The sequence below is a fragment of the Crocodylus porosus genome, unplaced genomic scaffold (assembly GCF_001723895.1).
Source record: "Crocodylus porosus isolate Cpor-Errol unplaced genomic scaffold, CroPor_comp1, whole genome shotgun sequence".
NCBI lineage: Eukaryota > Metazoa > Chordata > Crocodylia > Crocodylidae > Crocodylus > Crocodylus porosus.
The window spans coordinates 42,706,521-42,763,865 of record NW_017728947.1 but is presented as its reverse complement, the minus strand read 5'-3'; the positions used below and the strand labels follow the sequence as shown (position 1 = coordinate 42,763,865).

Sequence of the window (57,345 nt, the reverse complement as noted above, 5' to 3'; positions counted from 1 at the left end):
CGGGGTACCAGGCAGCCCGAGGCAGGAAGTCACTCGGCCTGGGCAGCCGAGTTCATGGATGTTTAGGGTGGGACTCAGTAAATCAGCGAGCCAGACCGCTGCCCTGGGTAGCTGAGGTGGGCACCGGGGTGAAGAGGCAGGGCGAATGGTCAGGGCCCTCTGAAATACAGCCCTACCGCGCCACCGTGCCCCTGGGGCTGGGCGGCGGTAGGCCGAGCCACCCGCTGAAGCCTCAGCTCGCTGTGGAGCCCGCCCTGGAAGCTCTAGCTTGAGCCAACCTCACGCGCTCGGCCGCACGGAGGAGGGTGGCCATCATAGAGGACAGTCCGGTTTTCTGCTACCGTGTCCTCTATTGGTGCACAGCTCCACACCTTTGTGTCCTCTCTTTTTCTCTTCAAGGCTTCGTGTCAATAGAGGACAACCAGACTGTCCTCTATGATGGCCACCCTACAAAGAAGATGTCTCGAGGCTGGCACCGTGCGGCCACTAGCACAAAGCCTGGCTTGGTAGTGCCCTTGCCATATTCGGATTTGTTCAGCTGTCAGGAAGCCACATCCTGCCAGCCCTTTTGCTTTCCTGCCATTGTCTCTGCTTTTTCACTTAGTGCATTGTCGAGGCCTCCCTTTATCAGGCACCAAATCAAGCTCATATGAGCACATGTTGCAACCCTCTCAGCCAAGCCCCGGCACCTCGTGAAGGAATTGCTTCATGCCACCGCATGTACTGGAAGGTGCCCAATGTGCTGGTTCAAGCAAAGCTAACGGGGACTTCCAGCAGAGGACGCTTCCTCAGATCAACACTCTGCGGGTACCATCTGGGACTCCAGCTGTGGGGCTTCCTCACAGCGGGGACCTCTGTATATGTCCTGGAGTTCAGGCCACCCACTCACCATCACAACAGACAAGGCACAAGCTGAGCTCCAAGCTGGCTCATTCGCTGTATATGTCAGCTTGGCATCAGCTGCCTGGCCTCCCTGCTTAGCAGGCAGGCATAGCCGTCACTTGCAAGCCCATCTTTTGATTGGTGCAGCCTCTGGGCAACTGGCACCATGGGATGTTCCTAAGCACCTTAGTAAATGCCTGAAAGGGGAAATAGCCCTGGTGGGATGCAAGCTGGCATCACAGGGAGCAGGTACTTTAGAAAGAAACCGACCAAGTTCAAAAGTATGTGGAAGGCTAGGGATGTTTCAGGTCCTGGTGAAAAGGCCACCACCTGCCTGGGTCCCACTGCTGGCAGCTTTACTGCTCTTTGAGGTAGAGCAAGGAGGGGACAGAGGCCTCAGCATTTGCACAGGAAAGGGAAGAGGTGTGTGTGGGGTCAGAGATGGGGGAGAAGGCTGATGCTGATAGTCAACACTTAAATGGTGTTAAAGTTCTGTACATACATTAATTCCTACAAACCTCACGTTACAGGGAAAAAGGGAAAGCAGCTTCTTCAAGGCCATGCATGTAGTCTCACTGCCAGAGCCAGAATTAGAGCTCAGGGTGTCCATCTTGCACTGTCAGGGGTCTGCACAGGCTGAGACTCCCCACCCTCCCACCCTGGCCTGTCAGCTCAGGAAATGAAGCAGCATCACCTTTGTTCTCTCCCTTGTGCTGGCAGGAAGCTGCTACTACCCAGCCTCAAAAAGAAAAGGCAGCACCTCCCTTCCCCTCCTATTGTTTGCTGCCCTGAATGTAGCATCTTGCATTAAACTGGACTGTCACCTCTCCTTGGCAGGGCTGAGTTTGTGTGCTGTCTGGCTTAGCCATGCTCCATTCTGGGAAGGGCCTCTGGGAGCCATCACTATACAGACAATGAAGTCAGAACAACAGGAAGTGAGGCCAGGTCTGTGCTAGATCCTCTTCTGGGTCCCAGACTCCTGACTGCAAGTTTCCCCAGAAGAACTATCTGAAGCCTCCCTGGATGCAGTCCCTGCAGCTGCTTAGGCCTTAGATTCAGGTCCTGGAGTACACACAACTCAGGAAAGCCCCAACCAGATGACATGGACTCTCTAATGGCTCTCAAATTCCCCTTTGCAGAAGTTAACCCATGTTCCCTGGCTACATTTCTCTTTATTCTCTAGGTGCTCCCCCGATATCTGGGCACACCAGTTCTTCAGCAGATAGACTCCCAGGTCCTGGCAGCAATAGGGGCAGCTAGAGGCGCCAAACACTGTGGCGATGGGGCAAAGAATGTGAAATGATTCCAACTGAAGCAGAAGCCAGGCAGCTCACTCATTTCCCCAGCCAACTCCACTTCACCAACCGTTCCAGTAATTCATCCTTGTGCCAAGTTCAGGGCCCTGGCCATGGCCTCTAGGCTCCCTCCCCTCCTCCACTCCCCTTGGTATTCTCCAACCTAGCAGCAAGCTGTGGCCATATCCTAGCTGCCGAATGGAAACATCTTTGAGACAAGCAGGGAGCAAGCTTCAGCAGTATCCCCTGCCAGCCCCCAGCCAAGCACAATGGGTGACACCATCCTTCAGAAAAGACCTGTACAGTCCCTTAATCCAGAGTTGCCCATGCAGGGGTAGTACCTGCCTACAGGTCACATGCTCCAGTCTTGTAGCAGGTGGGGTAGCCATAAGCAGTGCCGTAGCAAGGGGGGGGAAGCAGCAGGGTGACCGCCCCAGGTATGAAAGCAAAGGGGTGTCAATAAGTGCTGCCCAGCTGGGGCACAGGTTGGGACGGAGCCATGAGCAGCTCATTGTGGGGGAGGGGGCAGGGATGGGGGAGGGCAGCTCCCACCTCTGCACTCCCAGGCAAGCATGGTGGGGGTGTGCCCCTCAAATCCATGTGTGGGGTTCTGGTGGGCTGGCACTGCAGGCTTTGCCCCAGGCGCCAAACATCTTTGCCATGATACCAACCATTAGAGTGGGCACAACAGATCTGTGAGTTTAGACTAGCTGCCAGCCAAACTTCCTTCCCTTTCTGCACCGGAGCAAGACTCCAGGAAGAGCAGCCCACAAGCCTGCTGCAACCGTCCCTCTATTCAGGCTGCCTTATTATTACTGGTTACTGCATTTATAACTCCTGCAGGGAGAAACATAGCCTAAGCAAGGCTCTCTCATGTTGCTTCAACAGAAATTAGAATTCCTCCATTCAGTCTTCTCTCAGTACCTGCTCCCCCAATGACTTAGTCCACACCCTGTCCCCAGCTCACCCATACATGCACCATTCAAGCCAAAACACTGCATCGACAGGAAACTGCCAATGGCTGCTAAGTATCACAGCGTTATCGCAGGGTCACTTGGGTAATGAAAACAGCATCTCCGCAGGACAGGGCCTAGGGGAGGGGGAGGAGAGGATACTCCCTGCCTCCATTCACCTGTAGCAAATCTTGGAATTTTCTTCCATGTTTTTTTCCAAGGGAAGGCTGTCCACATGTCTTTTTCCCAGGGAAAGCTGTGCACATGCCTTGATTATGTGTTTAATAATGGAAACACTGATTTCACCAAGGGACCCCCCCACCCTTTTTCTTGGTGATGGGAGCAGCTGGCAACCCTTTTGCACAGAAAAGGAATTATCACAGGACGCTTTCTCACCCCTCCTGTTTCCCTCTGTGCCAGGCTAAGTCGCACTGAGGACCCTCCTTTTTCCTGGAAGAGGAAGATCCATGTGGGGGATGTGGGTGGGGTATCATCCTGGGTAGCAAGCTAGGCAATTTCAGGCAATGTGTATTCCTAGGAGTCCCCACAACCCTTTTCTAGGCACACTTTGGCAGCCGAACCCACTACTCTCTTCCAGAAGACACTTGGAGGGGAATGGTTTCATTATCCCCACCACAAGTAAGAACCCAGCGCTGTCATGCACTTCCCATGTGTTAACAGAATCATGACCAGGAGCAAACCCGATTACCACCCCCCACCCACACACACATCCACATGAATGTCAGCCCCTGACAAGCACAATATCCCACTACAGGCAGTGGGAGGGAGAAGGAAAGGGGACAACAAGGAGGGGGGCAAAGAGCTTGGAACAGGGCAAGCCCCGGAGACATTCTTCCCTCCTAGACAGCAGAAGGTAATCAGACAGAGGGCATCAGCCCAGACAGCAAGAAGAAACTAACAGAGACTTCTAGGCACAGGGGGTACCTTGTATTTGCAGCCTCTGGTGGGCTCTGCGGGAGATCCCATGACCGCTGCCACCACATTTGCCACAGGACAGGCAGGTGTTCCTCCTCATGCCCTGGCTTCACACTCCCTTGTCCTTCCTGCTGTGACAGAGCTCTGGAGGCATTCCAAGGGCAGGTCCTTCCCTACCAGCTCTCTGGCCTCAGAGCCGCACAAGGCCCCTGCCTTCGTGTACAGCCTCTACCTGGTTCCTCTTTCTGCACTTCCTGGAAGTGTAACGAAGGCTGCTGCTGCTGCAGCATGCCACGCGGTGCCTCAGCCCTCACAGCCCACTTCACATGCCAAACTCCCACGTAGGTGGAGCTGGGACACCCAGCTGTCTTTCGAGAGAAGCCTCTGCTCCAGTTTAGGCAAGCAACAAGAAGTCCTGAGGCACAAGGCTCCATTGCGAAAAACCGCTCCCCTGCAGGGAAAACACCCACCATCAGCTCAGCACCCCAACAGAGACAGCCCAGCCCAGCCCAATCACTGCATGTCGTTCCCCCACAACAAATGAGCCCCAGCAGGGATGGTGGTGGCTCAGGGACACAGTAAGCAATCTATGCTAGAGTCCTGATTGCATCCCCCGGGCTTCAGGACTATTCCTTGCTCCAGGTTTTTATACTGCGCTGGTCAGTGGGATCAGGGAATCTTTCAGTGCTTGTAAGATTCTCTGCAGCTGAAGGGAAACAAGGAGCACAAGAGGAAAAGCCTTCAGGGGGAGAGCACAGTGTGTTCCCCATTCTACTCTGCATGCATCATACACCCTTGCAAAAAATGGCAGCACTCTTGCCCACAGAAAGCAACCTCAGACGTTTAAAGGAACATAACTCATTGAAAGTCATAACTACACCCCCCGCCCTCCCCCCCAATTGGTCTGATTTCAACTGCTTCATTCTCACTTCAAAACAGAGCCTGCTGACGCCAAGCCAGTCTCCGGTAGTGGTAGTTCAGAAAGCAGCCACGCAAGCAAGCTACCAGAACTATGGAAATAGCAAGAACACGTTTCATTAGGAGGGTGCATCTCAACAAAGAGTGCCATCCCTGAAACTTTCTGTACCCACACAGTCTAGGTCCGCAGGGAATGGCTGAGCCTTGGCAGCCTGATGTGCAAGGAGTCTGGCTGTCTGGAGACAAAACCTTACACTTGAAACCAGATGGATGATTTGCTTGGTTTGTGATGGCTCCAGCACCAGAAACCCTCTGGTGATAGTGGCTGCTATGTCCCAAGGCCTAATACCATTGCTAAATGCAAAATGAAAGAGCCAGGTGTTGCCCATTCACCTTCTGCTCAGAATTTGGAATGATAAACCCACTTCTTACACCAGGACAGAGATGCTGTTTGCAGTATTATTAGTACTGTGGTGGTTTCACATCCCTGCATTTGTAAATGTGACAACATCTCGAGGTCACTTTCACTTTCTGCTTGTAGAGTTTTCCCATTCAAGTTCTTATACTTCAACGCAATAGCCTTAATAGCCCATCCCCTGGGTCAAAAGTAGCACCCTACCTGAAGAAAAGAGCACGTCCCTGATCTCAGTAGGGCTATCAGAGGCATAAGGAATCCCATACTGTGAGCATGGACAGCGGACCATGGCTGCCCTCTGCTTGCATCTGACTCCTGCAATGTGAGGATTTCAAACCATAAGGATTTCAGGCTCACAGCTCCCTGAGGAAGGAAGCAGCACCAGCCCAAATTTGTGTGTCTTGGGCCTAAGAAGTCTCCACTTGGCTACCCCAACAGCAGCACCAGAATCAGGCACATGAGGCAGAAATCCTGACTCCAGTCCCTCTGTTCAAAGCATGAAACCCTGCTGCACAAAGGACACCAGTACTATGCCTGAGATTTCACCTTTCTGTAGCTCTTTCCCACCAGCCTGTCCATGACTCTTTATTACAAACCAAAACAAACCCCAACAGTTGAATTTTCCCTAATTTTGCAACCTCCAATAACATGTATTTTCTTAGCTCTCTTAACTCCAGGAAAGTGCTGGACATGCCTAGAAGCTGTTGCCACTGTAGGAGACCCAGCATGGAACCAAAGCACACACACCACCCAGAGAGGTCTAACCCAGCCCTGCCACTGATCCTGTCCACAGTCAGAAGTCCCTGAGCTCCCCGGCCCAGTGTGCAGTGGGCTTGGAATAGAGCCTGAGACCATCTTCTTCGGTTGCTTCTAGTGAAGAATCCAAAGATGTTGCCTGTTAACACTGGTTTCTCTAGTGCTTAGGCACCACAGCAGCTGAGGCACACAAACATAAGGCTCTAGTCCCTTCTGCATTACTCAAAGCTCAGCTCACAGGCACTCTCCTAGCAACCTACTTCATCCTCCAGGCTCTGCTCTGTGGAATTCCAGGCTGATCCTGAGCAACTCCGTATCTTGTACATGCTCATTTGCTTCACACTCCTTATCCAGGAGGGAGAGGTGCTGGAATCTCATGGTGCTGAGTACCCCCAACATACACACTCTGCTAGTGAACAGTACCAGGGCCAGCCTGTGAGCACACAGCCAGGACAGCACTTTGTCTGGTATATGAAACTGCACATTCCCAGCAGCCACCAAACAGCAGTTGTGTTGCTGCACTTCCAGAACTCAGTCAGTACGTGGTATACAGCCCCACCTGCCCTCTCTCATGTGAGGAATGGGAGATAGTGGGGCTGGGTGATGTGGATTGTTGTTTCAAAGTGGAGACTTCTAGGTTGTGTACAGCACCTGGGACCAGCAATTTTTCATTAAAATCCTGTAGCCTCTGAATGTCCTGGGCTCAGGGCATATGGTGCTGCTAGCATAGGCGATCCCCTGGAGCAGTCTATCCTGCAGCACCTTGCAAACAAACACTGAGCTTCTTATGCCCTTCTCTGCACACAGATCAGCACCAGTGAGTACCTAGCTTCACCCCTGCCCCTCAAAGCAGCTCCCCCCACCCCTGCCAGCCCTTCTGCAAGCAGGGCAGGCACTAGACTGAGTCCCAAGTGCCAGCAGGAACAAAGTGCAAGTGGAGCTGTCTGCTCCCACCTGGGAGCACTCTGTGCTCAGCTCTGGAAGCAGCACCCACCCAGCCAGACACAGCCCCAGTGAGAGAAATGTCCAAGTGGAAGAAAAAGCAGGTTGAGCTGAGGCACAGCGGTGGCAGGAAGTGCGTTCAACTGTGTCTCTGGCCCAGGCCATGTGCTAGACATCTGTTCAGACCCAGGGTCAGGATCCCAATGAGAGCAGGGCATGGGGAGACAGCTGAATGCACTGGCCAGCGTGGGGCAAGGGAAACACCAGCTCCCTTCCACCCATCACATTCTTCAAAGATCAGAACTAAGAGGAGCAAGCCGGTTACTTAGGACTTCCTGCCCCTGCCCAGCTGGAATGTCAGCAGCATGAGCTACCCTATACCATGGCCAGCTGGATCCTGGCAGGGTAGCCTTGCCCACCAGTGCCCTGTGGGTGCCAGCCTTAGGCAGCAGCACTTCCTTTCCCCCAGCTGCACAAAGGGGAGCGGAAAAGGATGTCTGTCAAAGAGCTGCAAGCACAGCTGGGTGGGAATGACAGACAGTTTGATTAGGAGGCTCCATGAAGCCTGATTAGTGCAATTAAAAGGCTGCAGACAGGGTTCAAAAGAAAAGCTAAGCTGAAGGGATGGGGGGTTGCCTATCACCTTGCTTTCCATTCACAATGCCATCATGCCCTTGCACCTTATTGCCTTGCACATGTGTACAATGACAGCAGCTTCAGGGCTCTGCTCAGCATCAAGTCACAAAGGGCTTAGTGACAATCAAAGTGTTGTATAGCAGGACCCCCTCAAACTCTCACATAGCAACAGCAGGGACAGAAAGACTCAGAGCCTCCTGCTCCAGACCTTCCCTGCTCATACAACTGAAGAAGAATCTCAGAAATCTCCCTTACCTGCATAGTAGTACAGGGCCTGACACACAGCTAAGTGGTGCCACAAGAGGGCAGTATTGTCATAAAGCCATTGAGTTTAGTAGGAGTTTTTTGGTTGTAGCCCTGTTGGTCTGTGGACATAGGCAGGCAGGGTTCTTTGGGTAGATCTGATAACTTTTATTAGACCAACTGAGTAGCTGGAAAAAAGTTTTTAGCAAGCTTTCAGGCGCAGTCACCCTTCGTCAGGTTTAAGAAGTTTCTCCAAGGAGTCTCAGACCAGCAGAGACTCCCTATGCCTGATAAAGGGTGACTATGCCCAAAAGCTTGCTAAGAACTTTTTTCCAACTAGTCAGTTGGTCTAATAAAATATATCACATCTACCCAAAGAACCTAGCCTGCCACTGAGTTAGTAACGCACCCAGCAGAGACCAGGAAAAAGACAAGACCATTTGTAAGTGCTGAGGTAGGGACCTGGCATCAGGAGCTGACATATTAGAAGGGGCAAATGCTGCTGAGTGTAACTGTGGGAGTTAACATATTCCCACCGCAGCCTATCCCAGGGTGCTCTGCGTCCTTACAATGGACAGAGGTCCAGATGAGTCTTTGCTTGCAGGGAGCAGCCATATCATATGCTAGCTGAGGCAGGAGAAATTGGCTCCTGGTCTGAGAAATTGGCTCCTGGTCTGATGTTAACCCTGCCTTTGATTCCTTCCAGAAATGCATGGGGGCTTCCTGTAGCTCCCAAGCATCTGTGAAGAGGAGCTGATGTTTGATTCTTGGCTTCCCTTTCTGTAGCTGCCGAGGCCCTAAGTTGGGTCCCAAGCCTTGCAGTAAGCAGGAAAAACCCCAGGGACATGAAGACATCCTGTTACACCTCCTCCTGTTCTGGACCCTTGTGCACTTTTCTGGACCCTTGTGCACTTGTAGGGACCAAAAGCAGGGCCAGCATGACTGATTTGTGACTCCTTTGATCTGACCGTGCCTCTGTAAAGGAGTCATGGGGCGCTGGGCCCCCAGCCTGCCTATGTGGCCCAGGCTCTGGTGTGGCACACATTGCACACATTTGGCCCTTCTCAGGCAAGCAGGAGAGGGTTACATGGGAGCTGTAGCTCTGAAAGAGAATGGGCTCTGTTCCCAGGGTCACTGATATCCAGCCACCAGTTCAAAGGCTGTTAATTTACCATGTGTTTCAATAGGTTTCCTCTGCAGTGTGGAAAGCATAGCAGCTAATGAGGTGAACTACAGCCCTTGGGCCACACTGGGAGAAAAATGACCCAGGAGCCTCCAAAGCCCAGCCAATCTGGAGTACAGAGGAAGAGGGAACAGCAGAGAGCTTCCAGCTTTCCTGGCATGGCCTTCCTCAGGCCTTCCTCACCTCAGCGGCCCCTCCTGGCTCTCCCTGGCTGTACTTTGCGTGCTGACGTGGGCTGGCCTGTTATGCAGCTCCGCCTTCCCCCTTGCTATTTACATTACAAAGCAGCCCCCTCCCACTCAGGCTTAGCAGGCTATATTTAGCTCTTTGGCACAGAACAGCCTGTGAGAGATATCTGCTACATCCCACCTGCCACTGCTGCAACCCTGGTGAGGAGCAGTGATGCTCCAGCCTCAGGGCTCATTAATGGTCCACAGGCTGCCAGGGGGGCCAGGCTCTGTGCACAATAGGCATGGGAACTGGCAGGCTGAAGTATGACTGCTTTCGGCATGGGGCTAATGCCAAACTGGAGGGTATGGCGGGACACAAGGACTCCATTTTTGGGCTATTGCATGCAAGAAGCATGAATTTGCTGCAGCAGGCTCTGTTCTGCCTCTCCATGGGGCCCCTAGGAGGGGTGCAGAGATTGCCATTAGGCTCTCAGGATAGAACAGAGAGGCTGCATGCCCCCTAAAGTCCAGCATTGCTCTTCAACCCGGGTATCCTGTCACCTCCAGCCTCTGAGCACAATGCCCTCAGAGACAGAGTGAGGGGTCCCTCCATCCAAGGAACAACCCTTCCTCCCCCATAACAGGTATCCCACAACCCTGTTCTCTTTCACTGCTAACTGCCTATTCCCTCCCTCCCTGCTCTTCGGGCTGTGGGCATGTTAAGCTTTTCCACAGCAGGGAGGCCTAGGAGGGGTGCAGAGATTGCCATTAGGCTCTCAGGATAGAACAGAGAGGCTGCATGCCCCCTAAAGTCCAGCATTGCTCTTCAATTGCTCTCCCAGAAGAGTCAGCTTTGGAGGGGAGGGACAAGGCTCACATGCCTCATGAAGTGACAAACAAGAGACAGGGATGACCGGGCATCTTACAGCCAGCCCTGGAGCTGCTTTTGTGGGAGGTCTCCCAGAGCCAGATGGAGCCATGAGGGCAGTGAATGGAAGGGAAATGGAGTCACTCCATGTAGCTCTCCACAGCTTGTTCCTTGCCCGAAGCACAAACACACAAGAAGTCCAAGTGCCAAGCCATTGCACCCCCAACATTTTGCTTTCTGGACTGCTGTGGGAACAGGCTTATCAACCTGCACAGCTCCTGGAGCTGTTGGCTGGGAGCAGGTGAAAAGGGAGGCCAGCACTGCTAATCCTACTGCAAACACTAGCAAGAAACCTATGGGGAACGGCTAGAGATAAGAGAGAACTCGCAACATCTGAGACTCTCCTAGCTGCAGCAGGAGTGTCACCAGGCCCAGCCTCACAGGGCCTGCCTGGCTACTGTGGGAGGCAGGGGACACCCTGCTCCAGACACTGATCTTGCCCTTCCTACATTCTGGGCCTTCCTACTATCTGAAGCCTGCCTAGATGCAGTCCCTGCAGCTGCTTAGGTCTTGGATTCAGCTCAGGCCTTAGATTCAGGTCCTGGAGTGCGCACAACGCAGGAAAGCTCCAACCAGATGACATGGACTCTCTAATGGCTCTCAAATTCCCCTTTGCAGAAGTTAACACATGTTCCCTGGCTACATTTCTCTTTATTCCCTAGGTGCTCCCCTGATATCTGGGCACACCAGTTCTTCAGCAGATAGACTCCCAGGTCCTGGCAGCAACAGGGGCAGCTAGAGGCACCAAACACTGTGGCGATGGGGAAAGAATGTGAAATGATTCCAGCTGTATGAAAGGGTTGCCTCTGATTCCCTGGCACCAAGACTAATGATACAAAAAGAGTTATCAACTCAGGTTTGGTAACAAAGGAGTCCAAGTGTGTTGTTTACTGCTTAAGGCATTGTGACCTGGCGACCCCGAGAGGGTCCCTTTGTGAGGGCTTGTCCACATGTTTGTGCAGGACAACACGGTTGAGTGTATTCACACTGACAAGCTGAAAACAAGGTAGGTAAAAGGCCAGATTCTTGGAAGAGCTGAGCACCCTAGCCTACTGCCCTTTCCCCTGGCACTGCACAGCACCATGGAAAACAGCCTGGAGTAATGTTGACAAGGCAGCTTCAAAGCCTTCGACTTCGACTGTTCTGACCTGAGTGAGTTGTCTGGGGCCACAGAACAAGTTGCTGTTGGGGCCAGCCATAAAACCCTGGCACCTGCTCAGGCTCCTAGACCACCAAGAGCAGAAGCAGGAGCTGCTGGCATTGCAGACGCCTCTTCTCAGCAGGGCGAATGTCCCTGAGTCAGTGAGACTGTGGCACCATCCAGCATCAGCAGCTGGCTTGGCACAAACCTGCAAGTTGAAGCACTAAATATAACCTGTATGCTGAGCTCTTGTTCTACCGCCCAAGGCGCCTCCATGCATCACAGCAGCTATTTATGGCAGGGACTTTATTTATACAGGCACAGTATAATTTCTGCTCATTTCAAACCCTTTCTATAATGGCTGATGTCACCTGCTTCTTGTGAGCACCAACATGGCTGCAGCAGGAGAGGCAGGCTAGTTGGGGGAGGGGGACAAGAGACTCAGACCCCCCAGATACACCATTGGCCAGATACCCTTCCCTTGGCGTGAGCTCTGTTGTGACCTCCGAAGCTCAGGGAGGAAACGGTGCTTCCAAGCAAACATGGCACATCCCCCTGGCACTTTCACACCCTTTAACTGCTGGGGAAGCTCCTTTAGACCAGCATCATCTTGTGGGAGTGGCCAGAAGATGCTCAAAGGCAGCACTAGGGGCTTCTTCATCCCAGGGAAGCAGAATATCTCAGAGGAAAGAGCAAGAGAGTCAGTATGAAATGTATGCTTGGCCCAGCACTACAGAACTGTTCCCTGTCCTCACCCAGCACTGACTCCCAGTGCAACCTGTCCTACTGGAATATGCATCCATGTCTGCTCCACACTCCACAGGAAGCCACCAAGCCAGATGTCCTAGTACAGCGTTTCTAAACCCGTGGTCGCAACCCAAAAGTGGGTCACAAGACTGTATGAAAGGGTTGCGAAAAAACTTTAAAAATGGCTGCTCCTTTAATTAAAAGAGAAAAACGTGGGAAACCATGCCCCACACACTGGGGGGCTGGGGCCTGGGATGAGGGCAGCGAGTTGGGACTGACCATCAATGTTAACAAATGGTTTCTGGTAAAAAAAAAAAAAAAGGTTAAGAACCACTGTCCTAGTAGCTTCACCAACCACCAGGAAGCAGAATCCTGCTGTGAGTCATTTCCCCAGCACAGCATCCTCCCACCTCTCACTCAGATGCCAGCAAGGAATGATGGCAACAGAAGCACATCGAAGCGCCTTGCACCCTGATAACCAGATGGATACAGTCCCAGTGCCCCAGCCTGGCCAGTGGCCCCTTCACAGAGCTATCACAGAAGTCTGGAGCTCTTCTGGTGGCAAGCAGGGAGAGAGAGGGGCTTCAGGACTGCAATGCATTAGCAGAGCGGCAAGGGGGATAGGGGTATGCTGACCTGGGGTAGCAGCAGGGGCTGTGTGGGTCAGGACTTTATCAGCAGAGCCGTGTGTAGAGTAGCAGGATGAAAATGATCCCTAGAAATATTAGACAGTGCTGGAGCAAATCCAGGCTGATCAAATTAGGTTGCAATATGTTATGTTCCTCCTCAGGGGAGTATGGGATAATTGGAGCCAGCTAATCTGTTCATGAAATGTACTGTGCACATCTGGAGGAAAAGAGCTAAGAAAGGAAAATCCTGCTCTCTTCCCTCCTTACAGTGCAAGATAATCTCTCATTCTCACTGTCATCAGGGCACAAATGCTTCTAAATTTGTCTGGCGCCTCAGGGAGCAAGCCCTGATAGACCAAATTAGGACAAATCAGCCCCATGGCCCAGCTCATATGCCTGCTTTTCACCACACTTCCCAGGAAGGTGTTTTCATGACTGCTCAGGGCTCAGAGAGCCAAGAGTACTAGGATGGGCAGCATCCTGACTGCAGGTCAAAGATCCCATCCACTCCCACCCCACAACCAAGGGAAGGATGAGCATCTAGTTGAACTCAGTCAGCTCCTGGCCCCTGTCTGCCTGAGGTACTCCCATGGGCACTGTTAACTATACTGTGTAAGCACCTCATTGTTTTTAGTGGCTTTGTCCTCACAGCTTCTCTGTGAGATTGGGGAGCGCTGCTATTCCCAGTGAGAATGAGGCAGAGAGAGAACAAGTGACTTGCCCAAGGTCACACAGGAAAGTGGTGTCAGAGCAGAAAACTCATATTGGGTCTCTCACATCTCAAGCAAGCACTGCAAACCAGACTATCCATCTATTCTGTACACTTCCTCAGCACAGGGTATTATACCCTGAACCCTCAGAGTGTGAAGACCACAGCCTCTCAGGCCCTTCCTGACTGCCGACTGACAAATCATCCCACTGAACTGGGAGGATTCAGCAGGACTTGCTTGCCAAGCCAGGTCCAGCTTTTGCCTCTTGGCTCTGTCCCACAGCTCCCATGAACATCCTATAGTCCATGCTCAATGCACCCCCTCTTGGACCTAGGCAAGCAGCACTAGACCCCAGCACTAGACTTACCCTCTTCTTGCATACTTCAGGGCAATACAGGACTCCATGAAAGTCAATTGAATTACACAGGGGTTTAAAGGGCATGAGCCCTGAGGACAATCCAGTCCCAACGTTCATTGGGAGAAGGAGTGGTGGTGTCTGAGCTGCTGGGAGCATCGTGACATGAGCAGGATCCTGGGCAGATTGTCCCTCAGTTGGCTATCCATATTTAGCCATCCTGGACAAGTTGAAGACTGCTGGCACTTGGTACCAAGTGCAGGGCTATTTACTTTAGGGGACAGAGGGAGGCAAGGAGAAGTAATGTCTGTCTTTTGGGCCCTCTGACCAGACAAGCAGAGGCAGCCCCAGCAGGAAGGACAGCACCCAGCACAGAGCACAAAGCAGGTCTGGGACACAAGAATGGCCAGGACCATGGGGATATTCCCAGGAGGTAGCGGGCACAAATCCATGAGGCCTCCCTGCTGTGGAAAAGCTTAACATGCCCACAGCCCGAAGAGCAGGGAGGGAGGGAATAGGCAGTTAGCAGTGAAAGAGAACAGGGTTGTGGGATACCTGTTATGGGGGAGGAAGGGTTGTTCCTTGGATGGAGGGACCCCTCACTCTGTCTCTGAGGGCATTGTGCTCAGAGGCTGGAGGTGACAGGATACCCGGGTTGAAGAGCAATGCTGGACTTTAGGGGACTATTTAAAAAGAGATAGGCTTGATGGAAAAGGAGCAGAAAAGATGAAGCTCACCATGATACTACAGACTGCTGGCTGTTACACCAAAGGCTTCAATTCCCACCACCCCTTCCCATCACCCAGACTCCAGCCACAGCTAACACCTAGGCTTACCAGGGGTTCAGCTCCATCCCACTAGCTCTTCTCTAAAATACCCCTACAGAGACATGAGCTGAATGGGGGGCAGATCCACCCCAGAGTAATGGACACTATTTTTCCTCCCCCTTTAGCACCCTGGACTCATGGCCCAGACTTCTCCCAGGGCAGGATTTTAGATGGGATGATGGTGTCTGGGATGGTGCATGCCAAGCTCCTGATGCATGGCAGGGCCTGCTGCCCTGGCAGGAAAGGGCTGATATTCTTTTGTGATTTCCTCAGGGAGTGGGATGGGGAGACCTAAGGGAATCCAGGACTGGCTCGGGGACCTCCCTTCCCTGCATTTGTCACCACCCCCCACCCCCCCAGTGGTGCAATCAGGGAGTCTCTTACCTGTAGGACACCTGCTTTCTGATGGTCAAGTACAGAAACTGCTCCTCCACCTGTGCCTCTGCAGCAGGACTAGCTGCAGCCCTCGGTCCTTTCTTCTCATCCCATCCAGGGTCCCAGTCACGGCCTAGCTTGGCCTCCCTGGCTTCCACTGCTCCAGGTAGGTTGGCTTCAGCTCCTCTGGCCACCTCATCTTCTTGGGCTGGGGCACAGCCTTGCCAGCTCCCAGGAGCTTCAGCCATTCCTAAGATCTATATGACCCTCCACCAGCCCAGGAGAGCCTTGCTCCTGCTGCACACACAGCCCAGACAGACCAGCCCCACGGCGCTGCACCTGACTTGTCTTGCAGGGGGCCTCAGAGATGCTCCTGAGGTGGCTTGTCCCAGGAAAATGCACAGTCTAACTTTTTTTGCCAATCTTATTTACCCGCTTGCTGGATGGAGTCAGTGCAGCGCAGAACAGTTGGCTCTGCCTCAGGCTGTCTCCTCTTCTCCCTGGAGGATGCACCCCAAAATCCAGATGTGAATATCCCAGACACCTCAGTGGCACTGAGCTTCTTGTCCAAAATTCACCTGCTGCTGGGAGGGTGAACAATGAAGGGGCCAAGGGGACCAGAAGCTGGATCCTGCTTGGAAAAATAATCTCAGGAGGCAAGAGATCTCCAAAGGGCCAAGCTCTCCCACTCTGCAGAGAGCAGCGGGCTCCCCTCTGCCTCTTTTAGGATTCAAAGCTGAGTCTCCAGGAGTTGGACCCTTTACCTCAGTGTCTTCTGCAAGACATGCCAAACTCAGAGGCAAAAAAGAGACAGCAAGGAAGGTGCCCGTGCATAGATCCTGCAGCAGCTGCAGCAGCCAGAAGACAAAGCAGAGAGGGGGAGAGAGAGAGAGAGAGAGAGAGAGTGGGGGGAAAAGGGCTGTGCTAGTGCTACACCAGAGTGTGGTGTCACCTTAGAGACACTCAGAAACTGGCACTTAACCCTTCAGAAACCAGCAAGGCAGAGAAGCCTGGGAAACGTGCTCACTCCTCTGTGCTCTTGGATGGGGCATTTCCAACTGACACACACTCAGGGAGGCGAGATGAAGCCATTTGCTTTAACAAGAAATACAAATGCAAATATGGTCATGTTCCATTTGCCTGAGAAGCTGCTTAAGAGCTGTTAAAGTGTAACAAAGAGACGCGCTGCTCAGTTTTCTGCCAAAGAGCATCCAGCGTTCCTGTCCACTAGCAGGTAGCTCTGTAGCTCCCTCGAGGGCAAGCCCAGTTCCTTCTTCTCCCTTTTTGTGCTGAAAAGTCCTTTCTGGTCCCAATAACCTGGATAACTTGAGGAAGCCACTTCTTGCTCCCTTGAGTAACACTCCCTGGAGCAGAAGGGGCCTCCTCAACTCAGTCCTTCCCTGTCTGGCTGGACACAGAGTCCCTTCACGTCAGGTTTGGACTGGGTTTTATACCTCTGGTTTGCCGTCACTGGCTCCATCTTTGGCTGGATCCTGCCTTGGGCAAGCACATCCTGCTGCACTGAGATATCCATTGGTGCGAGAGCACCCTACAAGGCCTCCGCGCCAGCTCCACCAGTAGCGATTTTGGATTTGTTCTGCCCACTGACTCCTGTGCTAGTGTTGCAGGTGCTGGTCTGGCATCATGGGTGTTTTCTGCCTCACTGGGATGTCTGTGCATCACGCATTAGCTTTGTGCCTGGAGCCACCCCACCTCACCACCGTTCCTGCTTCCACCCACTGCACTTCCCAGTACACTCATCAGTCATAACTCACTGAGCTCCTGCTTGGGCCAGCCCTGCCAAATCAGGTCACTTGTGAGGATGGACAGAATAGGAGTCAGCCTGAGCTTGTCTCCAGCCTGCTGTGGCTCTTTCAAATCCCAGAAGCATTCACTGCTGCTCCTTTCCCCTTTCCAACACCTCTTCCTCCAGGACATGGCTCCTTCCAGAGTCTATATGGAAGAGCTGTCAGCAAGTGGCTTGAGGTGCTGCTCCCACACCCATCCCTGAATCAGATACAAACTGAATGTTCGTACACCCCAGAGCCAGACAAACCCAACCCCCTTCCCCAGGAACCAGGACAGCGCCAATCCTGACAGTCTGGTTACCAGAGCTTTGTCCAGCCTTAAATGTCACTAGTGACATTTCCCTCCTCAGGGCTTATACCTTGGAAACACCCAGGCACAGTGAGGAAGGCAGGGCCCACCCCCACACGTAGTCGTGACTTGTCTTGTTGCCAGGCCCCCCACATTCAGCTCTCCTCCTCTCCCTGAGTGAATCAGCCTCTCCAGCCCCCACATGGTTTTTGTTCCCCTTATCTGGATCCCCTCCGGCGTATCTTTTCCTGAGCTGCATTTGTAGCATTTGTAGGGGTGGATTCACACCTGGAAGGCTCTTCCGCTTTCTTTCACTGACAACAAGCTCAGTGGCCTCTTTGTTTGCCAAGCCTCTGATCTGATTACGGGCTCCTCAGCCTGTTCCTTATATACCATGAGGTATGTTTATATTTTATTGCTTCTTCTTGTTCCCCACAAAAAGTCTTGAAATACAGACTATTGGAGCCCATTAGAAAAGAAATAGACCTATTAGCTGATCCTGAGCTCCCTGGGGCTGAACACAACATCCCAAGAGGGGACTTCCAAAGAGAGACAGACCCTGAAATATGAATCTCTTGTACATTTTCCAGCCACCTTGCTGCAAACTCCTGCTCTATTTGCTGCCCCCACCTCTCCCCACCCAGTGACTCTGAGCTCCCTGCATCTGAGTTTCACATTACTTTTCTCAGCCATAGTAGCTACATTTCCCCCAGCAGAACCTCACCTCTACTCTGGCTTGCCTGTATCCCTTTGGGGCCCTTTGTGGGATTTCTCTGCCTTCACTAGGGTTCATTTCCTCCCTGCTTGGTATCATCCACCCTGTTTATCACCCCCTCTTTCAGCTCACTGACAGACAGGTCTAATAATATAGTTCCATCCAAGACCCCAGGCTTTGCCTCAGCTCCATACACTAGCGCTACCCTTCACTAGAGCTCCTCAGCTGGTTTTTATGCTGTTAGAGAGAGTCAGACAATGGAAGTCAATATATTGATGAGAAACTATCCCTGGCAGCCAGCTGGGTTACATATTACCTGGCTTCCTCGATCCTCTCCATTTGGGATTTTATTAAAGGAAGTGACTGAGTGTATGAAGCACAATCCATCCCCACAAACCTTATCACAGTGACTGCCCCTGGCTCCACCACTTCCCAGGGAGACTGCCCATCCAGCAGCACATTCCCTACTAGGTGAGGCAGGTGCAGTTTCACTACCTAGGGCAGGGGGTTACAGACATAACACCCTTTGATCCAGGTTTCAGCATTGCCCATGAAGGGGGGACTGAATAGACAGACAGACTGACTGTGTTTGGAGTTTGCCCAGGTATTATCTTGGGTTGCATTAGCTAGGGGTGGGCAAAATGCAGCCCGCAGGTGGGATGCAGCCCACCAGGCCATTCTATCTGGCCTGCGGGTCCCCTAAAAAATGTAGAAAATTAATATATATTAATATATATGCGGCCCTTGATAGCTTGCCAAAACTCAGTAAGTGGCCCTCCACCCGAAGTAATTGCCTGCCTCTGCATTAGACAGTTGCAGTGTCTGCAGTGGTATTCCTAGGACAACTGGCAAAGGGGCAGTAAGAGCTCAGGTTACACTGTTCCACAGTGATCTTAAGAGAAGCCAGCTCCCTGATGTGTCCCTCAGAGGTCTGGGCCATATTCAGCTCTGTGTTCAGACTCAGGCATCTTCTTGCCAGTTCCAAAACAAGCTGGGTTTAATCCTATCAGATCATGCCTGAGCAAACCCCAGCTCTGCCCTTCTTCCCTGCTTCATGCACACCATTAGGTAGCACTACATCCTCCACTATTTACAGGACACAACTACAAAAGGAAGTGGTGCCTGTAAAAATAGCTACGAGATAATTAGCCAGTAGATGACACTAAAGAGTACATAGCATTGCGCTGAGTTTTACAGGACCAATAAAATTTGTGTGTACTGAGAACAGCTACCAGGAGGCAATTGCTAACAATAGCCACAGGAAAAGGGGCAGGACTGTTTTCAGGGGGAGATACTTATGGTTGCTAGTCCTGGCATTTCCTACCAGAAGACATTTTATGGAACAGAACAGGAACACTGGTAGTGGGAAAGTTCCCAGTTACTCCCTTCCTAGGCTACCTTAGTGAATGATGTTTGGGGGTTTGGGCACTGGTGGTATAGCAGCTCATGGCTACTACAGCTCCTGCCTTGCTCAGCAGGAGGTGCTATTGAGTGTCTCAGTTTATCTATTTAGCAATCCCTGGAATTATCTCATTAGTGCCTTCTGTGCAGTGACATTTTCGCTAATGCCTGTGCTCAACATCCTGAGCTAATTAGACAAGTCACCTGCGGTGACACCAGGGGTGTGATTTCCATTTTCCCTGGGAGGGCTGAGTCAGCGCTAGCTGAGGGTGGCTGCCTGTGACACTTCTCTTTTGCTGGTGATAACTATATTGAAGCCCTGGCTACAAACAGGAGACTCTGGGGAGGCTTGCTAGAGGTCCGTGTTGCAAGGTCTCCTGAGTTATGTGGTGAATCAACTACCTGATGTTGCAATCTCAGCTGCAGAGGATCTTCGTGAACAGCTGCTTTGAATGAACATCTCAGCAAGGATGAGAGAGTAATAGGGGGATAAACAGATTCCCTTCATTTTTACTGCACCTATTTATGTGTGGAAGGGCTTTGCTCTCTCCAGGCTAGGTTCTTACTCAGGCAATAGAGAAAGAACTCTTCCTGTATAGGGAAACCAGGCCTGGCCTTTGTGTACCAAAGGGATGACAAAGAAGGGACAAGTAATTTAACACTCAGTGTAAAAAGCAAGAAAGAATGGGGCTTCTGGAGGGTCTGTGCCAGCTGCGGCCTTCTCAGCTGAAGGAGAACAGAACCAGACAGGTCAAAGTGTGGGAGTGAAAACTGTGCAACTTGCTGCATCCTGTAGCTTCCCTGAGGGAAGTAAGCCTACCCTGGCCTTCAGCAGAAAGCAGCTCTAACATGAAACTCCCCAAGCAAATAGCCTTTAAAGACAGATAGTAAATGCTGCTGGGAGAACGGGTGTGCTCTGGGACAAGACAAGGTCTGAAGATCTCCTCTCCTTTCTTCCCCATCCACAGGTGACTGGTAGAGGGGACATGGGGCAGGGAAAGTGGCCCTCCCTGAGATTGGCCCCAAACTTGGCACTGCGCAGGATGGGGCAGTTTTTTTGCCACACATGCTGGCAGCATGTTGGCGGGGGGCACTAAGCCACAGCACAGAAGTATAGGAGTGGATATGGTGCTTTTGGCCCACCCTTGGGCCCACCCACAAATTGTGCCCCCCTCAGACTCAGGAGGCACCAGTCACCTGATCCCATTGACAAGAGCATTGCTGAGTCAAGCTGGCTTTCTGCTTGTTGGCAGCTGCTGTCTCTATGAGCAAGGCTGAGGATAGGCATCTGATGATAGGCAGGAGTGAATAGGCATCTGGCTGAGGTCATCTGACCCCAGCACTCTTTCCTGCCTAGGCAGGGGATTGCACTTGATGATCTGTTGAGATCCCTTCTGACCGTAGCATCTATGAAATAGGAATGGGAAGAGACAGCACAGATCCTATATGGGCTGGTCCTGCCACTTGCCTATACATTTCTGGCAGGACAGGTAGTATAAAACTTCAGGGGGCTTGACTGTGTGCACTTAGGCTCTCTTCACATGCTTGCTAAAACCCTAGGGCAGGACTATCCCAAGGAAAATGCTCCAGCTCTGGCAACCTGAACACACCATATTGGCCACCTGGTTAGAAAGATTAAACATGATTTTAAGTGGTGCCTGCAGCTTTAGGCTTGAGGTAGGATGTTTAAGCAGACTGGAGTACAGGGAGCCTGACCAGCTGACTGCCATTATCAATTAGCCTGGGGGGGGCGGGGTATGAGGCTGTAATTGCCCCTTGGTTACTGAACCTCTAAGGCCTGCAGCATTCTGGGTGGCCAAGTCTGAGGCACTTGTCAGGTGGAATAGGCAGGCAATTGAATCTAATGGAGTGTAGCTGCAGGTGGCTTGTAAACAAAGACTTTCTCACTGTGTTATAGTTCCTTGTTCTACTACAGTTAATTGCTGAGTTAAACCCTGCAGTTGGCTGGCAGGTCTAGCAATGATTAAAAGGTCCAGAAACAAATGTTTTAAAGACCTCGAGCAGCTTAATCTGCAAGCTATGAAACTCAGATGAGTTTTCAAGGTGAAGGGAAATTTGCTCCTGTCAGCTAAGAACTCCAGCCTTTCTCAGCAACATCGGTTTTAAAAGGGCCAGAAATTTCCAAATGTTCCTGTTAAGGGCTCTGTTCTTGGGTCATTTCCTTGGTAGCTCATAATATATGCAAATAGCAGGCAAAGATGCACTAGAATAGTTTGTGTGACAAGGTTAGAGAGATCATGGACGTAGGCCCCATACTAGTGGGACTTCCACAAGATGCAGGGAGATGTGACATTGTGAGATGGGGGTGAAGAGGGGTGGGATTTCTCATGCTAATATGTGGTTAGGGGGTGTTTGTTTGGACAAGGGATCAGTGACCAAACTATCCCAATCACCCCTTAGGCCTAGCTCAGTCCTGTAAGTCAGGAGACTTACAAAGAAGCATATAAGGAGACAACACAGAATAAGGAATCTGAGCAGACTGCTTCCCACCAGATCTTTTCTTCTGGTGAGATACCTTGCCAGACCCAGCCTAGAGTAGACATTGCTTCAGATGTGTAGAACTGAGTGACCAGGAGATGTAGCACCAGGCAAGGACACAAAGGGCAGGGCAAAAAAGAGTCACATTTCCTTGTCTCACTATTAGCATTTAGGACCATGAAGAGGAGGGGTAGCATCCTCTCCCTTCAAGGGGACTTTGCAGAGAACCTGTGGCAGACAGTAACCATGCACAGGCCCTGTGTTGGTCACTACATACATAAATGGAAGCTCACTCAACCTTATGTGGGTAATGGGTCCATTCCACATGTCCCCCACAACCCAGGGAAAAAAATGCTTGTAAATCACAAATCTCATTGTCTTAAATGGGTGACATGGGTGCACTTGATCTATGCAAGAAAGAATAACAATCCTTTGTCCTTCCACAGAAAAATCTCAAAGTGCAAACATCGAACCTTACCACTCTAGCCTTCTGCCTGTGACATGCTTCAGGGAAGAATCGCAACCATGTGAGGCTGCTCAGGTAGGGTCACAATGGCCTGGACGCAAACAGGACATGGAGCCCTCCCTCTGGGACAATGCTGAGGCCATGACTAGAATGCTGCCCATGTTTCTGGGCATCTTGCTACCAGAAGGACATTGCAGCTTGCAGACAGGTTTCCATCACCATCAAGTTTTCAAGAGGGGGCTAAATGAAAGTCAGGACCCAAGTTATCAGCTGCAGAAAGGGCCATATCACTCCCTAAAGTGGTCATGAATCTCTCTGGAACACTTGAGAAAATGAAGGGCCTGATTTCCTATTGGGTTTTATGCACAGTGGGGTCAAAAGGTACTGCTTTGCTCTGGTATAAATGGCTTCCCCAAGACACAGGATAATAGACTGAGGCAGGGTTGCCAACTCTGACTGAGGCTATTCTGGGAGATTTTTTTTCCCCCCAGTGTGACATAGTCATTAATTAAATTGTTTTTCTTAAAATATCCTATTAAAATCTCCCGGACTGCTTTCAACAGTCACAGGGAAAATGATGTCGATTCCAGTAGACTCCTGGCCAATCTGGGAGGGCTGGCAACCCTAGACTGAGGGTGGGCACCATGAGCTTTACTGCAGTTGTGCTTACTGGCAGGTACCTTCTGCTGCTCTGAAGAAACTCTGTTACACTCATTTCGGGTACACCTGTTAGCGTGCACATGCTGTGCTGTACCGTGGCTCTCCTTAGCCTCATCTGGAGGGTAGATATGCCCTAACTTTTGCCCAAATACAAGTGTCATTTCTTTGTTTTTATGCCTAACAAGGGGATTTGAGTGCAAGGAACCTTCATCTAGAATGCTACTGAAGATGCCTCTGACACAGGGGCATAAATGCGACATCCTGCCAGAAGTGCTTTCAGCCCCTTATAAATATTCTATCAGAATCCTCACCCAGCCCTGGGAGGAAGGGATTAGTCATGATGTGGAGGTAGGGAAACTAGGATCTGGTTACTATAGTTTGCCCACAGTCAAAAAGCAAGCTGTGGTACAATGGCAAATGAGACTGCCTACTTGTTCACACTGCTCAGAGGGAGAAGGACTTTCCAGAAGCCTGAGACCCTCTAAGGGATAATGCTGGCCATGTGCTTTGGCAAGATAACGAGAAAATGAAAGGACCAATCAACCAAGTGCTGATGCTGCATCTTTTTTTTTTTATTTTGCTTCTCCAAAGCGACTGCAGAGCAAGAGACAGGAGGGAAAGAAAGGGAGGCAAAAAAAGAGAGGCAAATGAAGGAAAAGGCAGCTGCTGGGCTACAAGGGGAAAGAAAGCTGCCAAAAGAGAGGAAGTTAATAGAAGCCAAGCCCGCTCTAACTCTTAATAAAATACAATATTGAAAATAGGATCTGAGAGTCTCCAAAATACAATATCTTAAGGGATCGGCAATAATACAAAATAAGGTTCACTATGTACAAACGATTTCTGCTCTTGGTCTCTGTACAATGGTGTCACTGGGGGCCATGCCTGAGGCTATGCAAGGGGAGAGCTGGGTGGCAATAGGAGAGGGGATGCCCAGACCTGACAGTGGTTCTTTTTGCTGGGGCTGGAGCAAGGTGGCAAGAGGAAAGTGCAGTGGTATGTAGCAACTGATGGGTCCTGGACAGACCCCGCGTGAAGCAGAGTTGTTCTGTCGATCTTCCTCTTCCCCATCCCATCAGCAGTGTCCATGGGAATGTGGCTGTGGCTGGCTGTTTCCAGATTAGGTACAAGTCACTCCAGAGACAAAATGTAAAAATGGGGGAGAAGAGAGAGGGATGTGAGGGCAGTCCCCACCCCGCCCCCCAACTTGGAACCCCCAAGGGAACGCTCAGTGAGGGCCTTCCCATCTCTCTTCCTCCCGCAAATGTGGAAATATCTCAGGGCTTGCAGAGAGACTAGGAGGGAGGAAGAAGTGAACTACAGCAATGTGTTGAGAAGGGCTTGGGTAGGTGGTTGAGATAAGTGAATCGAAGAAGTATCTAGCATGGTGTGAGAGAACCAGCAGGGATACAGTGACTCCTATTTACAAAAGTAGGGCAACTTGGACAAGACTGGATGTTAGGCCTTAGAGTCCTGAACAAGCCTTGCAGCAAGGGGCAGTTGTGGCGGGGGGTAGAGTAAAGAGACATGCAAATCTTTAGGGAGGGGCCTTTCCCGGGACAAAAATTAGCATCTGGAAGCTAATGTGAGATTGAGAGCATGGGGCTGGCCAGACTAGAAGTGAGGTCTCTCGCACACAGACAGAGATGAGGCAATTTCCACACACCAAGCTCAGCAGAGCCTGGCATTAAAAGGTGGAGAGAGGTTGGTAACTTTGGTGCCAGCATCTGAGAAGAGGTGTCCCACGCTCACTTGGATGACCTTTACTGAGAGCTCCCACTTCATCATCCCAAATAGCTTTTGCCACATTGCTGGGTTTAGGGAGGGGCCACTGGGCCTGTAATTCTCAGTCTGTTGGTCACAGACCTCGAGGAGCTTTCTGGAGAATCACAAAAAGGCACTTTCCAGCAATAATCAGTAGAAGGGGGTTTATCAGGTGTTAGTTTGTCTTGTGGTCTTACTCTCTCATGGTGGTCTCTAGAATGGAAAGTGGGAGAATCACAGGGCCAGCCTATATTGTTCCCGGGGGGGGGAATGATGCTATGTCTTTTGGAGCTCTGGTTTCCCAGGAGCTTGCAGGCTGTATTTTACATCTATTTAATCAGACTCTGGCAGTTCTCCCCCACTAAATTTGCACGCAGCTAGTTGTAGCAGGTAGGATTAGAAGTTAAGGGTGCACATCCACTGACAGAAAAATAGATCAAGAAGGAACTAGGTCTTCTCTCAGAGGAGGCAGGAGAATATTAATGAGGGGGTGAGGAGGAAATTAATCTCAACCGCTCCAGAAGACTAACCCCAAAGTTACTATCCCCTGAGCCTCTCCACTGGGGCAATAAGCCAAGGACATCCTTTATCCTTCAGATGTATCTGATGTGACCAAGGGAAGGAAAATGGGGCAGTGTCCCCTCATAAAAAGGAGTCTGTTGAGAGATGCCCTTTCCTCCTGACCAGGACCCAAATGAACATGCACACCTTTGGGCAAATGTTCACTTGCAGCAGAAGAAGGGGCTCTCTCCTCTGGCTTTGCCAGGCACAAGCTGGGTTTTGGCAGTCACTGCGACTCCCAGAGTGTTCCATACTAACAAGAGGGCACAGGCAAGAAGGGGAAGGATGAACCCAAGACCAGTTTGGGAGCATCTGAATGCAGTGTCCTCTCCCACAAAGTCTCCTCAAATCACTCAGCTAGGAGGGGATCCTGCATCCAGACAGACGAGGCCTTGAGGTCCGGCAGCTGCTACAAATATTCAGCTGCGTCACTGGAGCTTCTCTCCCTAGGGGAAGGAAAAGATGATGATCAGCTGTTACTGCAACCTCCTGTGCATTCACCATTTTCTCCCAGCCAGGGGCACTGTTCCAAACCATTCCTAGGGAGAGCAACCTTTCCTTCCCCATCCACTAAGCCCAACTTTTGCTGTAATCCCAAGAGGGTTGATCTGATGCCTCCCTTTATTTCAGTTCAGGGGCAGAGGGTGCTCTTCAAGATACCTTTTATCATCTTCTCCCTTTATTCCCCTCCCCATACCTACACACAATGCCCTGCATTTGCCCATCAGGCCTAGGAGGATGAGGAGCGAGAGGAGAGGAGTGGCGAGGCCAGACACATGCATGTGTCTTTCACTGGTGGCTTCTGCTCACACTATCTGCACTGGAAACAAGAAGAACACTTTTGTGATGTGGTTTTTTCCTGGTTCTAATCAAGACAGACTCCGACCCCGCTGCAAGTGCTGGGAACCCCTTAGCCTCTCAGGTTCATTGGTTGTTACATCAGCGTAACTGCATCCTCTCTCATCTACTCTGAGCTCCACTGGGTTGTGTGTTCTCTACAGACAGGTCCCTGACCAATGCACTCAGGAAAGTGGGTCAGGAAGGGAGCTCACCTATTCTGCCAACTATGAGCCTCTTGTCAAAGAGCTCCCCTCACTGGGAGCAAAGGGGCTGGGCCCTCTCCCTCCTAAGTCATGCTTTGGTTTGGAGACAAAGCCCCTGGAACATTAGGGATACCTGCTTACCTTTCATGGAACTGCTTTTTGAGGTGAGCGAGAGTTGGGTCAGTCTGGTTCTGGTCTGGACCCTCCAGCTGGGACTTGCTTAGGTACTTGGCTGTCTCATGTGTCCTTGCCAGGTGGCCAAGTATGCGCTCTTGAGGCCTCCCCTCCTCAGACTGCCCCTTGTCAGTCTCCCAGTCATCAGGATGCTCCACAGGTAGGAAGGAGCTGTAGCTCTCCTCTAGAGAGCCAGCACCCTCATCGTAGAACAGGAGGCTCCGTGACTGAACTGTCAAAGAGGAAGTCATCACTAAATGCCAAGAACAAGACCAGGTCTCAGTGGCATATGCCCACTAATCTCACTCAGCAGGTGGTAGCCCATGAATAAACTAGTGCATATATGTAGCCCATGAGCATATATACACCAGCTCTGTTGCCCGGGGCAAGTGCTTGTATACAAACGCACTGCCTTGAGTATACACTCAGCCAACCCTGGATATGAGGCCCTGATTTTCCTCTCTCTCATCTTTTGTCCTTTGGCATCTATGCTGTTTTGGTGCCACAGCAAATGGAGAATCCAAGCTGGTGAGAGCAGGGCACTGCTGTGAAACAGCTTGAATTAATACAGCAGTACCCACGGGATGCTCTCACTACTTAAGTCTCAGCTGTGAAGAAGCCCCAATCCTTGCCTTAGCCCCAGCAGGCATCAGCAGACTCTGCTGTAAGGAAGCTCCTGCTGCCAGAATCTCAGCAGGGATGGATGGGGACCAGCTGCAAGGAAGTTTACCCTGCCAGAATCTCAGCAGGGATGGATGGGACTCCACTGTGAGAAAGCACCTTATACTGTATGTGTATCTGGAGAAGAAGTGTTGAAGCCCTTCAGGATGAGAGAGACATGTTGGTCAGACTCACTCTTACTGGTTGTATAAATGTCTGGTGCTGGGGTTGCTTTCACGGTCTGTGATGCTGAGGAGAATTCAGGGAGACATGGCATCATGGATCCCAGGACCAGAACAAAGCAGAGCACCAGCACCTGGGGGCAAAATGTTAGAAAGCAGTCAGGGCAGCCAGCCACAAGGAATGTACTGATCCTGCACATGCCATGCAGGCACTGGGAGGTCATCTGGTCCAAAGGGTAACTGGGTCACTTAAAATGCACAGAGATGCAAAGGATTCACTCTGCTAATCATACATTATCAGAAAGGGGTAAGTCTGGGGTACTCTTCTGCTGCTGTTTTTGGAATATCCTGTTTCACATCCATGGCTATTAAGACAGGGGCAATTTCCACATCTCATGGTGTGGATAGGAGAGGCTGTGAAAAGACACTGGGAAATATTCTGGGGAAGATGGAGCCTAAACAGAAAGGATGGAGTCCACCGTAACCAGCTTAGAGCTAGACTCCTGGCACAAAGTGGATTGAGTTGTCTAAAACAGGGGGTGGGGAGAGCTGGCAAAGATCACATCTGCTCAGTCAGGAAAAAAAACAGACCTCTGTCCTCATCACAAGCTATGACGGAAGTGACAGGAACTAGAGCAGGGACAGCTTGACACTGGGGATAGATTCACCCAGTGTCAGAGTGAGGAGCTGAATAAAAGTAGACAAGTGGCCAAAAAGAAAAAAACCTCTACTGGCTATGTTAAATGTGACAAGACCACAAGCTAATTTAAGTGCATGGTGATCAGAGAAGATGGTGACATAACTGGAATCACTACAACATCATAGAAGGTCAAAAAATAAATCAATTAATCAATGAATGATAGTAATTCCTGTCTGTAAACTATAGGGGAGGACAGATTAGATGACCGACTGGAGATTAGCAGGTACCTAAAGAGCTGCTAGAATGCACGAGAGATACCAAGTCAGAGTGGGAGGAACATACATTACATCCTGTATAGACACAAATCTCGTGTTGTAAGAATACAAGTACACAAACAGTGTTACACTGCCTGCCTCCAGCTTAGAAAAAGCAGACTGTCCAGTGCCAAGAAAGATCAGAGGTGACAAAGTCTAATCAGATAGTAACAATGAGTCATTTCTACTACAATGTGACACTTGAGTAGTTCATATGAAATAAGAGTTATGGAAGCAATTTCTTGATACCATATGCAACTATTTTTTGGAACAGAAAATTCTAGAGCTCAAGTGAGGACAGTATTTTCAACTTGGTTTGAAGTCATGCTTACCAGAGCCACTAAATAGTAATGGCCACCAGATAATTACAGGAGTGGAAAGGTACCACATATTTGCACAGGGATGCTAAGTTGTACAAAGAGCGCTTTTACAAAAAGGGGGGAAAATGGATTAGGGAAAAACCCTAAACTGAAAACATTTAGATTAAACATGAAGGATACTTAAGCATGTGATAATGGTCACAGAAGGCAGGCAGAACCCTCAATAAAACAGGATTTGGGGAAGGGTAGGAAAAAAAAAAAATGGTAACTCAGAATGATAAGCAGTAAGGTTCAAGAAGTCAGAGAGGTATCCTTCAGAAGCCAGTTCAGAGAAGCTTAAAGTAAGGCAGGTGAAATGCGATATGGAAATTAGGAGGCTAAAGGGAAAGTCTGAAGAAATCATAGCCCCAAATAGAAAAAAAAAACCCAAAACAACAAATTATTGAAATACTTCAGAAACAGGAAGTCTGCAAGAGAACTGATATGTCTGCTGGATTCCCATAGCATGAAGGGAACAACTAAGACAGATCAGGTATTGCTGAAAAGAGAAATGATGCCTTTGCATCAGAAGATCTCTCAGACTGACACTTTCCAGGTAATAAAGATGAATAATTGTCAGCAATTGAGGTGTTGGAACAAACTCTGATATATTAAGAAGTAATGAGTCACCAGGCCCAGATACCTTTCTTTAGAGCTTCTAGGGGCAAGCTAACACAGTGTTGTAGCTGATTAAAAAAAGTATTAAAAATATTCTCCTACAGGGAGTACTGGAGAGTAGCAAATGCCCTAGCTAACAACTTTAAAAAAAACTTTAAAAAGGTGTTGGTGAGAAAGGAAAGGGAGGGGGACATGCTGAGAATTTCAAACCAGCTAGTCTTACTTCTGTATCAGAAACAGGAATCAATAATAAATTATAAACATTTAACCTACTAATAAGATAAAGGACAGATCAGAAAAACATCTGCAAAGAAAATAAAATAGTCTCTCCAGCTGATTCCAACTTGATGAGCATCAGCAAAAGTAGTGGATAAAGGAAAACAGATAGCGAGACATTCAAAAAGCCTTTGAGAAAATCCTTCACAAGAATGTCTTCAGACAGCTGCTATCTACTGTCAGAAGATGGGAGGTAAGTTCTAACACTTTCAATGAGGCAAAACAGAGACTAAGAATATACAGTCAACTTTCATGATTGTCAAAGTCTAAAAGTGGGGTGCCCTCAACTTTCATATTAAAGCCAGTATTACTTAATATGTCAATAATCTGCAAAACAGGGAGGTAACAATTAGTTCAATTAGTCAAAACTAGAAATGACCATGAGGAATTAGAGGGATTTAACAAAGTTAGATGAATAGGCAGCACAGCAGCAAATTACTTTCGTTGTTGACAACCACAAGTTACACGCAGTAGAGTGTAAGAATACTTTGAACTATTCACACATCTTGTCATGTTAAAAATCAACTATAACTGTATTGTTGCGAGAGCTCAATGACACTTACACTCAATGTGCAATGGTTAACAAAAAGCAAACAAAATGTTTGCCTGAAGAATGAGATAAATATAATGTTTCCAACATTATAATGCCATTGTATAAAAGGAATGGTGTCCCCTCACCTGGAAAACTGCTCATTTCTGGTTACCCTCTCTCAAGAAAAGAAACAGCAGATGGAAGGGGGTTCACAGGGAAGTGGTAAGAGGTATAGTGACACTTTCATAGGACAGAAGATTAAACTAACCAGTGCTAGCCTTTTTCAGAGAGGAGACATAGAAAAAACTAGAGTTAAGTAATGAACAGTGCAGAGAGGGTAAAGCAAATATTCCAGCTGAACCTCTCATAACACCAGAACAAAAGGGAATTCAGTGACATTCAGAGGCAAGAGATTTAAATCTGCTTAAAAGAAATGTTGGTTTTGTTTTGTTTTGTTTTTTTTTAAAACACAGCACAGAGACAACGTGTAGGACTCATTGCCACAAGCTCTCCATGTGGCTAAGCATTTAGCAGGATTTATAGAAAGAATTAGATGTTTATGCACAATGGGAGGATCCATAAAGAAGTTGGGATTAAAACTGAATTACTGACATAAACCCTCTTGCTTTGGCCCTTGCCTCAACCTCTAGCTGAGGGGGGTTCAGAAGAAACTTCCTCAGTAAGTAGTTGATTTTAATAACTGCCCACTGCAGGGCTTCTTGCACCACCTCTTAAACATCCAGAATTGGCCAGTGTAGGACAAGATATACTGGGCTAGACAAGTCCTGGTCAAATCTGGAAGGGCAGTTCTTCTATTGGGCCTCCAAGGTAGAAAGAGGCTCTTCCAGGCATCAAGAAAGATAACGATAATCCCTAGAGAAGATGTGTGCAGGTAAGTTTTCCTTTTGATTCCATGGAAATAAATAAGCCTAAGCAACTCCTCTCTCTGTTGGACACATGCAGACTCCATTAGTTGGAGAGGGTTGCCTCAAGCAGCAAGGCATGCAAGACAGAACAGCACCTGGGATCTCTGGGAAGGGAATGATGGGCAAGGAAGATGGTCAATAGGGAATGGAGGACATAAAACACATACCATTAGGCAGGTCCCTGTTTGTGTAGAAGCCATTTTATAAGGTCTGGAGACCTTCCCAGTCACCAGAGCCTGGAGCTTCTGTAACTGCTGGAGCAGAGTCCTAGGACAAAAAAAATAACCAAAAAGAATAGGATAATGCTAAGGCATGGATCACTGAGGGAAACAAAACTCTGGCTCCGCTATGCACCATGGCTTTGCCCTGGATAAGAAGTGCTCCCCCCACACTCTCAAACCTTCCCACCAGATGAGCCTAGGGAGCAGACGAAAAATGAAAATGAGAGCAGCAGAGAAAGTGGCACTGATGGGACTGGGGGGGGGGGGGGGGGCAGGATACTTCTCATGGTACCACCTTTGCTCTTCTGCTTTAACCTGACTGTGTGAAGAGAAGGGTAAGTGAGACCCTTCTACATCCAAAGTCAGAAACAGACTGCAGGCCAGGTCACCCAACTGGGCTCAGTACCCAAGGCAAGATGCACATTCCAGACCCTCACTCACATCCCAATGTGCATCAGGCTGGAGGGAAAGGGGGTAGGGAGGATTTTTTTTTTTTTTAAAAAAGATCATGTTTCAGTTTCTCTTTTGGCAAAGAGCAGAGACTGTAGCCAAGCACAAGCAGAGAGCTGAACTGAACAAATAATTTTTTTCCCTTAGCCACACTGGCTGGGACACAATAGGTTCTCTCTTTCCTGTTGAAAACTACCACACACTCACACAGTCTTTACTACCCCTTGCCACAGGCAGAACCCTTCGCTGGTCTGGAAAAGAGATCTGGGGTGGGCTTCTGATCCTGCATCTCCAGCTTTGTAGCCAGGAGAACCCAGCTTTCCTTTGTGACAACTGCCCACTACTTTCTCTTCAGGACTATTGCCAACTCTTGTGATATGATGGCAAGTCTTGTGATAGTTTCTGTTTTTCATAAAGTCCCAGGGCCTGGAGTCGGGCAATTACAAAACAATCTCAGATTTCATTGGCCGGGGGCGGGGGAAGGGGTGTCAGGGGTCTGTTTCAGTAAAACCACAAAGCAAAATATTAAAAGAATTCTGCTTCTTGTTTTGCAAAGTATTAAGTTTTTTAAGCCAGTCCCATGATTGGCGGGGGGAGGGGGCGGAGGGCTGACTCATGATTTTTGAATGCTTGGGGCTGACAGTGCTGCCTCTAAGTCCTGGCTGTTTGTCTCAAAAAAAGGGAGGAACAGAGGAACAAGCTGCAGCTTATCTCGTGTCCGGAAGGTGGCAGGCCTCGCCAGCCCACTGGCTTGCAGAAGTTAAAAAAGGCATTTGACTGACATCTGAGGTCTCCAGAGAGCAGCTTCCGGCCTGGAAGCTGGAGTCAAGGCCTCAGCATCAGGGGAATAGAGACAAAGAGCCTGACAGAAGATCAGAGTGAGGGCAGGGAGCCCAATAGCCCCTGGCCAGCTCCAGCTGTGTGATAAGGTCAAGTGGAGATGTGGGTTTGGTCAACAGGGTCAATGACAGCAGTCTCCTCACTTTGGCAGAAGGCCCACTGTTCAAAGGAATCCCCATGGATGCCTCTGTGGCCAGGGGGTGCATATTTAAATGTGTGTGCATGGAGCCAGAACAGAGACCTGCAAAAGGGCTTCCTACCCCAAGCTGGAGGTGAGTGGGAAAGTCCCAGTACTGATACTGGATCAGCTGTACCAAAACTGCACAGGAAAGAAGGCAGCACTCTTCCAAATGCTATTTACCACTGCTTTTGTGTGGGGATGCATCTTCCCTGCTAGCTTCACAGGAAACAAATTCCCAGAGTAGAGAGGCTGCCAGCACTGAATACTAGGACCTCATGCTCTCCAGATTTTCAGCTAAGGGAGCCAGAGGCCTGTTTTGGGGCTTAGAGAAGAGACTCACTTTCTGAGGCTGAGAGCAGTGTCAGTGAGGATAGGAGAGAGCTCCCTTAGTCTCAGGTGTGGGGTGGGGAGCAGCAAGACAGTTGTTGGTGCTAACCAAAAAGAGTGCTCCCACAGGCCGTAGAGACAGCAGTGCTGCAATGGTGCCAGACAGAGGGAGCTGCTTTAGGTCAGGTGCAATTGGGATCTGTGCCCAGGTCCGATGAGGAGCGAGAGGTACAAGTCTGCCCTGTCACATTGTCCATTCAGGTCTTTCTCCAGGGGAAATCCGAAGCTGGCACTGTACGTGCCTTGCTTCCTATTCCTCCCTTAGAGTGTATCACTGAACAGCACGCTCCACTTAAGAGGACAGGGGAAGGGAGATGCAAGATGGGTGTCATGCCTGCAAGGGCCCTCCCACATGGGAGCTGCCTTGGAGATCCCAGGCAGAGTGAAGGGGTCTGAATGGCAGTGCAAGTCTAGAAAAAGGGTCAGAACAAATGGGGAGAGGCAGGAAGGGAGCACGCAGAGCTCCCCCGCCCCCCCTCGGCCCATAGCCCCTGCCCAGCTGTCCCAACACAAACATTCCAAGCTTGCTCACTAACCAAACCCAGCTGACTTACAGCTGCCACTGGAGGGAAACCAGGACCTGCTGAGCAGCCCAAGAGCTGCCAGAAATTGGGGGAGGGCTGCCTTGCCTTCCCAAAGCTCCCCTGTCCTCTCTTCCCAGCAGCCCCACTCTAGCCAGGACTTGGGTCAGGGTCTCTCACCTGTTTGCGTTTTCCAAGGTCTCCACTTTTTTCCAGAGTTCATTGTTCTCCGATGTGTAAGTCTCAACCCTGCGAAGATAAAATCCCAGGCCAGATAGTTACGAGTGGCAGACCAAATGGGCAAACACTGCACCTCCTCCACTGTTGCCTGGACCCTGAACAGCCTATGGCCCATGTGTCCCCTGAAGCTATGTTCTCAGTTCAGAACAGCTTGGCTACATTTGATCCTAAGAGCTGGGGGCAGGAGTCAGAACAAAACTGAATTCATGTTATTTAGAAAATGTACAGTAATTCTCCTTCCCCCTGGGGGCTTCTTTCTGGCTCTAAAATAAGTAGAAGGCAGGGTAAATTTGCACTTTGCAGACTGACCAAAGTAGCCAGTAGACCCAAGGTATGTCTACGTAGCAGCCTGTGGTACAGTATAGAGATACTCAAGCTAGGTGCAAACAAAGGAGCTCAAGTACCAGAGCCCTCTAGCTGTGGTGGCAAGAACTGCATGCAGGCTAGTGTACCCTGCTTCTCATCCCATTTACAGCTAGCTCACATATCTCTATAGCACGCTGCACTCTGAAGTGCAAACACCTACAGTCAGAGGAAGAGACCCTTCCTGAAACTGCCCAAGTCATCAATGCTCTAATCACCTGTAGGACATTTTAGAATGAACACAATGCCTCAAAAGCATCTCTAACATCATCAGCAAATTCTGCCCCTGGTACTTGGGAAACAAGACCAGAGGACCTTCTGCAAGAAGAGCTCTGGCCTCTTGACCATGTGAACTGAAGGAGCATCTGCCCTAGTTGCTAGCAGTATTCAGGAGAACCACAAGCCCATATGTTTGAGCAGCTTGGATCCTAGTCCTTAGATGGCAGTGGAGAGTCTGTATGGCCTCTTTTTTCCCCTTCTTTATTTTTATTGTAACATAGGGAAAACATTCAGCAAGTTTACAGGAAATAGGGGAAGGAAAATTACTCCAGAAAGAACAATGGTCATGGACAAGACCCTGATAATACAGGTTTTCCAACACATGCAACTATGCAATATGATTTTACCCACTCTTTGAACAATCTATGTAGTGTATAAATTGTGCTTTTAATGGAACACCTCCTGGTTGAATGTTTTAGGTTCAGAGCATGGACTTTGTGCAAGCTGCCAGTGATGGAAACTAATGTCAATAAAATGTTTCAGTTACTATTTTTAATTACAGTGAATACTGGTTTTAGTTTTCATTTAAACCCCACATACCTTGCAACCTAAATATTACAGCAAGAGCTACTAGTTATGTCAGCACCAATTCACACACAGACACCAAGACTGAGAAAGGGGAATGAACTTGACCAGCCAGGAGATAAAGACCCTTCCACCTATGTAAATAAAGAGAGCAACCGCCTTGCTGGAAGTGACAGACTCTTCTCCATGTGGGTTGCCAACCGCCAGAGGGCAATATGATCACACACCCTTAGCTGATATATTATATAAGCATGTGAAAGCTTTAAAGTGAAACCCACTCATCTGTTTTCATTGTGCATTTCTCCCCACTTAGACAAAACAAGCAAATAGCAATACAGGGTGAAAAGTTAAGTAGGTTCTCCAAAATCTTTCTGTTTTCCTAATCTCCAGTCAGGTTATTAACTGGTAGTGTTAACAACATAGGGGAAGGATGAGATATTTTAAAAAATATATAGTTATGCAGTTGGAGCTCAGCAGACAGATTCCTGTGCTTGGGAGAGGTCCAGCAAGGGAGGTACAAGAGGCTGTTCTTCATGGATCTGATTGTAGAATTGGGGCCCTCAATTATTTCTTCCCTAAGAGTATATCATTATGTTACAATCCATTGATCTTGTCATGGCAAGACAAAAGCTGAGGGCTGGGAAGGGAAGTGGTATTCCTCTAGCTCCTGTTTTAAGAAGAAAACCCAAGCTCCAGCTGAAGAACTTTAGGAAACAAATTCAGCTTCAGCTTTTTCCTGACTATCATGAACTTTGAGTCATCATCTGAACAAACAGGACAAGCAGGTTGTAACTAAAATGAATTTGGTCCCATACCGTCCTCCATGTGCAAACTGGGAGCAACTTCTAGCAGGGACAGATTAGCCTCACCAAACATACTACCTACACTATGGGCCTTAAAGCTCTACCAACAGAACAAGGCAGCTGGAAGGAAGTGCATTTTTAAGGAGGAACCCAGTGCAAGGGTATGACAGGATGCCCGTGGGCAAACAAGGAACACATATCAAACATGTTTTGCTAAGAAACAGATACTAGCTTTGGGAAGTGACCAAACACCAGTGCAGAAAATAGTATTTCAAACCTTGTTTTACAGTATTCAATGATTAATTGGCCCCCAAACATAAACATAAAATTTCTCCAGTGCCTACAACAGCCGTGTGTGCTGAGGATGCACACAAGCATCCATCAGGCAAGCCGTCATCAAGATAAGGCTATGCTTTAAGCCACAGGAAAGAAGAGAGGCATTGGAACCCCTGACACTTTGACCACATGTTTAACTTAAGAGTGCTGTTTTACAAGGACTGTTAAAGCCAGCCCAAACATGGCAGTGCCTTTGCTACTGTAAGCTGTAGTGGTTTAGATCACCTCTGTACAATACTGAGAAGTCAAGAGAAGAAGCTTTGAAGCTGACAGCCATCTTTTGGTTCAATGCAGAGGAAATATTTTTGATTGAACTGTGGAGGAGCTTTAGAGCAGGGAAGATATGGAGGCCACCCCTGCTTAGATGCTTAAGAGGGACGAGAAGACACTTACTTTTTCTCTAGACACTCTACATATTCCTTCTTTTTTCTGCGACTCTCCTGAGCAGAGATCTGGAAGATGAAGGAAAAAAAAAAAAAGATACATGAATCAGCACCAGGAGCCTGAAAACATCTCCCCATCCTCCCATTCTTTCTAGATGGGCACTTTCATCTGTTCAAGTCAAGTGGGCAGTCATCTTCCAAAATGTCATTCCTCCCAGGCTCCTGGCCACAAAACAGGAAGGAAGAAGCCAAGAAGGGGTCAACTGGTATGAACCCTCTCTTGCAATGTGCCTTAACCCTTTTTAAAATGTCCCTTGGGGTCTCTCAGAAACCAGCTGAGTCATGCAGCTATGTGACGGAGCTGTCTGGAAAATGCCTTGCCCTAGACCTCTTTTGCATCACAACCACTGACTAATCCATGCTGTGGAGGCTCATTGGCTTCCCCCTGGGAATCCTGCTAACCTGGGAGTCTAAGTAAATCTCACAGCCTGTATCTTGTCCTTATTGTGCATAGGATCACAGTCTCATAGGAAAAGGACCTGAAGGGCCAGCTAGGCCAACTTCATCTACCATTGGTTGCTCCCCGTGGCACCAGTCAAAGGTGGGCATCCTTTGTGCTAAATGCTGTAGATGGAAACATGTTTTATGAGCTCCAAAGAGCTTATAATTTTATTTGAAAAGAGATACAAACAAGTGCAGCAAAGTCTAGGGAGAGTAAGCAAAGGCAACAGGAATAACAGGGTCCTGAACTAACACCAAGACTAGCTATGGCATAGGCCCAATGTAACGTTCAGCTACATAGTTAAGAGACAAGTAAAAACAAACCTTGTTCTTGATTTTCCTCCTGACCCTCTTCAGTGCTTTCTCCTCTGCTTTGGTCAGGGGCAGCTTGGTTGGGATGGGGTAGCCCTCAGCAATCAGGGTGCGTTTTTCCTCCTCAGTCAAGAGCAGGGGACCTGAAGTCCCTTGTAATTTCTGAAACACACAAGCAGAAGTTATCAGTGCATCTGGGCATTGGCAAGGATCTGTGCACTTCATGGGCATTCACTGCCACCACCAGAACTCTGCACCCCAGCTGCCCTCCCAGACCCTTGCAGCCACTTGACTCCAGTGACCCAACTTCCTGCTGCCTCCCACTCAGCATAGCAAGACATCAGCTTCCCACAGGTGAGCCTGCCCACAAGCTATCGTTTACTTTAGGAAATTTGGTGGTACATGAAAAAGCGAATACATATGCCTCCTGTGGGAATTCTCAGTTATTCCTTTACCAGGAACTCCCTTAAGCATTCTGGAGTGACCTTGATGTTCCCAAAAGCAAGAGAGAAACATAACACCAACTAGAGCAAAACATTAATTTGCAGGTGACACAAAAAAGTCTTCATCCCTCTGTGATAAATCCCAAAGCTGAGCCACAAACCTTGTGTGTCACCCTGCTTATTTCTGACTTGCTGATTCACTTCAGTCCTGACTTGGAGCTCCCCTGTTTCATTCCTGGGCCTAAGCAGAAGTGACTAACAGTAAAACTAACTTAACCCCTTAACTTTCTGCCATAGGGAGTTGAGTAGTTCCCTATGAGCACAAAGAAGCATGGGGAGAAATTGTATCTTAGTGACATTCTGGTTCCTTACATGTGGTGCTGTGAGGAGAGGAGAGGAGGAGATTGCAGCAGAAGAGCGAGCAGCTGGCCGGACTGGGCTGGAGGGAGGCAGGGACCGTGGACTCTGGGATCCATCACTGTCACTGCCGTGGCTGCTGGGGGGAGTTGGAGGCATCTGCACCAAGTCGTCTAGTGGGATATAAGGACAGTATATGAGTCACAGACATCAGCTTTCTCCAGATGGGTGTGGAGCAGCACCAAGGAAAGGCACTTCCATGAGAGAGGACTGAAGGAAGAAAGTAGCGGCTATAAGCGATTGGGGTATGGCCAAAGGCAATCTGGCTGAGGCTTAGTTCAGGAAAGACAGAGGTAATATTCGCAGCTTCCAAGAAACAACCAGCCCCAATACAAAGAGCCCATTCTTCCTCTTTGCACTTTAAGAGTCTGTGGAAGCCAGGACTGCTCCTGGATGCCCAGGGAATGCCTACAGCCAAATCACATTTTTTAACTGTTTCTGAGACAAGAATGACTTTGCTAAGCTTATCCAGGCTTCACAGTTTGGAGATTACACTACTGTGAAGGGGGCTTTCTATGGGGCTAGAGAAAAATGTAGCAGCCCCTTGGTAACCCTTTCAAAACTGAGAGACATTATAACACAATCACTCCACAGTCTGTATTGGCTGCCAGTAGGTTTCCTGCTGGAATTCAAGGTGTTAGATTTGAACTTTTACACTGGAAAGCCAGCTACTTTCAAGCATGTCCCCCGAGTGTCCAGCTTGAGACAGTCCAAGCGAGCAATCATTTCAAATTTCAGTCCCAGAGGGTTTGGGTTACAGAAACTTCAGCAACGCCTTTGACGTAGGAGGGCTGAAGTTCTACTCAACATAGACATCAGAGCTGACATCGCAGGGAATTCAAAGCCAACAGCTTCCTTTCTTTTAAATCAATGGGAGAGGCTTTAGACTGGATTTAATATCACCTCAGCTTGTATTTGCCAACATTCTGGCTATAATGCTAGGCCCACTATTTTTTTCCATGGACACCTGGACATCCAAGGAAGAATGAGGTTGATGAGATGTGATCTGTCACTGCTAGCAAAGAAGCAAATTTTATTGGCATTCTTGCAGGCACCCCATTTGGTGGCTGTCAGGTACAACGGTATAAATTAGTGTGAATTGCGCATACCTTAGAATAAATGCTAGATGTTCTGAATATATCCATGCGTACACATATGTATTCACCCCTTCTCCTCCATGCTGAGCTGCCCGACTGTATTTCTGATGTTACTCACCTTCTGGAGCCAGTGGGCAGTTTTTCCAAAGAGAAGTTTAAAACAGGTAGCATCATAATTTAAATCCCTTCTAAATCATTTCCCTCACCCCAGTTTTTGTTACAAAAAGATTTGTGTGGTAGATTCCAAGGGAAGTTTCTTAGAAAGATCTTGGCAATACATAGGGCCCAAGGCATAAGAAGTGGCAAAAAAAAAAAAACTGCCTGAAAATGCATTTCATGCCAAATTAGGAAGGGCAGAATACAGAGAACTGCCAGGTGCTTTACCACTGTTAGGAAGTTTGCCAACATGCTGAGGAGCTTTACAAGGTTCTCAGATACCACAATGCCAGATAGGCCTGATACAAGAACAAAATAGAAAACAAAATCTGTTCTGTGCAGCTGCAGTACCTCAATGCACCTTCCACTGTGCATCACACATGCCAAAAGTGCTGCTGGAGAACTTTCCCTAAAGCTCCCCAGGCACTTGCACACTTGCCACGCTTGAAAATGTTTATAGTCCAGCATTAACAGTTAAAACTTAACACCTTGAATTCCAACAGGAAACCTACTAGCAGCCAGTGCAGCAATTGTGTTATACTGTCTCTCAGTTTTGCAAGGGTTACCAAAGGGCTGCTGCAAGCATGCCAACCAGCCATCAAGTGCCGGAGAACTACCTCAGCTCTGGATAAGGATGTGGGCCCCCACTTCTGCAAGCCTCACTGTACTTGGAAGTGGTCACAGCTGTGTATCTGTAAGTAGAGTTCTTGTTCTTAATAGCACATTAATTGTGTATTTGCATACTTTCAGATGCTTGAGTTTCTTTCAGACTGAAGTTTGAAATTCCTGACTTTGGAATGGCTGCTTCTGGATAAGTCCAAGGGCCCCGTAAGGATTTTAAGTGCTTGGCATTCTCAGGTATATTTGCAACTGTGGCATTGTTTCTTCTTGTTGTGTGAACAATTCTGCATGTGCCAGTTTGTACATGCAATGATTCTATTTGGGTGCCAATCACCTAGAACACCTGTGCAATCCTGCATTAAGGTATGTGTGGCTCTATACTGACCCACCTCAGCTGGCCCTGCTGTTATTCCATATGTCAGACGCTGCACCTGGATACTAGTGTGTGTACTTGCATGCATGGCTAGGAGCAACCTATACCTGGGGAATACCTGACTAGAGTGAATGTCAGCAAGTGGATTCTATTGTCTTACCTGCAGGTACATTTAGAAACTGGTTCACCTCCTTGGGCTCAGCTTTGATCACAGGTGGTGGAGTGATTTCTATAGGAGTCTATGAAAAAACAAAAGTATACAGTTACTTCAGCCTCTCTCTTCCATTTCCCTTCCCTACCATTCACAAACCACCATCATGAGCACTGACTGCAGCCACACTTCTCTAACCCTCTGCTCTGCCCTCTTCCACACCTGAGCCCTGCAACCCATCTACCCAGCTTCCTTGCAGAACTGATGGCAGGCATATTGGCAGCCAAAAAACTGTGCATAGTCCTGCCCTCTATCTCTGGACAGAACAGAATGCAGACAAGTGTATTCTGTGAGGGCAGGGAAGTAATACACAGCCATGCTTCTCTGGCCCTTGCATAACCCCTCCAAAATACAGGACTGTATTCTTCTGTGCCATTACCCTACCTTTCAACCCAGAAAGCATTATTTGAACTGCCCTCCTGATGAAGAGGATAGCCTCCTTTGATCTACCTTAATCAGAGCTGGGAGTATTTATGCAGGCTTTGTAGAAACAGTGTGAAACTTCTCCTGCTTAGGACTTTCGCCAGGGCCACTGAACAGCTGTTTCTGATCAAATGAGATTAAGAGTTAACACGAAGAGCACTTTGTTCCCAGCTCGGCTGAGCTACCCCTCTGCTCCTAGCCTCCCTTCCCCCAAGCTACCACAGACTAGAGAGTTTTTTTACACTGAACAGACACACTGAAAACTGCCCCAGACTCTACAAATAGCTGAGGAAGGGCTCTGGGTACTGTTGACAAGCACACAGAATGGATCTCCATGTGAAGGCACAGCAAGTTCAAGCTGTATAAATAATGAAGGAACCGTGTGCACATTGTTGGCTCAAAAGGTTGACTGGTTTCATAGAATCATTTTAAAGGGAAGATGCTGACCATGAGCAATGAACCTTGCAGAAGCCTGACGGTATCTGATGGGCTGCAAGACACATGGCAGCTTAACTAAATGAGACCTGACAAATCTACCAGGGCCAAAGAGACCAGGATGGAATTGGGGAAAAACTGAGTGCCTCAGCTACACCCAGGATCTCATGGGTACAAGTGGTCTCAGGGTACTGATGAGAAACAAAAATCTGAAAAATTTAGAAGTAGCAAGAGGTTTGGTTCCTCTGTTCTTGAAAATTAGTTTAATAATACTTAACCCTTAGTGCATGGGGTCCTCCTGAATCCTCCCAAACAAAAACAATCAGAACCATGAAGAAGGATCATTGTTTCCCTTGCACAGCTTGGAAAAGCAAGAGGTGGTGTGTCAGACCCAGGCACAGGCATACTAAAGAGTGACAAGTCTATGCTAGAGATGGGATTGAACCCAGGAGTACCAGGTTCCTATTCAGTCCACTAGTGAATGCTACCTTCCTTGAATGTATCTAACGCAAGGAACTCCATTTAAAAATTCCCTGGCATATTGGTATCCCCACCTGAGAAAAACAAACCAAGGAAGGCTCAATAAATATCAGCAGATTAGAAGGAAAGGGCCTTCCAGCAACTTGCAATGCAAGTGAAGGACTAGATGACTCTGACTTAGACTCAAATTAATGTCCCTGAGGCAAACACAGATGGTTAAGAGATCAAAGTCAACTGTACTGGAGACAGATAGGTCTTACAGTGCTTCCACAGTCAGCCCCTTTGCACTTCAGGTAGGAATGGAATCAGTTTAACACTGAACCCAAGTCAGCTTTAATTGCTATTTCAAGTGGGCAAATTCCCTGTGCTGAAATATTTGGGTATCAGACTCTGCATTACCATCATCCTTCTGCCCAATCTCAATGACCTAATACAGATCCTAACGTCAAGCTGAAAACTGAAATTATCTGTGGCCACAATATTGCAGATAAAGTCAGAAGTTGTGTACTATGGGTAAATCAGGCTCACCTCCTCAGGAGCTGGTAGTCTCTGCAGCTGGTTGAGGTTCAGCACTGGCACCGAACTGGCTGTAAGCTGGGACTTTGGAAGTTCTGGGACCAGGTTCTGTTCCTGCTTCACCATGATGGAGCACAGCTTGTGTCCTAAGGACCACACTCCACTCTCCAGATCTGAAACAAGCACAACACGCATCTCAAACCTCATGAAACTTCAGCAGTGACAGAACAAAGAATGGGACCCCAAAAGCCTTTGCCCTCCCAGAAAAGGGTCCCCCTTCCAGTGGGGAGAGGAGATCTGAATGTATGTCTTATGCATTAAGCTCTTTTGCAAGCATGCACATGCTCTCAAGGTTTAAGACAGCTAATTGGGCATTAATGCTCCCCAACAATGATGCCAGTACACAAGCTCATCCCCCAGTCTGAGGGAGACAAGAGTTTGCCTCTGAAGTATGTATATCTCTAAATTTCATCCACCCATAATGTCAAGTAAGAGTCTCACAGAGATACTTCTTTTTGGTGAAAAAGATTTGCATTTGGTTCCAGAGGAAAGATGACACTCACCATGTGGTACTGGCTCTTGGGAGCTTGTTGCAACAAATGTATACTTCATTATGAAGAAGTTCAAGATAGGCCCAAAAGCAGAGCCCACCAGGTGATTAGCAAAGAAGGGGCTGGCTCCACCACACAAGCAGAAATTGCTTCTATATGTTGTCCACAGGAACAAGCTCTGGAAAGGCTGGGAGTTGCTAAAGTCTCTTGGGTGGCATAAGCCAGCAGTACGTGGACACCCTAGGCTGAAGCTTTTCTTGGATGGCATTTTCTTCTGGGAGTTTTAAGTATCAGCCTTTTGCTTCAATGTATTTTACCTACATGCCTTCTGTTCAAAGTGGATTTGAATCCAGTGTCTGGCACTGTTTGTAGAGCAGGGAAAAGGAACCATTCAAATCCACCATGTGTGGTGACAGTATCTCAAGAACTGGGGGACTCATGCCTCCAGCTTGTCACAACATGCAGGAGAGAATACAGCCCCTAACATGCAGTGGAAGCTTCTGAAATGCAGTCCAGAACCATTGTTATCAGAGCAGTCTTTCTTTGCTCTGGTCCCATGGGACTGCACAGAACAATGGACAGAGAGGGACTTTGTCTCTTTTACTGGAACAAGGATGCCAAACTGGTCCACTTGGCTTCCTAGCTACTTCTGTTTCCATATCCATCAAAACAGAACAGCTGATGAGTATTCCTTAATGCACATACCCAGTGCCACAGACATGGATGGCGCTCTGCTGGTAATAAAGAGTGATTTCCTGTCTGAGGCAGCTAGCAAGGTGAGCAAGTGTAATGGGATGGGATGTATGTAGTGGACAGGCCTTATGCTGCACTTTTCCACTAGGTAGAAGTTTCACCCATGTTGTTTTCATTTCCATGAATATCTCAAAACTGGGATCCTGATTGTGGCTACTTCCCTCAGGCTCTCCCCAAGTGCTATCATCCTTCCCTCTCCCAGGCAGTAGCATGCTGTAGTTTTCAACAGAGAGAATTAGGAAAGGAAGCATTTAGGAACACTGAATGAGTTTGCCTGGGCACTGCCCTCCATGCATGGGGCTAGGGTGAGGACAGTTAAGGGAATGCAAGATCCTAGGAGCTGGGACTAAATTGAGGAGAGATGATCAATTTGGATGAAGTGAAGAAGCAAAGCTGTTAGAACTGAGAGCTGCTTGGACTCCGCTCTGAAGTTGTGGTCTCAACTTTCCTGCTTCTCAGGCACCACAGCCTGCCAAGAAGCTACTCTGTACTTGGCCCAGGTCCAATATCCTCCTCCCTAATCCCCTTTCCTTCCCTTCCTCTGCTATCTGAACATGAGAAATTCATTGGCACTGCCATACGAGTTACTCTAAGTGTCATCAGTTAGTGTCCTAGTTGGCTCTAAGCATGAATCCAGATCCTGGCCTGCTGCCCTAACCCTAGATGCTCTCTGGCAGCAAATAAGACCTGCAAATGGGATACAACACCTCAGGGGAGTGCTTCTCTAGCACAGGACCAGAGTATGCAACCCTTAACTTCCCCTTCTTGAATCCCCCTGGCTTGGGGCATGCCAGGGGCAGAAGTGGAGTAGGAGAATCCTCTACATAGCAATAAGAAGTTTGCCACAAGTCAGAGCATAAGTCACTTATGCTGGGGACTGCAGCAGCCCCTGACAGTCAGAATGAAGGTGTCGCAAAGGTGGCTTACAGCCTCCTTTACCCAAACACCTCTTAGGCTACACCTTCTGCACTGTTCCACCTGAGAGGTGCGGACTAGCTTGTGGTTTGTGCCCATGCACAATGGAGTTAGACTCTGGTCCTAATTATAGCAGCTGTCTGCGCCAGTGGCCTATACTATTTTCCTGTAACTGGTTTGGCCCACTCTTAGTATGCTGCATAGCCAGGACTCCTTCACTGTGCCCGTATAATTAATTTTGGCTACTCCACCTTCCTTTTTGACTTTCACTGCCCTGGGCTGCTTTAGAGGTGTATCCGGTCCTCTGCTGATGAACTCTGAGGATAGCTGCTCAGAATTTCCCAGAATGCACCAATGCAGACATGATTAAATAGCTTTGTAGGTATGCATGTGCACCAGGAGTGGGCAAAATGCGGGCTGTGGGCCAGATGTGGCCCGCCAGGCCATTCTATCTGGCCTGCAGGACCCCAAAAAACTTTAGAAAATTAATATTTATCTGCCCCTGGCTTCCTGTCATGCAGCCCTCAATGGCTTGCCAAAACTCAGTAAGTGACCCTCCACCCAAAATAATTGCCCGCCCCACATAATGTACACCCACATATGTGTGTTGGCAGGAAAGCTGCTGTGTGAACACAAACCAAACTGTGTTACCTGTAACTTTTTAAGGAGACCAAGTCACAGCTTGAACTGTAAATGTAGACGGGTCATTTATTTTGAATGTTGGGGAAAAGAGGGGACATACTTAGCCAGAAATTTCAGTGTCCAACAAATTCAGACAAACCTTGCCTTTCTCCTGATCACATCCTGCTGTGTGACCATGCTACTGGCAAGCTTTCTATATGAGGAACAGAAACCCCTCTGCCTGGGAGTGGTCTCCTGAACTTCTTACCAATGTAAGGCAAGGAGAGCAAGCAAGTGGTTCTCTTTGTCTAGACACATTAGGCCCTAGCTCTCCATACAACCCAGGAAGCAGACACCCAAACAAGCACAAACTGTCCTTCATTCCCCCCACACCCATGCACATTCTGACCCTCTCTTTTTCCTACCCTCCAAGATATATTAGGAGAGAGATTAAGTTATAGACTTAGAGATAAACAGGCCTACAAGGGTCATTAAAAGGGAATGATCAGAAGCCATTTTCCATGGATGCATCTATATTCCACATCCTCGGAGGACACGTCAAATACTAGGCAATCTATAAACACTGCAGATAGGACTGCATCCTGCTCTGTGCAAGATGCCAGGAGATGGCCTCAACAGTCTTTTCCAGATTTTTTGTTCATACTCAAATATTTGGAATGTATGTGCAGTTAAAAATAACAGATGAACACACACAGATACCAGAAATCCATTGCTGCTCTGGAGGTGGGGAGGGGAGTGAAGGGAAATGAGGGAGGAGGAGGAGATATTAAGTGTACTGTCTTCTTTTCTCTTTATTCTTTGTCCTCCAGAACCGCAGATTCTGGCAGGAAACTATCTGCACAGTCCGCTCTGCATAACAACAGTGCACCCACTAGTTTCTATCCAGGCCTACACCCTCTTCCCTGGAAACCTACAGCCTACCACTGTTATAGAATCATGCCTGTATACACTGATCTGCAGAACTGAAGTCTGGGACCTAGAACGGGAGATCCCTGTCTATATCAACAAACCATTAGCCATGCGAAAAGCAAAAGCATGACACAACCTTCTATTCCTGAGGCTGAAAAGTAATCTGAACCTCCCAACCTAACATAGTAGGTGGGTGGTGATTTTGGAAGGGGCAGGATTCTGAAGTTTTAAATGACAGCAGAGAAGCTCAGAGAAAGGGGGCGTGCAACGTGCCTCAGCCAGCTCTACCATGGGGACAGCTGAATAGCTCTGCAGGCAGACAAGGCATGGTTAACCCTGACTGCCATTAAAGTCATTCATGGGCACTACATTTTAAGCATTGGACTGTTAAATACAATGTAGAGTGATAGGTCTGAAGGGACAGGGCCAAGGACAAGTACATGTGAAAACTGTGCATTCCACACATTGTCAGAAGAGATGCAATTTATAGCTGGACTAATCCCAGGCTGCTATACCACTTAAGTCCCACTTCAGCTCAGCTGGCATGAGTGGGACTCACATGATGCATATTATGGTAGCACTCCACACGATGGAGAAACTCTCCCTTAGAAAAGAATCCTGTCCAAGAGAACTTGCAATCTAAGCAGAGAGATGCCAAGACCTGGGAAAAGGTGGCAGTGGTTGAGGTGATTGTGTATAGCAGAAACCAGTCCCTGTGTTGGCAACTTTTCTGCTTAGATTTGTATTTTGCTGCTCCCCACATCTCTATCCTGTTTGTTTGTAACCCCACTATCACAGTCTTTCTCCTCCATCTCATTTTATTTACTTACTCATGTGCGTGCACATAAAGTACATAAAGCACATAAAGTATGGTGTGTTATCCATATGCTCACACCTTCTGGGCTTTTGCTAGTTGCTCAAAAATACCTGCTCCTGATGAGTACTCGTGTGTGCTAGTGTTAAAGTCCAGGCAGTAACAGTAAATGTTTAACTGTAAAACATTTTACAGTTAAGGAATAGCATTTGGGCCTGACATGTGGACCCTCCAGTGCACTGAGTTACTTGTACTGAATTCAAAGCTGTTGACTGTGCAGTTTACAAGGAGCAGAGGCAGCAAATAGCAGTTTCTCTCCTCCTCTCTTAGTGTTTATATTACAGAGGAGGGACAATTTCTGGTCACACTGGGGAAACCTCTATCCTAGGCCTCACTCCTGGTAAAAGGAACATCTTTCTTCTTCTGTATATACTGAATCTGTGCCATAGTTTTTTCAGGCAGTCTGATGTCCATCAGCTGCTAGGACACCCACACCGTGCCACAAATTACAGGACTCTCTGCTAGGATTGCTCTAAAAATATCCAACCATCATAAATTATCTTGAAATGAATTGTTTTAAAAATAGGCTTTGAAATGACTGTTCCTCTGTCTCCTGCTAAGCCATCTGCTGTTAAGGAAGCCATTTAGCTTTCCACATGCACCAGCTCTGGCAGCAAGCAGGGACGCATGCTCCCTATACCCAGGCCAAGCCTCTCTAGCAATGCCAAACATGGACCTAAATCTAGTGCATCCACACCCAGTCTAGCAAAGTCCTATGGCACTGTTGCCAGTAGTTTACCAGGACCACACAAAGCACTATGCCACAGAGAATAACCAGCAGTGTGAGTAATGTTAAATGCTGAAAATGAGCAATTATTATGTTAGAACAGAAAATGAGAAGAAAATAAAGGCCATGTTCACAGTGATGGATCAGATTTATCCAGAGAGCAGGTGCTGTGATGTCAAAGGAGCAGGCAGCATCCTTATGCATGGGAACCCACCCTGGGCTGGGCAGGCAGCACCTTTGTGCAGTACAGCCCATGCCATGGAAGCAAACAGTGCCTCTCCTAGCAAACATCAGCTCTTATACCATAGCTGGGTCATAGCATATATGTTTCTGGAACACTGTGATGTGCGTATCTCCCAAGCTCACCATTAGCATTGTCTTCAGTCTTGACAGGCATGAGGGGACTTTGGGGGGCAGAGTCTCCACTGAGCGAGTAGCTGTGCTCTGCCTGGATGCCAGGAGTGGGAGGGTCCAGGTCCATGTCCAGCAGAGGGTTCTTTTCAACCAGCATTGGATCATCAAAGAAACTGCTGAAGAGTTCATTGGAAAAATCCTCCATGTTCTCAGAGAAGTGATCCAGGTTCTCAGAGAAATGCTGAGAAGGAACCAAAGGAAAGGGAATGTTACTGTCCACTCCAGTAGGAACTAAAGAGCTGTCCACTGAGCTGAGATCCATAATGCAATAACAACATTGAGTGATAAATAACAGTTTCTGGCTTGTGTTATTTGTTATAGCTAAATAAATATTGCCTTTTCATTTACAAGGAAAGAACCCAAATGCTCACTAACATATCTGACTTGTTATCTTCCACATACCTACTCATCTAATCACTTAAAATATACTCATCTCTTTCTAATTCATTTATACTAATCTATCAATCTGGATCAGGTTTTAAATCACACTCTTACAATGATGTCTAGTAGAACAAAAGAGCTCAAGGAAAACCTGTGTGATAAAATACAAGTGCAGCTGAAAGTGATGTGCTTCAGAGCCTGTACTTACTGGCATAAATTTTCCCATGTGCTCTGCAAGTAGCAGATAGGCACCCTGATATCCCAAAGGATAGCAAAACCAACCACTGATTTCTATCAGAGAGAAAAACAGGCTTGATCAACATAACAGGAAGCCCCCTCCTGCTGTATTTAATTTCCTTTAGGATTTCCCAGCCCCTCTGTGTGCCATGTGAGAATGTCCCCAGGCCAGATAATGCCTATGAAATTCTGCTCCCTCTATGAAGTTTAAACACCACCCGTGGCCTGTTAACAACAAACACTAATCGTTTCAGTAGCAGCCAATAAATCTGAAAGTTGCTGCTGTGCCTGAATTCCCGATCCCCTTGAGAACCTGTTTCTCCTGAGACTGATCCTCCTATTCAGAAGTCAAGTCATAACTTTTCCACTTGATACAATAAAGTGCTGGTTGGCAAATGAGAAAAATGCTGGTAACCAGCTGAAATCTTATCCCAGTTGTTGGCAGACTGAGGTTTTTGGCACAGGGAAAGGAAAGAAAAGACAGATATATTCAAGAGACTACATTACATAGATGATCTTAAAAGATCTCAAAAAGGCTGACTGAACTCACTTACTCCTGAACTCAGGAGAAAGCAAGAGAGTTCAGGAGTAGCTGGGGAGGGGAGAAGCAGTGTGTGTGTGTGGGGGGGGGAAGCAGTGTGTGTGTGTGTGTGTGTGTGTGTGTGTGTGTGTGTGTATCTGACAAAGAGAAAGAGAGAACCCGAGCACTGGAATGAGGGCATAAACTACAGACTTATGAGCACCATGCGGAGGTGGCCAAAACTCTCCAGCTCCAGAGGGGGCTGTGTACCAGAAAGAGCCTGGGAGAGTACAGATTTCTATTCAAAGTTCATTCCTTTTCTGACAGCAAGGCTGAGGGAGGAGTTGACCAGGGGACCCCGGATACCAGAGCCTGCTAGTTCCTGTTTCAATAAGAAGGTGTGTTTGTTTTACTTTAGCACACTGTCATTCTGTAAATAGAGGACTGGCAATGAGAAAGTCAGGGAGGGGTTGGGAGAGCAGCCCACTGTGGCTGGACAACTTCAGAGACAGGTAGTTAGCTGTGTTAGTCTGAAGTCAAGTAGAAGACAGGGTAGATTTGCCCCTTATAGACAAGGGGTGTCAAAGTGGATGAGTGACATGAGGCCAGTCCATGGGCCCCTCCTCCAGTCACTTGATCCTGAAGCTGTTCCAGCTGGTTTGGACCTATAGTTGAGGGAGAGGGCATAGGTGAGGGGTTCTATGGGCTAAATCTGGCCTGCAGACTAGTCTCACACCACAGGAGTGTGCTGTGCCCCACATAGGTCTGTTCAGATCCAGGGGCAGCATTGGGGCCTGGATAGTGGGGCTCTGCAAGCCAGATCTGGCCCACAGGTTGTATATTTGATATCCCTATACTAACGACACCCCTGCTATAAACTAATCAAAGTGTCTGTGTATTCCTTTCTTTTCACATCCTTGTGACAAGTTATTTAGCAGAATTTGCAGATTTGTTGGAATCTGACAGGTCCACAAAGTGAGCACTTCTGCTATGGTTTTAAACTTGCAATCCCTGGGCTGTCAACTGCGCCTTAGCATATGCGTCACCCCAGCCCTGCATGTGTACATGCACATACATATATTAATGTATGTGTGTGTACATATATATATAGAGAGAGAAAGACAGAGAGCACAAACCTTCCTGAGCTGAAACATACTTCATCAGAGGCTCTGAAAGGATGTGAAGAAAGCAGAAAACTTCAGCTCATGAAAGTGTATGATATATGGATATATAAGTGTGTGTGTATACATATATAAGCTTTGGTTAGTTGATAAACTGCAAATTTGTCAGGGATGCTGATCAAGCAGGCCCAGCCTGAGCCAAGTACTGCAGCAGCCAAATCTGGATTAAGCCTCAGGTAATGACTTCTGCCCCTGTTTAGGAGCAGCAAACCTCCTGACTGGCTGCTGAGAGCACCACCTATCCATTTAGCACCAGCTGGGGCCACAGGTCTGCTGTGGCAAGCCTCGTGGTTCCTCTAGTTCCTGACCCTGGTTTTTGGCTTATTTCTGGATTTGGACTTTGGATTTCCCTGAGATTCTGTTTCCTGGCTCCTGACCCTGGTTTGGCTCTGTTTTCAGACTTCACCCTGTGGATTGCCTCTTGGATTGGTACTCAACATCTGACCCCTAGATCTGGACCCTGGATTGTGTTGTGGACTCTTCTTCTTGATTTCCTTCTGGCTTTGGTATATGGTTCCTGCCCTTTGACCCAGTCCCGGGTCCTGCTTTCCCTTAGTGGCCTAATCATTAGACCAGACTGGCTACACCCCAGTCCCTTATAGCTTGACTAACCTCCCTACAGACACAGCTAGGAGCACTCCTGCAGAGGGATGTTACCTTGCAAGGCTGTTCTCTCCTGCCGCATCATGAACCCAAGATGCCTTTCCCTGGTAAGAGCAACAGAACACCAGGGAAGTTTCAGGGCTTCACTAATCCATACAGGCTCTTGTTCATGTCACAGCCCCAACCTTATCCCACTGAGTGGGCCAAAATTGGACTCTTAATTAGCCTCCTAACCAGAAAGACCCTGCTGTAGGTATCTCCCCTACTGGAGATCTCTAGCCCTCTCCTTGATAACTATGAGGACTTTGTGAAGGCCATGAAGATCCCTTTTGGTAACCCTTACTTGAGGTGCTCAGTGAAAATGGCTCTTCAAACCCTTACCCAGGGGCTGCAGTCTTTGTCCACCTATACATCTCAGTTCTGGTGTTTGGTGGCAAAGACCCAGTGGAATGAAGCAGCACAGTGGTACCAGTTCTGTCAAGGGCTGATTGAGGAGGTTAAAGGTGAGTTTGCATGAATCAAGTTGCCTCAGGATCTAGGAACCCTTGTTCATATTTGCATTGGCAGTGACCTCCAGCTAATTGATCAGTGCCTGGAAAGGGGCCATCCCTCTCAGAAATGCCAGATCTTGACCTCCTCTCAGTCAGCAGCTGCAGGATATCACTGTCAAACCAAACCTGCACCAGTGGCAGAGGAGCAGTCAGAACCCATGCAAATGGACACAGCAAAGACCTACCCGTCACTGGGGGAAAAAGAGCAACAGTGGACACAGGGACAATGTTTATACTGAGGGGAAGAGTCAGTCACTGGGTAAATCAGTGTTCAGATCAGCACAGGGTACCTGCCTCAACCTCAGCATTCTCTTCTATGCCCCCCTGGGAGGCTACAGCCCTCCCCACTCCAGGTTCCTCTCCAGCTTTTCCACCCAACTATGAAAACCAGTGGTGGACCCAGGAGCCTCCAGTAATTTTATGGATGCAGACTCTGCAAAAGCCCATCAAATCCCAGTTCAGTGGTCCCAGTGCTGGGACCCACCTGACCTGGTGGAATCAAGTGATGGGCCCCTTCTGTCACTGGGACCAGTCTCCCATGAGGTTGCTCTGCTTACTGCAACCGTATAGAGACATCAGGAGAAGTTGCAGTTTGGGCTTATCAGATCCTCTCATTATCCAGTTATCCTGGGCACCCCTTGGCTCATGTTGCATAACTGCATGGTGCACTGGCAAGCCAGAGAAATTTCCTTTAACTCTCCTTACTATGGGTAGAATCATTTGCTCTCAGGGGAGCTGCACTCTTTTCCTGACAATCCTGAGCCTCAAGGGTTCCCTGGTTCTCCACCTGAATGTGCCCAACCCTCTAAAGTGGGGGAAGCCAGTGCAGTGCCTGGCTACAGTGGTCATTCCTGAAAAGTATCAAAGACCTGGCAGATGTTTTTGCTGAAAAGAAGGCAGACATCCTCCCACCTCATAGACCCTGCAGTTGCCCCACTGATCTGAAACCAGGGGCTGAAGTTCCTTTGGGCTCCACTTATACTTTTTCAGAGCCAGAGTTACACATGCTCTGGGAGGACCTTCAGGAGAGCTTAAACAAAGGGTTTATCTGCCCCTTAAAATCCCCAACAGGAGCCCCAATCTTTTTTGTCCTTAAGAAGGATGGGTCCCTCAGTCCCTGTGTTGATTATAGAGCTCTAAATGGGATAACTATCTGCAGCTGCTATCCACTGCCTGTGATGAATAAGCTTTTTAAGCAGCTCTGACAGGCCCAGCTTTTTTTCCAAATTAGACTTGTGTGGGGCTTATGATCTTGTCTGTATATAGAAAGGGGATGAATGGAAAAGGGCTTTCCAGACTCAGAATGGGCATTTTGAATATCTGGTCATGCCCTTTGGCTCTGTAATGTCCCTGCTGCATTACAGTATTTTGTCAATGACATTTATAGGGACATACTCGAATAGTTTGTTATAATACACCTGGATGGCATTCTGATCTTCTCCAATGACCCAATACATCATATACAACATGAGCACTGAGTTTTACAGAGGCTCTGAGAGAGTCAGTTCTATGTCAACTTAGAAAAGTACGAGTTTGATAAAACAACAGTTGAAGTTTTAGAATATATTATCTCCTCCAGAGGCCTGACCGTGGACCCCTGCAAAGTATCTGCAATCTCTGACTGGGCTGCCCCACAAGATATGGAGTCCAATGGTTCCTGGGAAGCACTAATTTTTATAAGCATTTTATAAAGGGGTTCTCCCACTTGACAGCCTTACTCACCAGTCTTCTCAAGTAGAGGATGCTATTTAATTGGTCACAGGAAGATCAAGGAGCTTTTGAAACACCCAAGAAGGTATTCACCTCTGCACCCATCCTAGTGCATCCTGACCTTGCAAAACCATTTATGGTTGAAGCAGATTCTTCCAGTTGTGTCATAGGGGCTATTCTATCCCAGGACCCAGACACTCCAAAGTGACAACATTCCTGTGCATTCTACTCTTGGACCCTAACACCCTTGAAGAGGAACTACAACATCTGGGATCAAGAGGTGCTTGCCATTAAGGCAGCTTTTGAAGAGTGGTGATATCTCCTAAAGGAGCCCTCCACCCCATCCAGGTAATAACAGACAGCGACAATCTAGAATACCTCCAGATCACTTGGAAGTTGAATAGCCCCCAAGTCCACTGGTCAGTATTCTTCTGCTTTGATTCTGTGGTCACTTACCACTCAGGAACTAAGAATCAGAGAGTAGATGGCTTGTCCTGAAAACGTGCACTCTGGGTACCCAGACCACCATCCTTTTCTACCATGCTTCAGTCCAAGAACTTTATTTCAGGCACTGCTCCACAGAACCTGTCCTCAGTGGTTCAATCAGCCCTTGCATAGGACCCATTTGCCAGGGGGCTGTGCCAGGAAGCAGGCTTACCCAAACTCCGTTTTCAGTGGTGTAATGGGTTCCTGCTTTTCCAGTAGCACCTTTATATTCCCAAAGACCCACTGAGACCCTGAATATGTAAGCTTTGCCATGACACCACACCCACCAGCCATTTTGGCCACTCCAAAACACAAGCATTAGTTTCTTGACAGTTCTGGTGACCTTGGATAAACTTTGACATTAAACAATATGTTTGCTCTTGTGCCATGTGTGCCCAAAACAAGCAGCTCCAGATCAAACTAGTTGGACTTCTTCAGCTGTTACCCACTCCCTTGTTGCCTTGCTCTATGGTTTCCATGGATTTTATTGTGGACCATCTGTGCTCCATGGGTTGCTTTATGCTCTTAGTGGTGGTTGACCTATTGACTAAGGTGTCCTACTTTGTGAGACTGCACAACTCTTCATGGAACACATTTTCCAGCGCCGCAAAAATTTCCCACCCAAGTGCTTTCATACTGTGACCTCCGTTTCATCTCATATTTCTGGCATGAATCCCGCAAGGCTCTGGGTATAGAACCCTTTTATTCCTCAGCATAACATGCCCAAACTAAAGGGCAGATAGAGCAGGTGAACCAAACCCTCAAACAGTATCTTAGATGTTTCTGGAGCCACCACCAAGACAACTGGGGAACTCTGCTGCCTGTGGCAGGGTTTGCTTATAATAATGTCTTCCATGCATCTACACTCCAGACTCCATTTTTTGTTAATTATGGGTTCCACCCCTCAGTTTCATCCAACACTCTTTGCCTTCCCCCGGTTCCAGTTCTAGAAGATCTCATCACACACCTCCAGGAAGTACAACAAGAACTGAAGGACCACCTGGATGCCACCAAGGCCACATATAAGCACCGGACTGTCAGCCTAGCCCCACTATTCTGGTGGGTAATAAGACTTGGCTTCTAAAAACATCCAGCCTGCAAGGCCATCAACAAGTTAGTCCACCAATATCTCAGTCCTTTTGCAGTTGTGGAATGAATCAACCCTGTCATGTATAAATTCAGTCTGCCAGCAACATTGAAGGCGCACCCGGTTTTTCACCGCTTCCTCCTCAAACCCTATACTGATGACCCTTTTCCAGACTGTGGGACCCCTCCCCTCCATACTAGTTGAAGGGCATAAAGAATATATCGTCAGACAGATTTTAGACCCAAAGCAAATCCAGAGGAAGCTCCACTATCTATTGGACTGTAAGGGATACTGTCCTGAAGAACAGTCTCAGGAACTGACCAACCATGTCCATGCTCTGGAACTAGTGAAAGCTTTCCATCTTAAGCACCCAGGAAAGCCTGGACCCAGGCCACATGGAAGATAACCTGGAGGAGGTGGGTAGGGTGGCATTGTTAGGGACACTGATCAGGCAGATCAGCCTGGGCAAAGTATCTCAGCAGCCACACCTGTAGTGAGCCTCAGCTAATGTCCTCTGCCCCAGTTTAGGAGAAGTAGGCATCCTGGTTGGGTGCTGTGAGTACCACCTATCCATTTAGCACCATGGGTTTGCAGGCCAGTCAACAGTTCTACTGTGGCAAGTCCCTGGCTTCCTGTGCTCTGGTTCTCCTTGCTCCAGCCCCTGGTTTGGCTGTTTTGGGATTTCACCCTGTGGAATACATCTTGGATTGGTACTGGGGTACTTGGCATCTGACCCCAGGATCCTGATCCTGGACTGTGCTGTAGACTCTGCTTCTGATTTCCCTCTGGCTTTGGTATATGGGTCCTGCCCTTTGACCCAGCCCCAGCCCCTGATTTCCCTTGATGACCTATTAGGCCAGATCGCCTGTCCCCCCAGTCCCTTACAAAATCTACCTTGCCTTCCACTGGACCACCCCAGCTAGATCACTGAGAGGATAATGGGTGCAGATGGAAGCAAGGGCATGCACCCCAGATTTAAGCAAACCTCCTGTTCAGCCTTCTATATATATATCAGGTAAAAGAATACTATGGAAGACAGTCACCATGCCAACTCTGGAGCCTGTGGTATCTGCTCAGCACCTGGCCCATGGTTGATCTCAGGAGGCAGTTCTGGAGAAGTGGAACTGAATTACTCTCTAATTTCACATCAGATCCATCAGCTACATCCTAACTGCAGTTAGAGCAAGAATTCTCTCATTATATAGTGTTCTTCCAATGAGAAAATAAAGCTACCCACAGAGAAGGTGAGACCATAGGACAGTATTTATTTGTATTTGTTTTAGCCACCAGAGAAAGGATATTAACAGATTAGAAGTGAGACAAAGGATGATTTTCTCATCATTTTAGAGCTGTTTGCAACATCCAGACCAATATTTTCAAAGGTAGCTGTTGATTTGGGGCATTTATTTTTGGGGCCTAGGCTGAGTGGCCACTTTTGAGACTGTGGCTGTATTGCTCAATGATGTCATTGCAAAAAAGGCTGGGGGTCTGCTCTTATACCTCTGACCAGGATCTGAGATAAACTGTATGGTAAAAAAAGAAGCATGGATGGAGAGACACAAGGGGTTCACCCAGAGATCTGTGGATGCAGCAGTGTAACCCTCCCCTGGCCCCTGTGATTTTGTTTTCTCAGCAAAGATAAATATTGTAAATGCCTTCTCATCAGTGCAACTCCCTTTCATCTCTCACCAAGCACACATTTACTCACTCAGCACTAATCCTAGGGTATCTCTGAGTCGGGGGAGCAGAGATAAGCAAATCCTGTGTTTAAGGTAGGCCAGCCTCTGAGACTGGGGATAATTATGGTTATTATCAAATATGGCACCAGGAATCAGACTCTCTCACACTGGGAGCGCACACACAGAACAATCATAGAGCTATAAATTGGTATTTTTACCAAAGGAAATTGGGAGAAGCTAAGAGACACAAGGAAGGTGGGAGAGATGTGGGCAGAGTCAAAGGTGATAATATCACTTCACAACTGGATGCTGTTATGTTAGAGATTACAGAACAGGTGGGCACATGAACTACTGGGTCACAGAACTCCTGTTGACAGGCTGTGGTTTCCCATGCTGCCAACAGGCAAAATTAACTCAGAAGTAAATTTCTTAGCAGCAAATGCGAAACACAAAAGGATAAAACAGTATCCAGGCATCCAGATCCTGCTGTGGTGGGCTGCATGGATCCCATGAGGATAGGCAGCCCAGGGCCAATGGTGGTGGATGCTGTCGGAAAAACTTTTACTGAATACATATAAAATCACCTAACCACAGGATTTCATAGATTTCATAGACATTAGGGCTGGAAGGGACCTCGGGAGATCATTGAGTCCAGCCCCCTGCCCAAAGGGCAGGAAGTCAGCTGG

At 48.3% G+C, this 57,345-nt stretch overlaps 2 protein-coding genes across 5 annotated transcripts in view; both read right to left on the bottom strand.

Moving 5' to 3' along the window:
• The window catches only part of DGKZ (diacylglycerol kinase zeta), a 94,956-nt gene extending 79,050 nt beyond the window's left edge, over window positions 1-15,906 (bottom strand). The window contains exon 1 of one of the 3 annotated variants that reach the window (XM_019551252.1): window positions 15,051-15,906. In XM_019551252.1, coding sequence (XP_019406797.1) covers window positions 15,051-15,289 — 239 coding nt within the window. In that variant the 5' untranslated portion in view covers window positions 15,290-15,906. Of the gene's footprint in view, window positions 1-4,075; window positions 4,273-15,050 lie in introns of those variants that run through there. The other 2 variants (XM_019551253.1, XM_019551254.1) reach the window with 2 other exon arrangements.
• Window positions 15,907-25,424: 9,518 nt separating this feature from the next.
• CREB3L1 (cAMP responsive element binding protein 3 like 1) lies at window positions 25,425-48,501 on the bottom strand. Of its 2 annotated transcripts, none has more exons than XM_019551255.1 (11): window positions 48,177-48,501; window positions 42,452-42,612; window positions 40,535-40,613; window positions 38,083-38,240; window positions 37,280-37,429; window positions 36,465-36,523; window positions 33,706-33,774; window positions 31,093-31,192; window positions 27,274-27,394; window positions 26,386-26,650; window positions 25,425-25,647 (listed from the first exon to the last, which is right to left on the bottom strand). In XM_019551255.1, the coding sequence occupies exons 1-11, from the start codon at window positions 48,484-48,486 to the stop codon at window positions 25,611-25,613; spliced, it is 1,509 nt and encodes a 502-aa protein (XP_019406800.1). In that variant the 5' UTR covers window positions 48,487-48,501; the 3' UTR covers window positions 25,425-25,610. The 2 variants fall into 2 exon arrangements, with proteins under 2 accessions (XP_019406800.1, XP_019406801.1); XM_019551256.1 differs by having other exon boundaries at window positions 27,280-27,394.
• Between the last annotated feature and the right edge of the window lie 8,844 nt (window positions 48,502-57,345).

Excerpts from the sequence above, each read along its gene's own strand:
- CREB3L1 (XM_019551255.1), bottom strand. The coding sequence starts at position 48,486 with ATGGATCTCAGCTCAGTGGACAGCTCTTTAGTTCCTACTGGAGTGGAC. Across the intron at positions 37,430-38,082 it reads CTCTCCTCACAGCACCACAT|AAATTACAAGGGACTTCAGG; the intron begins GTAAGGAACCAG and ends TGTGTGTTTCAG. Across the intron at positions 33,775-36,464 it reads GTAGAGTGTCTAGAGAAAAA|GGTTGAGACTTACACATCGG; the intron begins GTAAGTGTCTTC and ends TTATCTTCGCAG.